The sequence below is a fragment of the Pecten maximus genome, chromosome 13 (genome assembly GCF_902652985.1).
Source record: "Pecten maximus chromosome 13, xPecMax1.1, whole genome shotgun sequence".
Taxonomy (NCBI): Eukaryota; Metazoa; Mollusca; class Bivalvia; order Pectinida; family Pectinidae; genus Pecten; species Pecten maximus.
In genome coordinates this window covers 29912044-29984132 of record NC_047027.1, presented here as the reverse complement: position 1 = coordinate 29984132, position 72089 = coordinate 29912044, and the positions used below count along the sequence as shown (strand labels likewise).

Here is a 72089-nt window from a genome sequence, read left to right as displayed (position 1 = left end):
GACACACATCATGTATACTGTCGTTATAGGACACACACCATGTAAACTGTCGTTATAGGACACATATCATGTAAACTGTCGTTATAGGACACACATCATGTATACTGTCGTTATAGGACGCACATCATGTAAACTGTCGTTATAGGACACACGGCATGTATACTGTCGTTATAGGACACACATCACATATACTGTCGTTATAGGACACATATCACGTATACTGTCGTTATAGGACACACGGCATGTATACTGTCGTTATTGGACACAGATCATGTAAACTGTCGTTATTGGACACACGGCATGTATACTGTCGTTATAGGACACAAATCATGTAAACTGTCGTTATTGGACACACAGCATGTATACTGTTGTTATAGGACACACATCATGTATACTGTCGTTATAGCACACAGATCGTGTATAGTGTCGTTATAGGACGGGGCCGCGGTGGCCGAATGGTTAAGGTGTCCCGACACTTCATCACTAGCCCTCCACCTCTGGATTGCGAGTTCGAAACCTACGTGGGGCAGTTGCCAGGTACTGACCGTAGGCCGGTGGTTTTTCTCCGGGTACTCAGGCTTTCCTCCACCTCCAAAACCTGGCACGTCCTTAGATGACCCTGGCTGTTAATAGGACGTTAAACAAAAACAAACCAAACAAACCAAATTATAGGACACATAACATGTATACTGTCGTTATAGGACACAGAACATGTATACTGTCGTTTATGGACAAACATAATACATATGAAGTATAATATTGGTTATACGTAAAACATGTGTACTGCCGTAATGGGACCAACGCCTCGCTCAATTTCGAAAAGAAGACAAGAAAACCTTTATGTACACGCAAACAGTTGACGAGCGCCGAATTCGCGAGTATTATTATTGATATGGTGATAGTTAAGGTGGCAGAAAGGTTGGTGGTCATGAAAAATACTTGCTTCAGACAAATGAAGTTCACTTCCATTTAACCCCATCCGCACATGTGTTTGTCACTATCAACAAAAACGCTCATGTGTGTGGACAATGCTTGCGCAATGTGCACGGCAGTTTGGATGTGTTACTAGTGCTTTTCGGGGATCCTGAAGTATACAAAGAGACTTTTTTTGCAGTTTCCAAGTATCTTAGTTTATTTATTTAATTCCACGTTCAGAGTGACACAGCTCAACTTTTGAAACTCAAGTATACCCCAAAACGGTGAGAAGTTTGATTAACCAATCAAATTACTGTTTTTGCTATCTCATCCAATCAAAAATCATATTTCTTGTAAGATATTAACGTAGAATGTACTGCACATGAGGAGCGTCCAATACATTTCAACATTACCTCTACGGAAATTCATCGTGAGCGTAAAGCCTTAAGTAATGCCTAGTTTATTTTAATTACCAACCATTGAAACACACATTGGTGTCAACAAGGAGAAAAACATACGCGGTTGTCAATTTCTTTAATTTATACAAAACAATACTGTTAAGAACGCTGAACTAAATAGCTGTGACAACACTCTAATTTTGTATATGAAGGAATTATCCGTTAGACGTCTAAATTGAGCGTTATCTGACATCTTTTGTACTAAAATTTGTAGTACAAGTACATTGGTATTCCAACAATGATAGGATTAAGGTATTTTCTGCCTTTTTGAAAATCCACATTATTTCTGTATCATTGGGCCATTCCAATTATTGTCTGTTTTTAAAATAAATATAAAGTTTGATATAAAGATTTCATTTGAATAGATTCATTAGCTTCATTTATTAAAAAAATACTTTAATGAAAGGCGTGATAGATGCATTGGACGATTCTACGATAGTTGAAGTAGTATTTTTGTGACATTCCTACAAAAACGGTTCGTAATAATTGATATATACATACAACAATGACACTCCGTCTCATTCATAAATGATACAAAGTTACATGCAATAAGACAGATATTGTTAAAAGTTATTTGATTAGCAGACAACAAAAATGTGATTTAAAATTATTTTTAAGATCGCAAACGAAGAATTATCCCATTTTATCAATACCAAAACCATGATCTAACATATCTGGATATAAAATAAACCTTGTGAATTTTCAAACCACTAATCTCTCGCCATAAAAGTAATTATTAAACCGGTCAAAACTGTAAACTTTCGGATGAATTTAAAGTAAGCTTTTAATGACATTTCCTTCGTTTATTGGTATAATATATATAATTAATTTCAGACGGACCGTCCAAAGTAAGTCTGACTCCACCAACTGTGGCCTACACTCCTACAGAGGGACAGACTATCACCACCATCACGTGTTCTGCTGACTGTAACCCGGTCTGTACCTACAGCTGGACAAAGGATGGACAGTCCTATATAACAGGGTCAGGTTTCCAACTCACCAACATACAGCGTGGTCAGGGGGGCGTGTACAGGTGTACGGCCAGTAATGGACATGGGAGTGACGTCAGCGTCAACGTCAACGTCGTTGTCAACTGTACGTATTACCTTGTTCAGTTGCTATGTTATTCTAGTACCACTATTAACAAACTGGTTTATCATAAATATCTACGTGTGAAGTTAAATACAATAAAAATCCTCATAATCCAACTAACAACTTTTTGATAATTTAAATATGAGACACTGTATATAATCACTAATAACGACAAAAAAGGGAAATTTGAAACGCAAAAGATCAACGTTTCTATACATTTAAGCGCCAACATGAACATACACATTACTGCTAAAATACGAGGGATGATTGATATGTTTTGAGCCTCGAATTGAAAGAGGTATTCAAAGATGTTATTTTTAAGTCCTACTACTCTCTGACTACTAGTATATATAGGGCCGTGTACCCCAACAATGGTCTCATTTGGTTTGTCGAAACAAGACAAGCGGCTTTTGCAAAACTGACAAATTGGTGAAAGAGGAGTGATCCAATATTTGTATCAAAAAGATTTAACGGCTAAGGATATACATTTTTATATAGTAGCAATACTAGGGAAAGATGCCCCTTCATATGCTTCAGTGAAAAGGAGGGTGGCGGAACTTAAGCGCGGCTGAAAGAGCCTTGAGTTGACCCCCGTCCTGGAAAGCATGCCAAGGTCGAAACCCCAGAAATGGTCAATATAGTTCATGATCTGGCTGCCATTCACGATTGTGGCTTTAAAATTGATTGAGCATCCGCCTCATCACACTATCAGACTTTCATCTATTTCCGTAACTGAAAACAGCTATTTCAGACACCCACTTTCAGTCCGATGATGACGTTATATATGCAGTGGATGACTTTCTGAACAGTAAAGAAAATGAGTTTTATTAAAATTGAGGCCTTTTTAAAAGAGAAGGCATCCAGTTGACCCTTGACCTTTAGCAATTTCAGCAATTACAGAAGACAAATCACTATTTCTGAGAAATATGAAGTGTCAAATAGACAGGTCCCTTCAAACCCAAGAGTCAGATCTCATTTTGGGAAGTCAAAAACATACTCTCAAGGGTCTACTGGGTGCCATGAAAAGTGTATAGATACTGAAAGGGATAATGTTGAAAAATAATACAACAAAACCGGCAAAATTCAAATCCTTCAATATGAGGCTCACAACATATCAATCAGCCCTCGCAGTAGCACATTAAGTAAGATATATATATACGCATTTACCCTGTCAATCAAACACGTTGTTGAATGTTTACTTGAAACACAAGTAAAAAAGTATATATATGAAATGAAAATTATGTTCTAATGTAGGATATTAACATTTAATTGACCATGTGGCAGGGTATAAGAAAATTATTTCAATATGCTAGTACCCTTTCTATACAACAGTTGCCTCCGGTGTTTTTAAGTTGTAAAAATAAACCTTACCAGTGGTACTCAATAGCTAAGGATATCTATGGAACACTGATATTATTTTCAGAATCTTGCAAATCATTGAAACCAGCAACATCTCTTGCGGCATAATGATTCAGTTAAACACACAAATATAAGTAAAATGGGCATTCAAAAATGATATATTACATTCAGTTTTAACATTATTTATACAACACGTTATGTCGTCAACATGTAAATCTTTCGTAACGCCCGGTTTCAATACTAATAGGGGCTATTATAATATCTGAACCACAGTCTCTTGCATAGTAAAGGTGATTTTTGAAATATTTAGATATGGCAAGGGCATGTATACTTTGGGAAGGACAAGGTTGGCAACTTCACCACTTGCAATATGACACCTCACCTCACTTCAATCGATTTAAAATACATTTATTCAAACTGAAACGGCACATACTATGTACGACTGTCATTGAAAAGCATTCATCGTTAACCTACCGTGTCACTCAATACGAATTGTTACATTCAAAACACAATGATCCTTGAAAACATAACCGAATTTCTCCATCATGACACCATTTATCAAACTGCTCCCTCAGCCTGTCCAGATTCCTCATTTACATACGGGGTTGAAAGGTCATGCGATTATATCATCGACTATCACCAGGGGCACTTTTTAGAGTCATATCGGCCTACGTTATTTTACAGGTGCATGCACAGGACGTCGTTTGTGAGATCACAGATGTATTACATGTAGATAGCATGTTTTAATGCTAGTGATGAGATCGCCCCTTCTTTTTCTTCATCTGCATCATTTCTGTAGTTGTTGAACTCTGTTTTGAAATCGAAAGATTGCATGTAACGGTGCTCAATAAATTGTTCAAGACAGGGCCGGGGCATTATACGTATACGTAAACGTTCCCGATTAAGACCTTTATTGGACTCTTTTTTTTTCACGAACAATAGAATTTTGCCCACGAATAAAAACCAGATGTTTTTTGTAGCATCTTTAGAATGAACCCTTGAAATGGGTTTCAAAAATTCAAAAGGTCATTGCCGCCTTTGTTTTTTCCCCAAAATAAACTTTTCAATCAGAGGTCTATGGCTGGGTTCAATTTTTCGCCCAAAACACTATCAAAACAATATCTTATTTTGTCAAATGATCTTATTTTCTGAAGAGTATGAATTACTGCAAATTGTGTCCATACATATGTAGCTGAATGTAGAACACTGGTTGCAAATGATGGTGACAATGAAATGTGGTGTACCAGTATGCTGATTATACAAGACCAGATTCATTCACGCCACAAGTGGCATACAAAATACCATGTTTGTGTCCAATTTGAAACGAAGAAATGGAAGATCCAATCAAAGCATATAGTTGCATTTGTTCTGCAGGAAAGTGGACATTAGGTATGTGCGCTTATGTTGCATCGATGCTGTACTATTTAGGTCATTATATGTATCAGGCAAATCCCAAGCAAGTCGTAAATTCAGCAATTCTATGTTGGAACCTGGTCATCCAGTCCTCAACTTCACTTGTGCCCGCATATAAACACATCATCCCTTTTCAAAGCTAAGGATATATCGAGAGGGATATACGATTAATGCAAAACATGTCCTTGTGTCTTTTCTTAGTGTTTTACTGACTTCATAAGACCCTCTGGGCACCTTACTTTGTGTTCAGAGATAGTTTCAAAGATACTTTTCTAATAATAAAATAGATTTAGAATTCTTGGTATATAAAAGAAAGTTAGGCGAGTGATTAAATAGTAAAACGGTGACTCATTAAAATGTAATAGTGCAATATAAGTTTGACTTACTGAAAGTAATGACGCTAACTAGTATATACATATAAATGATTGCGTTGAATCAACTGACCAAGTCCTACATTGTATATCATAAATTCGCATTAGATACAGTAATTGTGGATACATATGCTCTATTTTTCTTAAAAACTATAGTTGAAATGGAACCTGCAAACTTATGTAGTGGTTATACATAAAACAGCTGATCGAGCGGTTGGTGATAAACTCTTAACCATGTTAATCGCCGATTTTGTAAACACAGTGTTAGTTTTCCAATTGCAGTTCTTAATAAATGATTCAACGCTAGTGGAATGTTTACAAACCTGTTTTCCTTTTATCAAGACATGATATGAATCATTTATCGTTGTCTAAATTAATCATGTTTACGATTTCTGCATACTCGCTTGATCCTAATTAAAACTTTGTGGGAATTCCAACGCTCAACTGATTCGTCAATAGAACTGACCAATCAGGAGTTCATTTGGTCAAGATCCTGACCAAGATGGCGGCCCTGGCCTGTCTTCGTATTCATTAGCGCAGTCTAGCGGAGAGAAATGGTACTAAGGCTGGTAATCCAGTCTAAAAATCACCCATGCATACCCGATACCATGTGAATCAATGTTGGCTACAAGTAAATCTGGATACAGGTAAACGATTTTCACAGTTCACAGGTGACGACATTTCACACCCAGCTGGTTATGTACTGAAAATAAATTTGGGGAAATCGATAAATCCCGAGTGGTCCGAGTGCAACTGTTCCGAACGAAATTTGCCGATTTTACAAACTGGGAAAAGGACATTTCTTAAAAACAATTCAGATCAAATTTAAAACGGAGCAAATATGTTTTGTGTTGCTCAAGGGCGTATATAACAAGGTATCCAGTTTATCATTATTTGGAAAACGAGAAATAGAAGATAAATTCAAAAATAGCCATATAAATAACTTTGTATTTGGTAATGGCGATTTCGAGATACTGATTCTGGCATACATGTATATTGTTTTAAATGACAAATTTACCGATCCTGAAATTTCTTGAAATACTTTAAGAATTAAGCAACCCTAATGCAACAAAAGTTATAAAAAGATTTTGATTCACGAAAACCGGAAGTAGGTTTATCATTTCCTTTGAAATCTTAAACAGTTCAAAATATGCCTTTTCGACATTTTTCGTCTTTTAATTCTCAGCTACATATTTGTTGTGTAGTTTCTATCACTTTATTTTGAGTCATAATTAACAGTAAATCATACTTTTTTTTACTTTTCAGCTGCCTTTTTTTACTTCAAAGTGATGATATCCAATTACAACTACTTCATGTTGCTAAAAATAGACAATCTGGAATTTGATACTTAAACAAGATTCTTCCGAAATTTTTAGCATACTAAGTTAGCATACAAAATGAGCCAAGTAATCACAATTTATTTTTGTGAAGAACCGAAAGTGGGTATATCGTTTCCGTAAAAATCTAACACAGCTTAACATATGACTAAAAAATTCGACAATTGTTTTCTTTAAATTGACGTTAAATATTTATTGCGAACATTTTCTTTATATATTTAGTTCTTAATTTGCAGTAAATCATAGTCCTTAGCAAATAAAATCATTAGACCACATAAGATAATCTTTTGATAAATTTTTATCCTCTCGCCGAGGGGATATAGGGATGTGCCCGTAAGAAAGTACATTCTGTACGTACTATACAAATCAATACCATATCGAGGCGGAGTCTAGTGTGCAAGAACCGTAACGCTTGCTTCCTTTTTAACAGAGTAATTGTCCTTTAAAGAAATATTTACCCTGTCCGGAGCATAACTTTCAAACTATGCATGATGATTTCATCAAAGTTCTTACACATCAAGACCACATCGAGGCGGAATGCAGTTTGCAAGAAGCATAAATCTTGCTTATGTTTTCACAGAATTATTCCTCTTTGTGAAAAAACAAAATTACCCGCAATTTTTTTTCTTACATCAAGCATTGCTATTGAGGATATCAAAGTGCAACATCAAAGAACCGTATATTTTGCTTCAGTTATCACAAAGTTATTCCTCTTTTTGAAAAGTTACATACATTAAGTTTTTCTACAGAGGATATGAAAATAGAGTGTAGTATACAATGTTAGAAAAGTGAGTTATTTTAGATTATTTTAAACAACCACTGAAATGCAAAATTTTCATTTTAATATCAGTTTTTGTCATTACTTGAAAAACTGCTCAGCACAGTGATGACATGTTTGAAAAATTGTCTGAGTACATAATATTACTTTCATTGATGTTGCCATATAGGTTCACATTTTTCTTTCACACCAGGAGTTCAAATACATGTGTAGTTGAATATGAATTTGTTGTTAATAAAACAGATCACATTCCACTTGTATCGGCCTGTTGAGTTCATAATTCATGTTCATCGTCAGGGTTTGCCGTGAGGGGCTTAGTATCGTTCCAGGGTGCCTTATTGGATGAAAAGCTTACCCCTGCTGTACACCTATGACCCCTGGGACTTTTTTAATTTTTCAAACCTACTTCAAGTGTTTACTCTAAGGGTGCTAAAATGGCATCTAGTTTTGGTCTATTGAGGTCGTGGGCAAAATTCTGTTGTTCGTGAAAGACGTCCTTTGTTCGCCATGAACTAGCAGTATCGGTTAAAATTTGGACGGGATAATAGCTGATAGTTGTTCGATATTTTGTTTTGTTTTCAGTAGTAATTTTATGTGTAATTAACGGATTGTCTTCCTTTACATGAATTTCAGTAGGATTTTGAAAAATGATTATTAGCCTTAAGGTAAATTTCAATAGGGACTTTTGCGTAATTAACGTAATTAATTGTTCTCTTAGGTAAACAGCATGACTTAGCCTGTACTCTAGCGGAGGGCTTTACATAGACTGTTTGCAATAAGAGTTGTTCTTTTGTTTCCCATTGTCTGGTTTTATTTTACTGTGTTAAATTGCACTAGTCATTAATCCATCATAAACATTTACATGTACAGAGAAATTGTAAAATAAAGAATTACAACTACAGAAGAATAAAACCCCAAATGACATATGAATCAAAAGTCCGATTAAAAAAACACATTTTTTTCAGATCACTTCTATTCAAATGTTATGTTGCAATGATAATATAAAAAAATACAACAATGATATGTAACTTACAGCATTGACTGGGGCAGAAGTAAAAAACGTTTTTCAATCACTTTAGCAGACCAAACTTTCGTCTTAACTGCACCAAGGTTTTCTTTCGAGAAATTGGAAGCATGCGATTCTTTTTACAACAAAGCCCCCACCCCCCCACCCCCTTTCCATTTCAAGGTATAGCTAGATTGATCTCTACCGCTCTAACATCCTGCATGTCAAGTTGATTGTTCCATTATTAAACTCTGCTTGATTGTATATGATATGTAAGAGTTATCTTCCCTTGCCAAACTTGGTTTCTGCGATTTCGGCTATATTATTACGAGGCTTAAACCAAAATAAGAATTTCGGATGGATGCCTTTGAAATGTTTTACAGAAGTTTTAATGTTTGAAATACTAAGCGTTTAGTTCTTTGGAGTAATTTAGGTGAAAAACTCGTCATAAAATCAGAGAGCATTTTTTAGCGTTGTACATATATTTGTATATTATGTTGAAGACGGCCCCAGTACCTCCATAGCTCTGTCCCCGTCCGACACTACCTACACCAGGACAGAGGGGGACACGTTATCGGACATCACCTGTACAGCGGACTGTAGACCTGGCTGTACCTTTGTCTGGACACGACCGGACAACACCAACTTTACTGTCTCACCTGTGTTGTCACTGGGACAACTGGACAGATCAGAACACGGGACATACAAGTGCATTGCTAGGAATGTTGTCGGGGGGTCGACTATAATAACCAGTGTTACTGTACAGTGTAAGTATTTGTTTTCCTGATGCATTCGTATCATTTTTTGACATAGAGCGCATCGGAAGACCAACTTTTACAATGTCTTATTTTATTCTATGTACCAAAAGACAACTAAAATCCTATTCTTAAAAAGTGTCCTCCGATGCGTTGGTATCGTAAAATTGAAAAATCCGTAGTTGACAAAATATTCTAATTTTAGCATCAACTAGCCTGACTATAACTGATAACATAAACTTCACATTGCCGTAAGTCCGCATAGCTCATATGGTAGAACCATTGCTTAGCAACACGAAGGTTCGGAGTTCGAATCACCAAGATGTATTATACTCATATTTTGTTATGTTTCTAAAAATGATACCATTTAATATTTTGGTCGTATTTGAAAGATATTTTCAACAATAAATGCATATTTGAAATAAAATATTTAGTATAAAGATAGAAATTGAAATAAAAAATTGCACTTGGATAAAGGTTTACTCGGTATCATTCAAAGTAACATATAAATGAACTTCAGCTTCGACAACAGGCATATTATAACATGGATGAGTAGTGAAAAATTCCCATTTAACATGTCAATTTAACTTTATTTCATATGGTATTGACCGACTACATACATGTAATCCGTTCAGAACACACAGTGCGCCAATGGACCCTGACGATCTGTTTTGGAACTGTGGGAATCACTGGGGTCACATAATATCTTACCTGTATTTTTAGCCCAGACCATCGCTGTACGTGACCTAGGTCATGATAAGCGGAAACGACCATACCTCATTTAGTTAACATCAGCGCAAATGAAAATTCGATGCAAAGGAATTATATTGCATAATCATATAATAATTTCATTTTGTCTTATTTTCTTCATTATAACATAGCAAAAACCTTAACCTACCCGCATGTCATATTTTGAATATGTATTTCATTGCAGTGATCACAAGCCGAACGAGTCAAATATATCAACATATTTATATATTTCTATATTTGTTTTATAGATTTACCATCAATTCTTAATCTTAGTGTTAACCTTGACATGTGTATTCATTAGTTTCAAAATAGTCAAGACTGTATGATTTGTTACTTGAACATATCTTACTTATGTGTTTTAGTATCATGAAAAATTGTCGAATTTAACTCTAACAAAGGTTTTGAATAACAAATGTTTACGACAGATGGCCCTGGTACCTCCTCAGGTCTGTCCCCACCCGACACTACCTACATCAGGACAGAGGGGGACACGTTACCGGACATCACCTGTACAGCGGATTGTAGACCTGGCTGTACCTTTGTCTGGACACGACCGGACAACACCAGCTTTACTGTCTCACCTGTGTTGTCACTGGGACAACTGGACAGATCAGAACACGGGACGTACAGGTGTACTGCTAGGAATGTTGTCGGGGAGTTGACTATAATAACTAGTGTTACTGTACAGTGTAAGTAACTAGGAATGTTGTCGGGGAGTCGACTATAATAACTAGTGTTACTGTACAGTGTAAGTAACTAGGAATGTTGTCGGGGAGTCGACTATAATGATCAGTGTTACTGTACAGTGTAAGTAGCTAGGAATGTTGTCGGGGAGTCGGCTATAATGATCAGTGTTACTGTATAGTGTAAGTAACTAGGAATGTTGTCGGGGAGTCGACTATAATGATCAGTGTTACTGTACAGTGTAAGTAACTAGGAATGTTGTCGGGGAGTCGGCTATAATGATCAGTGTTACTGTACAGTGTAAGTAGCTAGGAATGTTGTCGGGGAGTCGACTTTAATAACCAGTGTTACTGTACAGTGTAAGTAACTAGGTATGTTGTCGGGGAGTCGACTTTAATAACCAGTGTTACTGTACAGTGTAAGTATTTGTTTTACTGATACATGTTCAACTTCAATAGTTTTATTTACATGACAAGCATTTTTTGCAAACACATGAATAACAGCACACTCCTCTCTGGTTTCGATCACTTTCAAGTCTCATTTTCTTCTTGTGTAAGTTTTTTCCTTTTATTTTGACTGCAGATCGACAAATTTTGTAATTTTCATTCCGAAGTTTAAGTGTTCCAGTGATCAAGGTGTGTCTTTCGTATTGTGTTTTGTTTATTAATACCCTCTATTTTTTCTTGATAGATATTTTCAGCATTATAAGCATATTTAATATAAAGTATTCAGTATAGAGATAAAATGTAGAGATAGAAACTTTTCACTTTAAAAAGCAAGAGTAAAATAACCGATTTACTCCGTATCGTTAAAATGAAATTTAAACAAACTACATTATTTGTACTTTGCCGACAAGAGATATACATTGATTTTCATATTTAATTTGTCAATACTTATTTCATATGTACTTTTTAACTACACAATGCTTTCATAACGCACAGCGCGCCAATGAGCCATGGTCATATTGTAAAGTTGAAATGGAATTCTGATTATGATAAGGTGTTTCCAAACCCTTCCAACTAATGCATATCCCCCCAATATAATCGGGCATTGAATTTAGAACCTGATAACTCCAGTGGATGTTGACTCTTTTCCGTTGAAGAATCGTATGCTTAGGGGAAACGTGAAAGATATTGGAACTAATAATTGATGTGAAATTCCTCAAAGGTTGTCCAACATGCATACAGTGTCAGTAAATGACCGCATATATACTTCATATATTGATATAGAGTACGAAGTTGACTTAAATAGGCTCTTCTCGATGTCGACTCATTTTGTCCTAATTTTTATAAATGAAATAAACAAAAAGCAATGTCACTCCGTCTCGTTCTTAAGACACAAATGATAGAAACTTACATACAGAAAGACTGATATTGTTTAAAAGTTATGTATACTTCAGTAATGTATATATAATTGACAAACATGCAACAAAAGATGATTCAAAATGATTTCTTAAGATTGCAAACCAAGAATTATCACTTTTAATCAATACTGAAACCATTGTCTACCATATCTGGATGGTAAAGAAACGTTGTGGATTTCTACTATGGTGTTCAAAAAGCCATTATTCTCTCGCCAAAATAGTCATTATATAGTAAACTGGTAAAAGCTGGAAACTTTCGAATAAATCTAAAACATTCGTTTATTGGTTTTATATATATCAATAATTTCAGACGGACCTACCACCGTAAGTCTGACTCCACCAACTGTGGCCTACACTCCTACAGAGGGACAGACTATCCCCACCATCACGTGTTCTGCTGACTGTAACCCGGCCTGTGCCTACAGCTGGACAAAGGATGGACAATCCATTACAACAGGATCAGGTCTCCAACTCACCAACATACAGCGTGGTCAGGGGGGCGTGTACAGGTGTACGGCCAGTAACGGGTACGGGAGTGCGAGGGGTGATGACGTCAATTTCACCGTCTACTGTACGTATATATATATACATGTACTATGTGAATGTAACGTAGTTATTAAGTTTGAGTTTGAGCATTTTGTGTGGTTTTTTTTTTTTTTTTTATTTTGCAGACACGTGTCTGTCCGATTGTGATGTATCATATTACCTGACTATACATTATTGTTTTTTTTGTAGACGGCCCCGGTTCCTCCATAGCCCTGTCCCCACCCGACACTACCTACACCAGGACAGAGGGGGACACGTTACCGGACATCACCTGTACAGCGGACTGTAGACCTGGCTGTACCTTTGTCTGGACACGACCGGACAACACCAACTTTACTGTCTCACCTGTGTTGTCACTGGGACAACTGGACAGATCAGAACACGGGACGTACAGGTGTACTGCTAGGAATGTTGCCGGGGAGTCAACTATAACAACAAGTGTTACTGTACAGTGTAAGTAGAAAGGAATGTTGTCAGGGAGTCAACTATAATAACTAGTGTTACTGTACAATGTAATTAACTGGGAATGTTGTCGGGGAGTCAACTATAATAACCAGCGTTACTGTACAGTGTACTTATTCATTTCTTCTTTACTCATAGCCACTTTGAATGGTTCAAAACTCATTATTAAACATCCCCATCATCCAGTCGGCCTTTCCGCTTCTTATCCATACCTTATTACTTGTTCAATTCCTTCATTACTTATTCGATTCCTTTATAACTTATTTGATACATTCATACCATTTTCGCTTCCCATTTACTAATTAACACTTTAAATGGTTCAAAAATGAATTATTAAACATTCCCATCATCCAGTCGACCATTCAATTCCATATTCATACCTTATGACTTATTCAAATCCTGTATTACTTATTCGATTATTTCAAAAGAATCATACTGGGTCAGCTTATTTGATCGTAGTTCCATGATTCATCGGGTATAAAACTTAAGTATTTAAAATTTTCAAATAAACATGACGCGCCTAAATTTCGTTTGAATTAAAAAAAAAATGAAAATCATTGTGCTCGTTTATCGCAATACAAAGCAAACATTTTTAAATCTGTGTATAACAATTTTTATATTAATTTCTAAAGATGACAAAATATTCGTTTTTCGAAAAAGTATAAAAGGAATCTCGGTGTTTTGTTTTACTCTAGAGACTGGTTATCAGTTTATGCATGTTATCAACCTGACGCACATTGACAATTTCGGCATGATTAACGCGATTCCACGAGAGAACGAACGTGTTTCAAAGGGAATCATTACTGCGTTACAAGGAGATAATTAACGTCTTATAACGATATTTTTTGATGTTTTTGAAATGACACTAATAGGCATTAGTAATTCCGTAAAGCTGCCGGTATAAACTATTTTTTCTCTACGTGTCATTCTGTGAGAGTGATATGAAAGAGTTTCAACGTAAGATCTGTTTTCACAGTATGTAGACTGACAGGAAGTAGGGTCGCTCAAATTCGCTAACCAAGGAATCCGGGCCTACTTTAAATGGTTAGCGAAGATGGGGTTCGCTTAACATCAATACAGTTGAGTGTAATAAGGAATGTAGCTGTTAATCTTTGTTTTTTTTTAACAATTTAAAGCCATACTTGCATGCACCTACATGTAAATATGTTTTGTTCACATAATTATTTTGCTCACTAAAGTATAAATAACGTTGTTGAAGCAAGTCTGGCATTGATACAGTGTGTTTCAGAGAGCCCATGCGTGATGTAAATAACTGTAATTGACAGACAGCCATAAGCTAAGCGTTGCTAGAAATAAAAAAGAATCGTTCCATTCAAAACCAAACAAATTGTATAGGAATATGCTTAAAAGCATCGGCAATGCCAGTTTTATACATAATACCTCTGATACATTGTACTTAGATTTTGAATGGTGTGTATTGCGTCGTCTATTTTGACATAATGAAGAGAACGTGCATCTTTGTTGATCAAATCATTCATATTTCTCGTGTCAGTTAGGTGGGGACTGTGTGGAGCAGATAAGTCTAAAATCTGTCTTTTCTTCTTCTTCTCCAAATTCTTGTGTTCTGCTATTTCCCGAAGGACTCGCACGATAAACTGAAAATGGCGGAATTGCATTGAAGGACCAATAACAAGTCTATATTGATTTCCTTGACAATAAGTTCAGACACAGAGTTTTGGTCATGGATAGCTGAGCGATTTCTCCGTGTTCCGTGAGAATTCAGAGGGAGTAGCGATACGTTCGTATCGAAACCGACGCTGAGGCATTCTAACATACGTTCGACAAAAGGTTTATTCGTGTTTGAGTTTGGAGACATCAATGGTGTAGACGCATTGAGTTCGTAACCGATAGCCTTAGGGACTAGTCACTTGTTATTAGTAGAAACTCGGAACCACTCCGCTTGTCCATGATTCCATAGATACGAGATTTCTGCCCGTGTTTCGAGCAGACATGAAGTCGCTGACATGCCGACCATGAACAACCTTTGGTGTTGAAGTTTTTACAAATAATCCGTTAATTGTGCAAGATGTTGGGGCGATTATGTTTATCTGTTTCGGCCTATTTTGGTTTACCTCATTTGTTTTGTGTTTGCTCACAACGAACGTTAGAATGCTGGACGCTCCTGCAAGTTCCAGCAATGACAATATCATCAGTGTCTTTGTCTCGCACCCCCGATTTAATTTTAAAGTTTTCCAATTGAATATATTGGGTAGCCTAAGCAGAGAAACGGCGATGATAAATGAATGCCAAAATGTCATTTGTGTTCGCTAGTCTGATGACAATAGCTTCATATCTGTCTTATTCCTCCCGTCTGCTGAGGAAAGCCGCCGTCACATTACTTTTGTAAGTAAATGCCAAATTACAAACTCAGCATTAGTAAGGTCATGTTTATGTTTTCCTACCGAAACTGAAAGGCATGCTTCGGCGTCAGGAGATAGAATTGCGGAAAGGTATACGTCCTTACCAAGAATAATCTTTTTCCTCAAGTAATGAGGAGAGACAATGTCTATTTGAAGAAGAAGATCGACAGAAACCCGATCTCTGGCGGCGTGCTAAGAGATACAAATGGCATGAAAACTGATCTATTTGTACATTTTTTATTGTTTTCGTTTGTACTGTCCGTAGGCACACTGTCGTCCCTAGAATCAAGAACTTTGGTAAGATCAGGCTCCACCACTCCTCTACCTGCGTGACTCTGAGTCTGACGATGGCGACTCTGTGTTATATGCGTGCGATATGACACCACATTCACAATATTGCCTTTGCACATTTAAATAAGCACAGTTTTGGTTATCGATGCTTCATTTATGACAATTTGTTTCTGGGCATGTTCATTGCGTTACTTTTGGACGGCCAAGTTAGGTGGATTGTTGTCATCGTAAGGATGACATCGTGTATCTTTACGTTTAGGTGCCATAATGAATGAATAATATCGCAACTGAACGATAAATACTCACAGGAGAGGTCAACTCTTCAGCCGCGCATCTCAGATTGATCGAAATATAGCTGATACAATTGAAATGCATAGTCTTAAACGAGGTTGTAGGTATTCCATAGCCTATACGTATACTCGTCACATAGAGAAAACCTGATCAATGTAAATTGGAAATTATGGAAACAGTTGTTCTATAAATCTATACTTCTATAAAGTTTAATAAGAATATTATTAAACAATAATTTATAGCTTTAAAAGCTATCATTATATGACACTGTTACCTTTTTTTCATCTGTTTGTGTTAATTATATAATTTTGATGCTATGGGTACAAATTTATACACTTTAGTGACATGTAACAATATCTTTAGATTTATATTCATTATTTGACTTTTTTTTTTTTTTTATATTTGTGATATTCAATCAATATTTTTAACATTCTTTTATTAAAGTGAAATATTTTGTTTTTAAATCTGCCTTCCTCAATACGTAATTGATGAGATGATAATCGAAATTAAGAAAAAGAGAATGAAGAAGTCGATTAAAAGTTAGAAAATTAAAAAAAAAATACTTTGATATAATGTAAGTCTTCCATATCCTTTAAACGTTGCTTTAAACAAGTAAAAAAAATAGTATTACCTACTTCTTTATTCAACCAAATATAACCATAATCAGTAGAAAATATAATGTAAAATGTTTTTAACAAGGCAACGGCAATCACAGTTTATGTGATTTGCAATCATATCTTCATACACTGATATAGTATACAATCATTAAACTTAACTAATGTAAGCCTAGTTTAATAATTCGACACTTTCGGGTAATATACATAGGTGAAAGACCCAACTCTGAGCAAACAATATATGATGGTGTTTTTTAACATTTAATATCATCTTCAAGAAGTCAAGACGAGTTATTTCTACACTGTTTGTTCTGCGTGGATAATGTCCCAAACTATAATGAAAGACAGAATAATCATAAACATAGAAACATTCATCTTAGATTCAATATTTAGAGACAGATTTTAACAAATCTTCAAAACATTAAAAAAACATTTTCGTCCTTGATCATCAACAGTAAGAGTTTCATTTCATTTACCGATATTAAAAACAATGAGACTCAAAGGTTATTAATTCGACTATTCCATTGTTTTAAAAATAAATGTTCGTTCCAGTTTAATTTACCACAATTCCTAAAAGTGTCATTTTTTTCAGTATTTATAGACAGTTGCCATCTCTGGGAAATAATGCATCACAATAAATGTTAATCAATTCATGTTCAAAATCATTGATGTACATAGTGTAGGGAAAAGGAGATAACCCCTCACCTTGCATCAAGCCTTGATACTGCAGAAAAATATTAGTATCCAGGACATGGTGTTATGCACCCATAAATTCATTTAAGAATATTTAAAATGTTCCTCTTACACTTCTTTAATACAATTTCAAAATTAAGTTTATCTTTTGTTAAATATATCCAATGCTTTACGATAGTCTACAAAACATCAATAGAGCTTACGCTTTTGGGATTTTTTTATGATTTCGTGTAAGGCAAAACTATCATCGTTTGCAAGGTAATTAGGTTTAAAACCAACCTTTTGTTAAGCACACCTGTAATGAGTTTTGATATGCAATTTACCAACGTAATTGTTGAGTTCGTAGTTCGCTTGACAGAGAAAAGCGACACGCGATTAACGATAAACTTTGGAATTTAACTGTATTACCTAATTGATGGAAGAATTACACTGCAAGGAGCGGCTTATATCGAACTCTCTAAAACCAGACAATGACTAGATATCCAGAAGAGCTATATTGATAAACAAATACTAACAAATACATAACAGTAATGTCTCTGTAGTTATATGTGTTTTTTTTTTGGACTTTTGGAAAATTGGAAATTATATCTTTCGACCAGCTTAAATGAAGTACTCCTTTTTCAGAAAAAGTATTGAACAGTTTTGTGGATATCTACATGTAAATCAATGGTCCAGTATTAACAACTAGTTCATCCGACATTCCGTGACTAATCGCGATGTTAGAAAACATTCAGAAATGCGGAAATCACCTCAAAGATATGCCTTACCTTCACTTTCTTCACTTTAGACTAGAGTTTGTGCTTTGCAGAACAACAGTCTGGCTTTAGTTCGATAGCCGGTGCTTTTATTTTTACCAGTATTGTTTTCTAAGTAGTGGAGTAAAAACAAAATACAAAATCTTTATCCACTAAAATGACTACAGTACCCAGTTGTGAGGTCAAAATAATGTCAAAAATGTATATTTCATAAAAATTGTAATATACACTATTATCATGAGGAATATAAGACAAACAAATATAAATGTCTTCATATGCACACTGACTTACTTTAAACCAAATAAGTGTATCTACTGCACAGGATACATTCATGCCGTCTCTATTACAGTTATGTGATCGCACAACGTTCCACGAAGTGCGATATGTGCGATACGGATCGTGCAGGAAAATGTGCGCACGATGCATAGAACGCACCTTTCCGGTGTAAATATTCGCACATTTCCTGTGCAGTTGTGTGTATTTTACCTATGTGCAGATGACTTTTCACATACTTTCTATGAGTTTTTAATGAATGACAGCTTCATTTTAGTAACTACACACCCAGTACACCTCGTTTTGATGATCATTTCACATTTTATATGTAATGTACAACGTCAGGGGCTATATTTTCCAACAGTACATAGTGTGATGACATGTTAAATGACTGGCCTCATAGCAAATGTAGATTGTTTTGTAAAATTGTGATTAATAAATCATGATTATTTTTTGAATTATTAAAATCTTCTAAAATTTCACATTTTCTGTCAAAAATATTTTCGACATGCAACAAAGCATTATAAATTATAATCTGGGCATAAAGTGTAATGTATGTATCTTGTAATGTACTGTAGTGGTTTAAATTAATTCAAATTCAAAATTTGAAAGAAAACAACACGATATTTTCCCGCCCATCCCGAATATTTGAATTTCACTCAATATGACATAGTGTATGCATTCTAATTCACAATATTTCAGCACAGTTTTTTCATAACATGTTTCCCCTTTATTATTTCCTTCGTTCTATGTAAGCGGATAGTTGAAATATGTTTGTTTGGTGTTTTAAACACAGATCTTTGACATTTTTTTTATGCAAAACAGATAATAGGATTTTGCCCTGTCCAAGGACATGGTCTCACAGAAGTACACATAATGTAGATATAGAGTGACATTTTACATCAGAATTGTGAAACTTTAATTGATAATTAAACATTTCATCTGTCACAAAGGAAATTTGTCCAATTGGGACCTTTGTTTTAAAGCTTTCATGAGTTAAAATAGGTTTAAAGTTTGTCCGCCACGCCACTCCTGATTTGGGTCTGAAAATTGGTCAAGTATGAGGCATACCTGTGCACATTAAACTCACTGTAATTTCCATACTTCTGCAAATATATATATTTTTTGCATATTTGAGTAGTTATAGTATCATTTTATATAATTGAAGTAATATATATATATATAGAAAAATGAATTTAATTGCACATTTTAAGCATTATAATGATTTTTTCCTTAAAAAAACGAAAAATCCCATTTTAATTTCCAAAAAATTCATTGAATACTTGAATTTAATCAAATAATTTAAATGATGAGATGTTGTGTAACTACCCGGAATTACTTAATATTCAAACTCAGTCAAATTGCTTTGTGCCAGTACATGTTATGCTCTCTTTAATACTCTGAGGTAGACTTCAAGAACAGTGTACCCCAGGGGACCCTTTACCACTTGACCACTAATTACCTGTTTACTACTAAGTGACCCCAAAGTTTGTCTATGTAAATATTATCTTTAAAAACTGGTCTTTCAGAATGCAAAAAGTTAGACAAGCTTAGACATCAAATAAAAAAGTTATTCACTAATATATACAAAAATCTTTTTTAAATATTGAAATTTCCAGTTTTCTTTAATTAACATGTTATAACATGCATGATAAAAATATGACATCAGGTTATCTACTGAATGTGTGTTATTGTCATTAATTCATTGCAACTTTTCCATCATCATTGTGTGCAAAACGGCAATGTGTGTATGGTGACCCTGCTCAGTTAGTGAAAATTGGCCCCTGGCCAGGGGTAGGGGTAGTAAAATGACCATAGAATTTTTATTTTTGAACATAATAACTTCAAATTTAGTTTTCAACTTCAGCAATAGCATAGAATAATATGTGCTTAATGAAAAATATATTTTGAAATGTTTGATATATATACAGGCCTCAGACCACAATTATACTTCCGGATCGTTGTACACGAATGTAGTGCAAAAGTAAACTTGAGGTATGCTACTAAATATTTTTTCCTGACTTAGCTATTGCAGATTTGTGCATAATTTTCACATACATTTGTAGTGCAATATCTATTCTAGTGAGAGAATTTTGTTTTGACACCATTTCCATGTTTGTTTGTGGGCAGGGACACAAGGAGTTATAAGGCCGGAGTAGTGATATTTTATAATTTTTCGGATTTTCCCATAATATAGGGGGGTGGTTACATTTAAACAAAAATATCTTTCTTAAATGCAGGCCATTAGGGTCTTTCCAGCCCACTGTGGATTCAGCTTGAATAGTTATAAATAATCATATTAAAATTATATTTCTTTTTTAAAAATTTTGAAATATTTTAATTTTCATTTTACATTGGTATAATATAGAGGGAAATTAATTGTGGTCTGAGGCCACATGTGCGATAGGTATCGTGGTAGATATAAAATGAGGAATGCATCATCTAATTATTTAAACGTGTGGAACGATTGTAAAAGATAAACAACAATTAACATTTTACGAGACAGCTAATTACCATATTTTTGTTGAAATATATGCAATAATTATTAGGAATGAACCTAAATACCGATGTATAATTAAATAAGTTATCTAAATTATTTCTAAAGAACTTTATATAATGTGCTCGGACGTCGTCGAGGACACCTCTAGTAGCAATGCTCAACCATTTTTTTCCTTAATATGTGTTTATAAAAACTGTATTTTCTTTTGTTAATCTATGTTTTCTCATTACAAAACCGAAAACAGATTGAAAATCGGTTGAAAAACAAATTTTCTATGCGATTTATAAAAAACGAAAATCCACTGTCCTAAAATGGCATTTTTTTTTCAAATATACAAAAAACGCGTACTCCATGCATCTTGATAGGTTGAATATGATTTTGTTTGTATAAATGATGTAAGAACTGGCCAATTGTAATATTCAAACTAAGATATTGTAGGTAAAATGTTCCATTATGGCCATTTTAAGTGGACGTTACTCCCCTTCTTAAATTTTTAAAAAGTGAAACTGAAAGTATATAGATTCAGATATCTTAACGAGGTAGTAATAACACCTCAGTGAAGCTATACCACGATTTGATTAATTGTGTTTTATATATAAACAAATAATAGTAATGTTGGTATGTGATAAACTGCAGTCGACACAAAAAATAACTCTGTAAATGCGTACATTCAAAACTAGATTTCTAGGTCAAGTTGACTTCGATATGACGTTGAGTCTTCGTCAATGAATTGGTGTGTTCATCTGTTATTGTTTAATATTGATGCTTAAATTGATTTGCTTTGTTTTTTTTTTGTGTAATACAAACTAATGGATTCCATACAAAACTAGAGAGAAAATGTGTATTGTGTACCGCCTAGATCAGGGCCTCTCGGCGCTCCTTTCGACCGCAATCTTTGATTTTACGAGGTTGTTCAGTGACCCCCGTCTCGAATAAATGACATTTTCATGTGTTTCCCGGGATTGTCATGCATATCATTATATACCCAAAAAATCAAAATTGCCTAAGTAATACAGCCAGTATGGTCATGCCATTTGACTCGGCCGGAATCATGGTAATATTCATGTTTCAGTTTTTCAAAAAATCGGCATTCCTTACCCTTTTGCCATTTTTAGCATACGAAATATACTTAAATCAATAAGATTCCTTATGGATATTTTTAGGTAATTTATGCGTTTGTACAGAATGATAAAGACAGTTAAATCCTCCGGATACTAAACCCTATAATTGGGGTACGTGTTTCTAAGATATCGATACGAGTTACATGCCCTTCGCTTGAGCATTGCTACCTCTAGGCCTAGGAAAGTCGAAGAAATCCGAAGAAATCTGTGTTTGGCGAGAATATATACGGGGTATTCTATACATGTAGAACTAAACAACAGTTAAAACGACTTATTTTAAATAGAAACATACCGTAACTTTTTTGGTGTAAAATTATATATTATATGTAATTGATTTATAAAGTATAATCGTAATGGAGTCCGTCTACCATATATGTAGATGTACATGTATCACCATGCAGGCTGTCGAAAACATCACGAATACTTGCGAGACAAAAGGACGGTATTCAATGGCAAAACATAACAGGTCATATATGTTCCATAAATAAAAAAACAATTGTTATGCAGTACGTATATATAATATCGACCATCTTATATCATTATTTTATTTTTTTGTATATGTTTTCGTATAAGAAGTTATTTCGAAATATTTATAAACCTATATCGTTAGCTGTGCGGTTTGTATAGCACATCGCACGATGTCTGCACGATGTCTGCACGGTGTCTGCTCGATGTGCGCACGATGTTTTTGGAACGTTGTGCGAACACACAACTGTAAGTAGGACAAGATACCACTTTTGTACGGGGTGATGTAAAAGACAAAACACCAAAACACTATCTTATAGAATTATAGAGTCGTCCACATACAATTCACCGTCGATAATGGTAGCACAGATTTGTCAGTATAGTGTAATGGAACTACAGTATTTTTTTATTCTGTTTCAGTACTTTAAAAAAAAACTGTATCCTTTATCTTAGCTCTATAGTGCCAATTTAGAATATCTACCGTTTTGCTTATGTAAGTACTACTTTCCACAACATCTGCAACCCTATTGATTTCATCGTCACACAATGTATCATGCATCCAGCGTCTGTTCCTGAAATAAAGACATGCCCCTAGTATAATCCCTTTCTCAATTCGTTCACCCTACCTCATTTAACATATGTAAATGCCAGTACTATCCAAAAGCTATTCTTTAAAGACAAGGAGACAGATTTATATAAGTGCTATGTAATTTCCTTTCATTTTTTCGGGGGGAATATACGTACTATCGAAATTTAAAACAATAAAATAAAGTTTAAACTTATCAAATGATATTTATTTCATTACATGAAATCTTGTTTCTAAATATAATGAGGATTATTAAAGACAACTATACAAAGCAATAACAATAGCCTGTTTTTGGCACTGGAATCGGAGTAGACATCTGCGATTTGATGTTACAAATGTAATATATTTTAACGACAATATGAACAAATAAAATTAAAAAAAAAGAATAATAATGCTAATTATTAATTCAAAACTTATTCTTGATATATATGAAATAATTTCGAAGCAAAACTTAAGATAACCCGAGCGCTTTCGAAGCTGTTCAAATCCTGCTCTTTTATTCAGTTATTTCTTAAAGGTTTGTGCAGACATTTGTACGCATCATCTTTTATTTAGAAAATGGACAGATACACAAAACGTGATCGTAAATATAAGAGTTAGTCGAGATAATTTGAAATTTGTATTTGTGTACTTTCTTTTCCAGTTCCCCCAAGGATATCGAATCTGAAGATTAAAACGGGAGACGGTAATCTGACAGAAGGTAACAGCATATCTCTGGTCTGTTCGGCGGAGAGTTTCCCTCCCTCCACAATACAGTGGTTCTATAAAGCCAACAACACGGTTGTACTGACCACCCAAGACGTCCTGGAGAGTACCTACACCCTGAATAACGCTGACTGTCTGGACACCGGACTCTACACCTGTTCTGTCAGAAACAGTCTCTCTACAACAGCGGTCACCAAGGATATATCTGTCAATGTTCTGTGTAGGTATTACTTGTTTTCAAGCTGCAAGATGCGAGAGAGAGACTATGACTAATTTCATTTCGCATCCCTTACTAGCCGAAGGACCGAGGGATGATATCAAGACTCGATGGCTGTAAGGCATGTGATATAAAAATGGTCATATTATAAACTTTTTATCATATTTCTTTCAAATATGTACATTATATATGTATACCAAATTTAACACACACTGATAACGGTTTGGAAACTTACACAGAATTTGTAAGATTAATATTTTTGCATGTAAATTGCTAGTCTGTGAACGATCATTACAGTACAGCTCTTACAACTTTCTCATCTAAATTTCAACCGTAAATCAACAATCAACCGACCATCAATCCATCAGTAACCGAATAATCGATTAAATGAATATTATCATCAATCAGAAATCGATAACTGAAGAAAATCAATAATTGATCACCAACGAATGATGTGGTTTTAACAACTGCTAAAAAGGTTATTATTATGTATAACAGTATTATAGTATTGCAATCTAAAACTATTTTCTTGTGAATTATGTGCAAGCTATATTCCTTAGTTGAACTTTCCAATGACAATTAGTCCTATTACCTCGTAACGTTTATGATTATTTTTATTTCTATAGCTGCCGCCGTCCAAATGATGTTAATGTTGTCAAATTTTTAACAATATATATATTTGTACGTTGTAAACTATAGTTTTGATGGAAATCTTGAGTATCTGCATGCTTACATTTGAGGGAATTGAAATTATTCAAAATACGTTCATATAGCCAGGAGCAGCAGTCAAAACAACCGCTTTTTGAGCTAGGACACTGCGTACGCTCCTACTTGTGGTTGATAGAAATAGAAAGGCCGTATGGCAAGCGAAGTTGTCATTTATTCAGTATAAAGAGCCCCAGAGAACTAAAAAGAGAGTTATCAGTAAGAAACATAGCATGAATGAAATTATAGCATAAATATAACTGATTTTCATATATTGCCTTTCTCTTATCATAGGTATGCCACGAGAAGATCCCAGAATAAATGAAAATCATAAGGTTGGTTTAGCTACCTCCAAAAACTTGACTGTTACTGCTATGTTCCTAGCTAATCCACAGCCAGATTTCAATTGGACGTTTCAAAACTTCTCTAGTGCACCTACTGCTGAACGTTTAAATGGGACAAACAGCTTTTCTATACGGAGCTCTTTTTTTCGGGCAAACCTGTCAGCGGTGTCGGTAGGGATACGTACAAACATGCAGGAACACTGGTACGGAACATATAACGTCACTGCCACAAACAGTCAGGGAAGTGGAAGGATAAGCTTTATAGTGGAAGCACAAGGTAATTTTACTCTTTTTATAGATACATTAATGGTGAGGCAGTAATTGTTTTTATACAATGTAGTAATACACTGGTTCTGCGTGTACTTTTTTCACAAGCTGATCTACCTATCCACATTCTTATTCTAGTGCAAAAGTGAAAATCTTATCTCGCCAATTACTAGTAATCACTGAAGCATGTCTTCTTATCTTGAAATGTGTTCATAACATTGTTGAAAGGTTCCACTTAGTGTCATGAACTAAAATTTACTCCTGGGGATTTTTGTATAGCACTGATTTTGTTTTATTACACCAAGTAACAATTTAGCAGCAACATCATCAATGACACCTGCTGTACTGGTGATATGCAGAGTGAATATTTTGCTAATGGGCTACAATATTTTCCAGACTGCTTTTTAATGTGTTAGGATCCCCTTTACATTAATTGATCAGTTTAAAAGCAAACCATTTGGAAAAGTTAACTTAATTTTTATATCAAATAGGAGACCTATATATATGTCTGACTGTAGTAGTAGTGGTGATATAGTGGTAGCCATATTTTCACGGCTCAGTGCACAAATACAAAATATCGGACTTAGTCAGTCTCCAAATTAGTGGTGTTTATTTTGTTTGTTATTGTTAAACGTCCTATTAACAGCCAGGGTCATTTAAGGACGTGCCAGGTTTTGGAGGTGGAGGAAAGCCAGAGTACCCGGAGAAAAAACCACCGGCCTACGTTCGGTACCTGGCAACTGCCCCACGTAGGTTTCGAACTCGTGGAGTTTCTAATCCGTCTATGTATGTCCCTGTCCGGACATACATAGACGGGTATCTTGAACTGAAATAAGACTTTTTGACCACGCTTCAGATTGATTTCTAATGTTTAGATTACGGTTCTCTATATAAAGACATTTAAATGATTTAGATATTTATTCAATTTACGTTATAGCAAACTATTTGTATTCAGAAATATGAATTGTGCCACCCATTATTGTCAATGCTATCCCAGGCCGGCAAGTTTTGGACAAAATGAACCAACTGCGAAGATAAGCAAAAACCAAAAATATTTGCTACAGAGCACGCGCTTCGATGTTTTTGTTTAACCTTTAAAATCCACACCTAATTTATTTGAATTAATCATCGACCGAGGAGATCATTGACACAAACATAACTATATTTTCTTTGCTTATCTACTGAACTGATGTAACTGTTTCATGTTCTATGTCTATATGTGATCGTTTGTAATTTACTTGTTTTGATAAGGGACAGATTGCCTTAAATGTACTCGCCTGTAGTGTCGTTATTACTACACGACCATTTACCTTTTTCAAGTAACGCATTCAGGGAACATCTTTTTGTTATGACCCAGTACCTATATTGGACAATATCGTCTTTATTACTTACCAGACCCTATAAACACATATATGAATATAAGAAAATCAAAATTCTTAAAATGTTCACAACTTGGTTACATTATGTGGTAGATGGTTTGTTTGTTTAAATTTGTTTGTTTGAGTATAACGGCCCATCGACGGCTTTGGTAATTTAGGGCCATAGCGATTCATTTACGGTCTAATCATGAACAAACATGTGGGTAGCGAAGACAAAATAAGATAAATATGTTCATTTTTAAGCGCATTCATATTGAGGTTTAGATCATAGATATAAAAAAGGGTTATATACTAACGGGGAAAAAAAGAAACGCAATGTCGAGATCTTTTGAATATAGCTTTTAGACACACTGAGCTACCACCATGTACTGTGAAAATGTTTTTCAATTAGAATTTTGTCGACCGTGACCCCGATCGACGTTGCATGCTTTTAGAAGATTTATAAAAAAAGAGTGCTTAAAGGGTACTCTTGCACTATATGTGTAGTCTGGTAAATCTTTAAAAATCGAGAAGTGGAACAGCACAGATTAGTTTCACAACATTTCTCTTCGAAGCAATATTTGTTAGGGGAAAGGCCATTGCTAAGATAATGTAGGGGCATTCGCAAAGTCATGTACCTGGTATTATGGTGTACATGAGACAACAATACCCCGTTTAGTCGGGCGTCTCAGAGCCCCAGGAGCGGAGTTTCATTTAAGGCCGGAACGTCCCTATGTTGGTCCGCAAATTACGCAGAAGCGACGCCAACGTCGAATGCAGTGGCTGAATGCACATGCACTTTATCGGTGTCGTTTGGCCCATTGGAGACGCGTGTTGTTCACGGACGAGTCTCGCTTTACACCTTACAGGTCATATGAACGACAACGACAACGTGTCCATCGAAAACGACAGATTCAGGGAAGGGTCTGTTATGGTTTAGGCAGGGATATCTCAAGGCGAGAAAACATTTTTTGTGGTCATCAAATAGTAATCTTTCAGCAGTACGAAATTGTGATCAGGTCTTGAAACCACACATTCTTTCTGATATCCATCAATATAACCTTACATTGTAGCAGGAGAACGCGAGGTTCTATGTTGCAAGTGTTTGTCATTACTTCCTGGCTCAAAACAACGTTCCAGTTCTTGATAGGGCACCTTGCAGTCCAGATATATCCCCATTCAAGCATTTGTGGGACGGGCTAGACAGAAGGGTTAGGAAGCGCCCCATAGTCCCATATAATATCGCACAACTCACTCAGGCCCTTATTCAGTAGTGGAATAGTATCCCTCAAAGGACAATACACAACTTGATGGGGTCAATGTTAGAGAGAGAGTAAGAGCAGCGACTGATGCCAGAGGTGGGCACATACGCTACTTATTTGAATCATGAAACGGTATCCTTGTTGTAATGGTATTCACGCGAACGCCGTCTGTGATAGGACAACACAAATAATCAAAATGTATTCAGCAATGAGGAAATAATTGACAAAACTCACACAATGAACACATCATCAGAGATTTGTGTAAAATGATAATTATTGAAAATAAGCTTGCGCTTCTTTTTTCAGTTTGTAAAATAATAAGAAATAACTGTTATGTCTCAGTCATCTGATAGACTGATTCTACCATCGTAATAAATCATTATACCAGCTATTGAAGTTGTGCTAGGTCTGAATTAGGGTTAATTTTGTTAATGTCTTTTGAAATGATTGTACAAATGGCAGCTGAGATCATAACACATTTCGTTTCAAATTTGGAGTTTGATATAGTAGAAAAAAGTTAAAATGCTTCATGCCGCATACTGCTTTGTCTTTCTATGATTCGTCAGTCATGCTAAGTCCCTAAAGTGGTTTAACTTTTTGAAATGTCAATTTACCCCATCTGAGTGTGAAGTAGTACGGAAATAATGCCATTATTTGAAAATAACGGAATACTTTTTTCATTCTTATTTATTGTTAGGTGACATTTCGTCGAAAGCTACAGCGTAACTTGACATCAAGTTCTTCGTTGTATAATACGCTTATTTTCCCCATTAAACAAGTTCAAAATACTCGATCATTTTAGGAAATCTGCGTTGATACAGATTTCTCTTCTTACCACGGACACGTCTATTGATTCAGTTGTGTTTCGTTAATTTCGGAATTTTTTATTGGGAATAAGACACCTATCTCAACTTGCAGAGAGTAAAATTATAAAAATCTTGTATCTGGGTTAGTTTTCCAACTTCAATATCTATCGATAGGAATTTCATTATATAGACATATGGAACGCCAGAGCTGTCTTAGGTGATCAAATATGATTATATTCGGTGGTTATGTCTTTATATGATGTAGTTATACCATTATATGCGGTGCTTTTTTCTTTATATTCGGTGGTTATGTCTTTTCGGTAGATACGTCTTTATATTCGGTAGACATAACCTTATATTCGGTAGATATGCCTTTATATGCGGTAGATATGTCTTTATATTCGGTTCATATGTCTTTATATTCGGTAGACATTTCCTTAAATTCGGTAGTTACGTATGTCCTTATATTCGGTAGTTATGTCCTTATATTCGGTAGTTATGTCCTTATATTCGGTTGTTATGTCTTTATATTCGGTAGATATGTCCTTATATCCGGTGCGTTTCCCTTTATATTCGGTAGTTAAAAAGAAACTTTATATTTGGTGCAAACTTTCTTATATGCTGTGCAAACTTCCTTATATGCTGTGCAAACTTCCTTATATGCTGTGCAAACTTCTTTATACTATGTGCAAACGTCTGTATGATGATGACCAAACCCGGAACTTTTTGAGTGGATGAATCCTACAACGACATCGTACAGAGAAGCGTCAAAGCAACCCAGACTCCAGAAACTCCAAACAAAATCTTGCTTGAAGATTTGAAACATGGTATATAATTATGAAATACTAGAGTTTCCTTAGCTGTATAACTATTTTGAAGAAAACTTATTTTTCACTGTTGTTTTAAGCATATTTATGGGCTGATAACATAAAGGGGTATGGCGCATATTGGCATGTTTCGACCTAACGGAGTAACGGTCACCGTTTTCAAAATCAAAAAAATAAATCGAGTTTTTGAATACAAACCATAAATCTATAACAATTAAAGATTCTTATTTGCGAAAACTTTCGTTTGTTCATTGCAATGGATATTTCATAAAATGACCGTTCTAATTTTATTCTATATACCAAAAGACAACTATACGGAAGCCGAATAGGACCAATGAAAAAAATAAACTTAGTTGGTATCATTAAAAAATAAATAAAAAATCTCGTATATACGAGTTTCTTTCTCGTATATACGAGATTATTTCTCGTATATACGAGTTTCCTTCTCGTAATAACGCGTTTATTTCTCGTATTACATGTAACAGTGTGCTCCATCATGAAACCGGAACTTATTTAGTACAACTCTACGGAATGGCAGTTGTAACCGACATTGTGGAATGATGCTCTTACAAGGGATTTAGTAACGATGATATACTGTCGTCTTTGGCGATTTCGTCTTACTGTGTTATTAGTACATAGATAGACACTGAAAAGGTTCTTATAACAGCAACATTTGTCAAGAAGGAAAAACCACTCATATACATAGACATATCTACGTGTACTAACATTATGTAGCTACATGTTTTAAGTCTGATATTTAATAAATACATCTAGTGACGCTGTCTTCGACAGTGTGACCAGTAGCAACACAGACATGTCTGAAGACTATGAAAGACCGTTCATGTCAAAAACGAGTACCATTTAACGCGTTAAACATAACATTTAAGATTCAACGAGTCTTATAGTAGATATATGAAACAAGGTATTCGATTGTTTCGATCTGGAAATGAGATTTGAGGTTGATGACTTTGGCGAATATTGTCGACAAGAAGTCGGAATCCAGCAATATAAGTTTGAGCTTTTAAGAAAATTAAATTTTAGCGAAATGGACTCTGAAAATGACCGCTTGGATAACACAGACTGATGTAGGCCTCCAGATGGATGTTATACACGATCCAATAATCAGTCAATCACCAATACACAAAATATAAATGTATTTACCATTCCTTACTCTTTACTATAAAAAGAAACACCGCATCAACATTATTTTTTTTTGTAAAATAATATGTCATTTTATTCGCAAATTAATATTCAAATAAACATACCAACAAAACAACAGTTCTGGATACTCTGGTTTATGTGACAAGACGATACACACGTACAGTAAAGTTATGTATTGTATTCTATACAAAAACCCGCGCATGAAGGACACTACTTTCAAAAAGTATAAAAAGTAATGTATTATATAGATTCATAGTGTGATCTACAATAGACTTAATCTCTCCCGTATGAAAACCAGTGTTGGAACCTACAACGTACTTCTATAGATACAGATCAATTTTAGACAATTCTTCAAGTGGATTTCAAACGTATCCATTGCTGTTTTGGCTAGTAAGAATTCAAAGTCTTCAGCATTTATTAAACTTCTATTACTAGAAGTATTATAAGCGAAATAAATATTTGTGTGCAACAAACCTCATAATAAAGGATATAATATTAATGTAAGTCGTTACATATGTTGTAACGGCCCGTTATAATAGAACATTATTCTAACGTTATACATGTTATATACGACCCGTTGAAATAGAAAATCACAAACTTTACATGTTATATACGACTCGTTATAATAGAATATTAGTAAGATGATACTCGTCGTATTTGGCACGTTATAATAGAAAATAATTAAGATGTTACATGTTGTATACTGCCAGTTTTAAAAGAAAATTGTGTCCCAGGTAGCACTTATCATTAACTTATTCACAAATATTACTCAAAACGTTTATCCAGCACTTACATGATTTTTGTCTAATTTGTATAAATTGCAGGCACGTGTTCACGTTTGTTTCTATATATTTTCTTTCTGGCGGCGCTGATTCCTTTAAATATGTGACGTCACAGGTCATAGGTCACCGAAACGAGGTCAACGACTTTGGGCGTCAGGTGTGTTTTCGAGAAAAATCGCAATAACTCTAAAACTTAAGGCGTCATAAAAGTCGCACTTTCAGCATTTTTAGTTTCATCCTAAATTACATTTTATAAGCTAAATATAGCAAATCGTTCCGGGTACACAAGCTTATTATGACGAACAACCTACTTAAAAGCTGTCTTCGCAACTTTTATATATCACACTAACGACTTAAATGAAGCTTCTATATCATAATATCGTTTTCATTATATCAGTTAAGTTGTTATGTGACTTAATTTATGTAAATTTGGTGATAACCGAATTTCCATATCGCGATTACGAAAAAAAAGAACTCGCAAGTTAGATAGTTCAACCCAGAAAGAATCCCGTATATACGAGAAACAATCCCGTATATACGAGAAATAAACTCGTATATACGAGAAAGAAACTCGTATATACGAGAAAGAAACTCGTATATACGAAATTTTGTTATTTATTTTTTAATGATACCAACTGAGTTAATTTTTTTCATTGGTCCTATTCGGCTTCCGTAATACTAAAATCCTATTCTTAAAAAGTGGTCCTCCGATGCGCTGGTATAGAAAAATTGAAAAAACATAGTTGGAAAAACATTTTAATTTTAGCATTAACTAGACTGACTCTAAATAATAACATACACTTCAAATTCCTGTCAGCATAGCTCATATAGTAGAACGATCGATTATCAACCCGAAGGTTTGGAGTTCGAATCACTAAGATGTATCTTATTAACATTTTGTTATGTTTCTTAAAATGATAACTTTCAATTTTTCTTGGTCGTATTTGAAAGATATTTTCAACATAAAACACATATTTGATATGAAGTATTTAGTATAAAGATAGAAATATTGAGATAGAAAATTTTCACTTTGATAAAAAAGAGTGAAATCATAACCTATTTACTCCGTATCATTCAAAATAAAATCTGAATGAACTGCAGCGTCGACAACAGGCATACATGGTATAAAATTCCTATTTAACATGTCAATTTAACTTTATTTTATATGCATGATGGTGTTGATCTACTACATAACCCGTTCACAACACACAGCGCGCCAATGGACCATGACAATCTATTTTGTTACTGAGGGAATCACTGGGGTCACGTGATATTTTAACTGTATTTTTAGCCCGGACTATCGCTCTACGTGGCCTAGGTCAGAATAATCGGAAAACGACCATACCTCTTTCTAAGTCAATGAAAATGATATTAACAAGCATGATTAAATTGTCTAAGCATACAGTGAGAACGTTAATTATACCAAACTTTCCCACTAGAAAACAGACTTTGTAATTTGTTTCTTTGTATGGAAAATAAAGCCTGTTTTTCATAACTTGTCCATTAAGCACTTACTTCTATGGTGTTCCGTTAGGGCCAAATTTCCAATATCGCTCCTTCGCTCCTTCGACCTAAACGCGAAGGAGTGAAAACACGATGGCGAAGGAGCGAAAACACGATGGCGAAGGAACGATGGAACTTCGCTTCTTCGCCATCGTGTTTTCACTCCTTCGCTTCTTCGCCCCTTCGGCATAGTGTTTTCGCTCCTTCGCCATCGTATTTTCGCTCCTTCGCTTCTTCGCTTCTTCGCTCCTTCGCCATCGTGTTTTCGCTCCTTCGCGTTTAGGTTTGGAAATTTGGCCCTAACAGAACACCATAGACTTCAGATTAAAAACCTCGATGTTTGTAATATACATGTATCTCAAATAATAGTCTATAAGTGAGTGATTTTGCTTCTTGTTATTTCAACCACGGACAATGTACATACTAATATGTATCCGTGCTTCAAAAACAAAACAAAAACAAAACCAAAACCAAAAACATGCATAAAACAAAGATAATACACATACACGTCGCAAGTTTTAATTGTAAATAGTTTATATAGTAATACGTTTGGCTTCTTGCCCTTTAGTTCTGTCTGAACCGGCTGACTAGTTAAACCAGGGGTCGCGGGTTCGATCCCGGTGGAGGTACACTACTTGCTTTTCTGTTACATTCGGAAAATGAGAGGCTTCGTTGGGGATAAAACCTGGGTTAATGTGTGTTCGGGGCAGGTTTTAATTGTAAATAGTGTACATTGGGATACGGCCCCATTGTTTCTAGTGTCAGTGATGGGGGGATGTCCCTTTAGCTAAGTCGGTAGAGCGGCGGACCAGTAAGCAAGGGTCGCGGGTTCGATCCCTCCGCACTTTTACGTTGTTAGTAGCATATGAAATGTGGCAGTAGAATAATGATGTTATTATGCAGTGCACATGTCATCACGGATATGATATATGTGATCATCTGGAATCCGACAATGCAAAGTGAAGACAATTCTAGTCACATCAGGACAAACAATACGAATTTCAGCCGATATACGTATAGATGTAATACATTGTGTTTACATGTTGTTGTTTTTTTGTTTTTTGTTTTTAATGGGGGATGTATAATTTACAGTCTATATGTAGTGGATTAGGCCCTAAAATTGGCCTAGTTTGTAGCATATTTTGCAGATGCGTTGTGTCATTATTTTAAAGTAACATCCTCCTCCCCCCCCCCCCCCCCCCCCCAAAAAAAAAAAAAATAAAATAAAATAAAAATCTGAAAATGTGGTACATGTTCTTCGACTGTTATTCTCAGGTCCCTGTGTTTCCTTCTTGATTAACGGTAAGTCAGGTGATTATAGCTGCGCTCGTCTAAGGCTTTGCCTTAATTCATATTATTTCATGATTATATACATGTACCATGTTTCAAATTTTCAAGCAAGATTTTGTTTGGAGTTTCTGGAGTCTGGGTTGCTTTGACGCTCTCTGTACAGTGTCATGGTAGGATTCATCCACTCAAAAAGTTCCGGGTTTGGTCATCATCATACAGACGTTTGCACATAGTACATAAGGAAGTTTGCACAGCATATAAGGAAGTTTGCACCGAATATAAAGTTTCATTTTAACTACCGAATATAAAGAGAAACGCACTGCATATAAGGACATAACTACCGGATATAACGACATAGCTACCGAATATATAAGCAAAACCACCCATATGTGTTGATCTGTCGAGTCGGATCGCCCGAGTTTCTTGCGCGGAGGAAAATATCACGAGTGTGCGGAGAGTTTCTTGCGCGGAGGAAAATATCACGAGTGTGCTCCGCACACTCGTGATATTTTCCTCCGCGCAAGAAACTCGGGCGATCCGACTCGACAGATCAACACATATGGGTGGTTTTGCTTTTATCACATACCTTTATTAATTACAACTTTCCTTAATTATGGAATCTATTTGCGGTTTCACATCACTATGTATTATTTTCGTTTTCAAAGAAGAAAAAAAATCGTCATATCGTCATCTCGTCATCATTATAGTTCGTCAACTGATTAAAAGTGTAACATGTTAGGCCTAGTTGACAGATCTAGGCAGTTTACACTTGATCAATATTTTTGTACTGAGGTAGCACACCACAGAAAGACAGCCTGGCCATGGGCAATTTTTTTGTTAAGCAAATAACTCCTGTATTAGGATATGTATAAAAAATGAAAAAATAAATGTACACTATAATTGGTATATCCAGTATGAGGTAGTACATACAGGCTTCACATTTATTAAAACAAAAATCAATAAATTGGTTCCGGATTTTAAATATCCGGATTTTCCGAACGTGTGTTTACACAGGAAATTTAGTTTCGCCTACAGCGCAAAATGGAAGCCCACAGAAAAGGTAAGATAGCGGAAAAACTTAATTTACAACATATGTCCAAACAAGATTAATTCTGTCTTTGGGATAGAGATATTTAATTTTAAATAGGTTTCAGAAAAAAAATTGTGTAGAGAATTGTGCCATTTTGGGTCAAATATCATAATATTTTGCAATTTTTGAGAATTTTTTAAGCTGTTACCATGGTATTCACAGCTCTAAAAATCACAGAAAATATCAGTTTACTTATCCTTCAGAGCTCTATTAAAATTTCAAATGTTGTACAGATTTCAAATATATATACTTTATTAGAGGTTATATGTAAGGTTAACTGGCAATGTTTACATATCTAAAGCATGTGCCATATTTTTCAGAATTTGGCATTTTTACTGTACACTGCTACCTGGTTAACTCCCTTTTGTTTTCAAACTGAAAATGTAAAGGAAAATCACAGCACTAATTGATGCGAAATCATTTATTTTCAATCAGATATATGTTAATAAATTCTCCCAACTGTCAGTGAAAGTGTTCGGCATTTATTATGATTTAAAATACAACATCGTTTACTTCAAGCAGCAAACTTTACAAATACTGTTTAATTTAATTTGATTTAGCATTAGTTAAGCATGGATATAGGTAAAAACATCAAATTAAACCTATATATCGATGGCATCAAACACATTCTCCATACCTAGACATATAGCTGATGGGCTGTCGTTGAGCGACTACGTCACAGCGCGTGCAATTCATTCACAAAAACAAGTGACATGTCACACCGAGTCATCGTCATCGTCAGTGATTCGTAGGAACCTACGATATTTCCTAGGAGGAGATATAACTTGAGAGGAAGATTGGGAACATATTTGAAATGAAATGTTAAATGTGCCGCCAGTAATATTTGCCCCAGAAAACATTCCCGTGGCAAGATTTTGACAATCTTCAGATGACCTTGGCATTGGATTTTTAAATGGTTCGACCGCGTTTTCATTACTGGATATTTCTCTTTGCCACTTCACTACGAGAAATTGTCGATCGGACAGACTTTGTTGACAAAGATGTTTCGGGGACATTTTGTAGAAGTTCGCACATTTCTCGTTGCTGCTGCATGGATGCCACTGCATAATATTATTCACACTGTTGACATTTTATGACCACTCAACTGCATGATTGTTGTCGGTGCTACGCCAGAATGCAAAAGTTTTGTGCACAGAGTTTTTCGGAGGGATTGGTTGGTCTTTTTTCCAACAAGGCCGGCATTGTTTGCCATGGTTTTCATCATATCAGAAAGCTTATTTTTCCCCATTGGCTGATTTTTAAACCAACGTTTACCGTTCTCGTTGCGATTGACAGCAAGATAAAAGGGAGATTCTGCAGTGTTCATTTCGTGTGGCCTGTGTTTCGCGTAAAGTTTAAATGATTTGATTGGACATCTGGATGAATTCTCGGGATTTACAAAAAAATTTGGATTAAATGATCTCTGGTGAGTTGAATTGCCTCCACGAATTTTTGTTGATCTTTCATTAAATTCCAAATATTCTTGGCCGTTTTCGTCAGTTTTCAGTTCAAGATCCCCCCATTTTAATTGCCTGTTTTCGTCGCACCCCCTGAACCCCAACAATTTTGTATTATGATACCACACATTGTTGAGTAGAGACTGCGGATTTTCTTTTACTCATTATGTAATCACGCAAGTCTGTTATCCCTAATGTGAATGAACGCTCGGGAGCAGTTGTAGATACATGATCAGACGGTGTTGTCATTGTTTGGGGGACGGGCGTTGGTGGGGGGACAGGCATAACTTGGAGAGAAGACGCAGGTAATGAGGGGTTAGATGTTTGTACGGGCTGCTGTGAAGGAACAATGTGATTTTCTTCGTCATTTACAAACCCTTCCTCGTTATCCACTTCATCAAATATAATATCATGAAGAATTTCAAAGTTAACGTCCGAAAGTTCCATGTTATGATGATAGACTATGAGCTGTCAAACAGACTCTAGCAGACGACAGATAATGTCGGGAGGACAATATTTATTTAAGAGAAATAAACGTACATTTAAAATATTCAAGTAATTGATTTTTATTTGTAATTAAATGCATTTATTTAAAAAAAAATGTTTTTATAATTTTTAATCAATGTTGCAAGATACAGCTTCACTTTATTTCTTCCAATGAACTGTCTATTTTTAGTTTCATGGAAAAGGGAATTCCCCTTAAAAGTAGTTACGGCTAGTATGGTGATACAACATCTTGTATCACACATGTGTGATACAAACCGACAGAAAACATCCACCGAAATTTGTTGTATCACTATTGTAAGATTACATAGGTATGTGATAAAAAGACATAACCACCGAATATAAAGTAAAAAGCACCGCATATAATGGTATAACTACATCATATAAAGCCATAACCACCGAATATAATCATATTTGATCACCTAAGACAGCTCTGGCGTTCCATATTGACACCTTTTGTTTGATAATGTGTTGAAGCCATTGCCAAAATGTAACAGATAAAGTAATCCCGTTATTTGGAATGAGATTGATATGCTAATTTTATTTTCATAAGATTTTAAAACGTTTTCATGTATCAGATATGTAGGAAAACAATTGTTTTGTTATTTCAGATGTGTTGAGGTTGTTTCACAAAAGTTCGATAGAGACAACGAACACTTAAATATTTTCATTTTTGTTGTCAACCTCTTCCCAGAAACATTGTTAATAGTTTTTTAGTTGGAAATGTGCACGAAACCTGATCCAATTATATAAATTTAACGTATCCTTTTTTAACATTAACCACATCACGACAAGTCGTTCGAGGAAATAAATAAAAAAAGTTTGAATAGAATTATTGTAAAAAATTAGGGTTTTGAACACTTACATGTTGTGCATAATTCAATATTAATATCCCGTAAAGCAGGGTGCGTGTTGTTTTGATCATCGGTCCATATTGTTTATCCGGGGTATTCCCGTTGGGAAATCCTTTCCAGTTGTATTTTTCGACGTTTCTGATTGGCTAATGTTCGTGGTATGTGTTTATTTTAATGTTCGTAGCATGCGTTTATCTATAATCACCTTACCTGTACATTACTCTACGCTCAGGTGTCGGTCTATCTCGAGTCTTAGAGCATACTGCACGTGTATTTCGAGGCATACAATTAAATTTAGCTATATAGCTGGACATTTTAGTATTATACGATAGCCTGGTAGAGGCCTTTATGTAGCTGACCAGCTCGTCTTTCTCTTTCATGGAGTCGGGTATATAGTATATTTCGGACTTAGACCTCAAAATTATCCCGGGTTGTAAGGAATTTTCTCTCAGTTATAGGCATGATATAGTCAGTAATTCAGTTGTTTTTTCGGCTGGTCTTTTCCCGTTGTAGGCATGTTATAGTCGTGGTATTGTTGTGTACATTTATCTCCAGGGAGGGACAGGGTGGATATTTTTCATACGATATATGAGCCGGACGCACGGTTTGGTTACGTTAGCATAATATTGTGTGTATATCCAATCATCATGTTTCACCTTCTCATCACTTCTACATTCTAAATATAATAAAAATGTTGAACTTTATAAGCTGTGTTGTCATTTCATTGATCTGTAGCCAATCATAAAAGTCGAGACAGAACCACAGAGTTGAGGAACTTAAATCACTATACGAGGATACACTGGTGTCTGACGCCAGAACTTTAATCTAGATTACTAATATTATTGTTTTAATTTTTACATTGTTTCGAAAGGTATTGGCTTGAAGCATTGACTTACATATTCTACAAACAGTTAGCTTGAACATTTGGTTTGTTCTGTTGTAGAACATTTCTCATGTTTTGCACCAAACCTCTTCTTTTCAGGAAAGCCTAGTCCTCCATACGAAGGAACTGTTATTTGTTCCTACCAGAACCAAGCTATTCTGAGCTGGAGATCGGCTTTCAATGGAGGATCTACCCAAACATTTGTGGTCGGAAAAAGAAGCAAAACACAAGGCATATTTGTTATAGACAGACAACTTGATACCCCCGATCCAGGACAACACCGAACTGCCAATATTTCTATATCCGGTCTTGTTGCTGGTACACAGCATTTCTTCATCGTTTTTGCTGTGAATGAATTTGGAAACACAACCATAGAAGATGAAGTCAATTGCACGACAAAGGGTATTGTATTTAATCATATTTCCCTTTGATATAGCGAATACTGGTGTTATCAAGTTTTACCATTGGTCCATCATTATCCATGAAAACCTTTTTTATTATCGCCGTTTCTAATGGGAACTGATAATGATAAAATAAGAGACATTTTTATTCCAATTTATCATGAAACGTATTGAATTTTGAACTGATCTAATATTTAACATCATTTTTACCTCTGTTGGATTTTAAATTACTTCAAACATTATTTTAAACGGATTGTCTGCAGAACTAATGTTTCATTTGCCGTTTTTATGTGGAAAATTTGCATAAACATCTCTTCAAAGCTGTTAATAGGACGTTAAACAAATAAAAACCAAACCAAACCAAACTCTTCAAAGCACCATGTTGATAAACGTATGACATTTCCTTTGTGGAAATTATTTCTAGAGGTATTGCACCCGATTTCTCTTAACCAAAGTAACTACAAGGACGAAAATGTGATGCTGACAATACTTTTAATCCAAAAAGAATCCAGGAATTCTTAAATGCACAAAACAGCCAAACAATTGTGTGACTTGCGCTGAATTTTCCTATAAATTGAGATAAACACTCACAATGTGTTCTAGTTGTACATACCGCAAGTAAATGCAGTCACCATTTTTTATTTATACTTTAAAAAGTTGTTTTATCGCTATTATGATATTATATTCTTCTCTGTTACATGGTACTTATGTTATCGCCTTGACAAATTAAGCATATATACTAGTATATAGAATTAATCTGTGTTTTGTATACTACAAAGTCGACTTGCTTATGTAAGCGGGATTACTAAGAACCAGGGAATGGATTTTCTTGAAACTTGTTCTGTTGGATATATGTAAGATTTCAACCAGCAGCTACATGTTTTCAATCACTATGGCTGCTTTAATAGCTCTTGCAATGATGTTATCTTAATTTTACAGACAAACACGTAGTTTGCATGGATCCTAGTTTAACGTATTTGTACCACAAATTTCCGGAATTTGAGTGACCGCAAGTCACATCTCATTGTTAATATTATTCTCTTCATAATAAATATACTAATAAATAAACTAATAAATGTCGAGACTCTTGACATTGCAATGATCCAAAATGTCACATTTATGTCTCCATGTTCAGATGATGACCGTGTCGTAATTATCCAGTGGCTTGTAAGTTTATTACATTTATATTTTATTTCACTTTCTACACGGTATATGGTCGACAGGATAAATGATGTGTTTAGTAACAGATATATAATGCAAAAACAAAAAGGCTCTGACCGGGTATACAAGTCATGATCTTCTAAAAGTATCCGACTGTGCTGCCACTCCGCTTGTTTGTATAATATACTTCGATGTTGCAGTAATGGACAGCGCTGTACCTCAAAAGATCATAATAAAACATTGCTAGATGATATACACATCTGAATCGCATTGTTTATGGTATAAACTCCATTAATTTCCACCAGAAGCTAACTTAACATTATTTTTCTATAAAATATCTAAGTCATGCGTTATTTGGAGCCGTGCGGGTGAAATACAATAGTGCAAATTTTATTGTAATCACACAACAAAAACAGGAGGGGCTTTATATAAATAGGTATATGTTTAACACAATAGGCCTCTTATAAGGTAATAATCACATTATTATTATGCATATGTATCTTCACATATTTTAATAATTAATGGCAGTTATAGATATATCAATATGAGGAGAAAGGTAGAACAGGTACATTCGCTCGGTGGGGTCACTTCCCAACTTGTGACAGGATTCAAGTTATGTATCGATCCAAGCGAATACATCGATTGAACGATACAATATTATTTTATCAGCTTACATACATATTTTAGTTAAATTCTCACTGATCACTGTTTACTCAATGTGTCCGTCCAAATACTTGTGCACATCGTTTTCAGAGAGTTTCAGAGCCGCCATCATAGCTAATCATGTGACCTAAATCGCGCTGCAAGGGTTTTTTGCCCGATCTGTTTCCATTTAAATCTGCCTACATCTTGTGTCCTGGCGGTGGCGGTCACTTTCAAAGCTATGTCGTAAACGAGATTTCAAAGAATGTGGACGGATATATCTATTGAACGATGATCAGTGTAAGCTAATAAAGTATCATCCTGCCTTTTAATCGATGTATACATTTTATGGGTCAGGTAAAAGGGAATGGGGGAAATGTTGTTCAAGCGCCGACCGAGCGTGGGTCGGAAAAAATGCTAGTTTTCTGTAAGGGTCGAGTTCTGATGATATATCGCCACAAGGAAGTTTTAAAGGCAATCTTTACATCTGAACCCTCCGAATCAAGGCTACCGCAGTGATATACATGTTCCTCACAGAACTAGTACTGCTGTCACCGTTGTGTCATATCTGTGTCGAAGTGATTTTAGTATATATTCGAGAAAACCCCAAATGCAATATTTATATAATGGAACCATTTCTGTTTATTTGGTAACTAGTTAATTTGCGGGAATTTATTTAGCGACTGTGCCGAGAGCCTTTTAAAGTTCATTTGGGTATCGATATATTGAATCATCTTTACAACACCAGCAATACACTAAAATGGACGTGATAGACGCACATGTAATTGCAATCCAATTTTCGACTCCTCCGTTGTCAATTCTTTGAACTCACAATTTACGACACTTAAAAATACATCTGGTATAAAGGATTTATTTTGATATCAATTTTATACTGCCTGTACTAACTAAATGATCAATTCTTTATTGCTGACACTAATTTCTCATTTCTACTTCCCCCCTCAGCTATACCTGACCCCGAGGCCTCCCCTTTAGGTCCAATACTAGGAGCAGTCGGTGGTTCAACAGCAGCAGTCATTGTCATGATTGTTGTAGTTATCATTGTCGTAACAATGAAAAGAAGATCCAGAAAAAACAAAAGAGGTAGGTAGATATTGGTTTCCATATGTTATACAATAAGAAATTAAAACAGTATCCGGACTGTTATTTTAATATTTATCAATTAATGTAGAATTTATTCAGAGCCAGGGTTTTTGTTTTTGTTTTTTTAATCGTATATTTTTTTTTTAAATTCAGATGATGATATTGAAATGATCCCCGATGAAAAAAGGTAAGAATAATCTTTTATATTACCTTGCGTTTTTCATCGCAGATACATGTAGGACAAGATGTGATTAAAAATTATCTTGGGCTGCTGTTTTCATTACATTTGCATTTGCATAGTACTTTAGTAATATTTCAAAACCAAATAGCTTATTTAGGGGCTGAATGCCTGATTGTTATGATACTATTCCCCATTCTGTCATTTTCTATTACGTCAAAATATCGTTATTAAATCGTTAATGGCAGTCGCCTCAAGAAGACCACTGAATTCAGGCCTTAAATGGAACTGAAGCTACTCCAGTTAATTGCATTGTTTTAACACGCATAACGTATTTGGTATAGTGTAATTTTGGTTCGGCTAGCTTGTGTTGAGTAGCATAGCTACACTTGGCAAGTAACATATAAAACCAGAAGTGTAACATCGTGTTTCCTGTAGAGTCCGTTAATAAATGGATTAGAATACGAGCACTTGTAGTGAGATAGTTTTCATTACAAATAACAATTCGGTGTCAGAATGGGCAAGTGGTGCGACTTCCTGGTAAATTAGAGGAATGACAACATCGAATAGTCAAGATGGCAAAGTTCCAGACCTTTACTTCCATTCAATACCACAGGGGTCAAACAGGCTAAAAACTTTAAATGACTTCTTCTCAATAACCAAAAGGCCTATGGACTTCATACTTTTTTGTAGCATGTTGGGAATAAGGTCAAAGGTCAACTGCATGAACTCTAAAGGTCATGTTCAAATTTTGCATCTTTTTCCTGTTCAACATTTTGTGATGGCATGATCAAGCAAAATCGGTTAGAATTATAAAAGGAGTAATCTGACAAAAGGCCAATGTTATCAGGTCAGAAGTCAAGTAAAACCTTTTATTATAAATTAGCATTTTGCCTATGACGTGATGAAGCTAAATTGGTCGAAATTTAACTAGGAGTGAACTCAACAAAAGTCAAGGTCACTTAGTCAAAGGTCGAGGTCATTTGGCAAAAAAGCAAGGTCATAATTTATCTTTTCAAAACAGAACTTTTTGCTTTAACACTATTCAGCTAGGTTGTTCAGAATTTAACAAGGAATCGTCTGACAAAAGGCTAAGGGTCGAAGCTCATATTTTGTATATTGTTTTAATGATGCCATTTTCTTATGACATAATGCAGTAAAGTTGTTCAGAAAAAGGCAAGGAGTAAACTGACCAAATTAAAAGGTCATGGTATAAAGGCTAATATCACATTCTTATGATATCACTGATCAACATTTTGCTACGATACTACGGATCAAATTTGCTTAGAATTAAAACTTGTCCACTTGTCAAATGTCAAAGGTCACTTTGCCAAAGGTCACGGTTCAATTTTGTATCTTTTCACGTATGAATAGTTTGCTAATACATTATGAAGCAAAGTTGGTCGGAATGTAACAACGGATCAAATGTCCAAAGATCACGGTCACTTATTCAAAGGTAAAGAACGTTTGGTTGAATAATTCAAAGCCAAAATAAATCTCTGAATATGACACTGATCTATATGCGGTATAAATTATATAATGATAAACCAAATCAAATCTAATAAAAGAGTTATATACATGTATTCCATTTTGTTGGCTCATCATATAATTAGGCGGATGTGTATGATGAACATTTTGCTCACTTGCCCGAAGATTAGACCCATGCTAACCTGTCAGTGTTCTAGATATAATTTAGTCTTATCCAGAAAATAAAATGACTAACTATTGAAGTTTTCTCTTTTGATTCTTTATTCAAAAAAGTTCTTGATGAATTTTCATAAACATTCTTATCTTCATATATCTTTTAGATGACATATGTTATCTTAAGCGTCGTATGTAGGTTTCCGTTCATCCCTTTTTGTACCAATTTGAATTTGAATCCGATGCAGACAGTCAAATTAACCGATAGTCGACGTATAGCATTAATATATCTAATTCACAGAAAATTCTACTCTAAAATCTTTATTATTCCCTCGCGACGAAAGTCGGGGAGGGGATATAGCGTTCCGTTCGTACGTACGTATGTTCACTTTTTGTCAGCGCTCTTGCGACTTCATTTCTGAACGGATTCTGACCAAACTTCATATATGGATCCCGCATGGGAATACCTCAAAGGAGTTCGTGTTTCATGGTGCCAAGGTCAAGGTCAAGGTCAGCGTTACTATTTATAGGAAATCTTTGTCAACGCTCTTGCAACTTCATTTCTGAACGGATTCTGACCAAACTTCATATATGGGTCCAGCATGGAATATCTCGAACGAGTTCGTGTTTCAGGGTGCCAAGGTCATGGTCAAGGTAACCGTTACTATTTATAGACAATCTTTGTCAGCACTCTTGCAACTTCATTTCTAAACGGATCCTGACCAAACTTCATATATGGGTCCAGCATGGGAATACCTCAAAGGAGTTCGTGTTTCAGGGTGCCAAGGTCAAGGTCAAGGTCACCGTTACTATTTATAGAAAAATTTTGTCAGCACTCTTGCAACTTCATTTCTGAACGGATCCTGACCAAACTTCATATATGGGTCCAGCATGGGAATACCTCGAACGAGTTCGTGTTTCAGGGTGCCAAGGTCAAGGTCAAGGTCAGCGTTACTATTTATAGAAAATCTTTGTCAGCGCTCTTGCGACTTCATTTTTAAACGGATTCTGACCAAACTTCATAAATGGGTCCAGCATGGGAATGCCTCGAACGAGTTCGCGTTTCAGGGTGCCAAGGTCAAGGTCAAGGTCAGCGTTACTATTTATAGAAAATCATTGTCGGCACTCTTGCAACTTCATTTCTGAACGGATCCTGACCAAACTTCATATATGGGTCCAGCATGGGAATACTTCGAACGAGTTCGTGGTTCAGGGTGCCAAGGTCAAAGTCAAGGTCAGCGTTACTATTTATAGAAAATCATTGTCGGCGCTCTTGCGACTTCATTATTGAACGGAGTCTGACCAAACTACATATATAGATCCAGCATGGGAATACCTCGAACGAGTTCGTGTTTCAGGGTGCCAAGGTCAAGGTCAGCGTTACTATTTATAGAAAATCTTTGTCAGCGCTCTTGTGACTTCATTTGTGAACGGATCCTGACCAAGCTTCATATATGGGTCCAGCATTGGAATACCTTGAACGAGTTCGTGTTTCAGGATGCCAAGGTCAAGGTCAAGGTCAGCGTTACTATTTATAGAAAATCTTTGTCAGCGCTCTTGCGACTTCATTTTTGAACGAATTCTGACCAAACTTCATATATGGGTCCAGCATTGGAATACCTCGAACGAGTTCGTGTTTCGGGGTGCCAAGGTCAAGGTCAAGGTCACCGTTACTATTTATAGAAAATCTTTGTCAGGGCTCTTGCAACATTTCTGAACGGATCCTGACCAAATTTCATATATGGGTCCAGCATGGGAATACCTCGAACGAGTTCGTGTTTCAGGGTGCCAAGGTCAAGGTCAAGGTTACTATTTATAGAAAATCTTTGTCAGCACTCTTGCAACTTCATTTCTGAACGGATCCTGGCCAAACTTCATATATGGGTCCAGCATGGGAATACCTCGAACGAGTTCGTGTTTCAGGGTGCCAAGGTAAAGGTCAGCGTTACTATTTATAGAAAATCTTTGTCGGCGCCCTTGCGACTTCATTTTTGAACGGATCCTGACCAAACTACATATATGGGTCCAGCATGGGAATACCTCGAACGAGTTCAGTTCAGTGCAAATGACAACTGATGTTATTTCAATGTCCTGCAATAACCCCACCCCCCATTTTGCGTCAGAGTTCATGTGTATCGTTTGCGATGCCTTGTTAGATTCTATATGTAGGGGCCGCGGTGGCCGAGTGGTTAACACTAACCCTCCACCACTGGGTTGCGAGTTCGAAACCTACGTGGGGCAGTTGCCAGGTACTGACCGTAGGCCGGTGGTTTGTCTCCTGGTACTTTGGCTTTCCTCCACCTCCAAAACCTGGCACGTCCTTAAATGACATTGGATGTTAATAGGACGTTAAACAAAAACAACCCAAACCAAACTATATGTAGGTATAGTTGTTATCGCATCATTTAAGTAGCGAAATGAACATACATAGAACAAAGAAAGATCATTCAATGGTGGGTGCCTCATGGACCTCCTGTTCATACATATGACGAGGTTCAACTAATACCGATGGTAGTCCATGGAGTAAATCCTACCTTTCTGCGAGGTTAAAGTTGATTATAGATAGCTTATCAATCACAGCCATTGCAAAGTCACTAACATTTTTGAAAATAACATGATTATTAGCTGCAATCATACACGAATGAAACTTGCTTCAAAAATAATACTGTTTCATAGTACTTGCTTTACTGCTTTGTTTCAATATCTTGTGTATAACACATGACAGACTACTATTCAAATGCAGTTTTTGATATTAGACCAACAGCCACTAATCCTCCGAAAAATACATATTAGTGGAGTTTAAAAAAAATACTTACTTCTATTTTGTCTGAGGAATTCATGCTTTTCTGAAAAATCGATATAGTGAAATACCATTGCTTAGGATTGTACAAAAAGGCGCACACGTTATCGCGGTAATTGTCGGGGTATAGCAGGCGGGTTATCTTCATTTTTAGCCCACTATCATCAGATGGTGGGCTATTCAAATCGCCTTTCGTCCGTGGTCCGTCGTCCGTCCATCCGTCCGTTAATAATTCTTGTTACCGCTATTTCTCAGAAAGTGCAGAAGGAATCTGTCTCAAATTTTACTTATAGACTCCCCTTGGGCTGTAGTTATGCATATTGCATTTGTGGACTGATCCGTCAACAAGATGGCCGTCAGGCAGCCATCTTGGATTTCGATAGTTGAAATTTGTTACCGCTATTTCTCAGAAAGTACTGAAATGATCTTGCTCAAATTTCATATGTGGGTTTCCCTGGTGCCTCGTTATGCATATTGCATTTTGAGACCAGTTAGAAAACAACATGGCCGACAGGCAGCCATCTTGGATTTTGACAATTGAAGTTTGTTATCGCTATTTCTCAGAAAGTACTGAAGGGATCTTTCTCAAATGTCATATGTAGGTTCCCCTTGGTCTCTCGTATTGCATTTTGGGACCAGTCTGTTCTGAAAACAATCTGGCAAACAAACAGCCATTATCGCTAAATCTCAAATTTCTTATATAGCTAGGATTCCCTTGTTTAAAAAGTACTGCAGGGATGTTTCTCAATTTGTACAGATTAGTAAAATGAAGGGAAAAGTAGGGCGATGATCAATCTGACATAGAACGTGTAAAGATCATTCAATGGTGGGCGTCAAGATCCCTCTGGGATCTCTTGTTTTCTTTTGTTATTAGACCCCTTGAGGGCAATCTGCCAGTGCGGACTGCTGGTGTGATGGTGGGCTTATTAAATCGCACTTCGTCCGGCGTCCGTCCGTCCGTTCTTTGACAATTTTTTGTCATTATTTCTCAGAACTCTTCATGGATTTTTTTGATTCCCGAATGTGCATCTTATATCATTTTGAATTGCGACAACTGAAGTTTGTTTTTGCTATTTCTCAGAATGGTTTCATGGATATTTCCCCAATTTTTTCTGTGAAAGGTCTTGATTGTTCTTTCTCAAATGTTTCCAGTAAGTGCTCCTTGAGCTTTAGTTGCGCACGTCACATTGTGAGACGGCTGACAACCCTTTGATTCCTAGTTGTGCATGTTTGTTTTTTGAGACGTATCGAGGAAAAATGCCGGTAGGAGGCCATTTTAAATTCTGACAGCTGAAATTTGTTAACGCTATTTCTCACTAAGGTATTCAAGCACTTTCTCAGATTTTATTGTGTATAGTCTTTTTTTTTCAAATGCAGCGATCCAATTAATGTCATTCAATGGTTGCCGCCAATGTCACTGTCGGATCTCATGTTAGTGAACCGGGTTATAATTTAGCATCATGAAATAAACACACAAAAAAGGGATAATGTGCACAAATTTCTTAAGATAAGCTCAATTGAAAATGTCGATCCCAGTTTATTTATGTATGCTAATACACAGTCAATCGTCTCCAAACCATCGAAGTCGAATCCCTTTCAATTAAGAATCCTTATGGGGAAGTTCCAATTCTCTGGAGTCAGGACTGGAATGTTTAGCATAACACAGATCATCCTCGTGGTCTAAATTCTATTTCGATAGAAAATGGTTTGATATCTACTGGTGCAGGCGATTTGCAAATATTTCTTTTCATGCAGATTACAGACGATACTATGTGTGATACACGGTGAAGCGGGCAATACGCCAAGCATTATGAAAGCAAATTTCGAAACAAATTGGGAGTTAGATGCAGCCAATATAAGTCAAGCTATATTATACCACTTTTTCGTCCTTTGAAGTCTTGTCTGTGTTGCTAAGGGCCAAACGCGAACGGCTTATAAACAAAGACCGGTATGACAACTACGTTTGCCCTAGGTATAACATAGACCGGAAACATGTTATTAGACTTACGGCGAAATATCTACTTATTTTATAACTGAGTGGTGTTACTGATACATGTATATCTTAAGAACGCTTTGCCACTGAGTACCAAAATAAAAAGATCTGCTGCTTTCTAGTCAAAATGTATGCATTGTATTGGGCTTGAAGACACAAAAAAAAACGACCGGGCCAAAGCGGACAAGGCTTTTAAATTACCATTTTGACCAAATTGTGCCACCTATGCGAATTCATGTTTCATTTGCACATACATGTGTACATGTACATAGGTATTTGGAATGATTTCAACTGCTGAGACTTTGGAGACACTAACTTAGTCTAATCAATTCACTGAATAAGTTGAAAGGAAAACCGTTACTTCATATTGTGATTCTCACCGGGTGATGTCAAGAGCAAGTTGCAAATGTCACCAGCTTACAGATAATAGAAGCTAAGAGTAACCAGTCAGAAGTGTGAGTGAACCTCGACGATTAAATTAATTTTGGCCCATTCTGAATCATAACCATAATGCTCCCTGGTGATAGTGTGGACATAATAATGAAATTAAATAATGACCCGAACCCCATTTGAGTGATGCAGTTGACATTAAAAGTCGATAGAGACAGCGAAAATGGTGACTTTTCGAATGAATCGCATAACAAATGCAGCAGAGCTTGACACCCTATGAACAAAATGAAATCGGAAACTTTCTATGAAAAACTGAGGATTTATCAGTAAAACGACTTTGATAAGCAACACTGGTGTACAAATCGGATGGGTTCTCATCGGAGCAATTGAAGTCCAAGCGGAGGAAACCATAACCGAGAAGGATGTCCCGTAAATCATTATGAGCGCTTTGTACTTGAACAATGATTCTCCTCTATGTGGATAAAAAGTCATGACTGTAAAGAAGGCACAAAGTATATATTCATCAACATAATGTGCTGTGATATCGCATGAAATTGTCATGACAACATTTGAATGAATCAATAAAAAGGTGGCAGTAGTTTTTGACACGGAATCACCTTTTAACGATACCATATACTATATATTTCAACAGGCGGATATACACAGAGAATACATGGTCAGTGTATTAAAATATAAGCTGTATTTTGGCAAGGGTAAAGAGCCAAAAATATAGCTTACATCTTAAGACACTGACCATGTATTCTATTTATCCTGCAACAGTCATCAAATTAATTATCAAAAATAATCATTTTGCATTGAAAAGGTGTCAAAAATGACAGAAATATGTTAACGTAGTTTCACTTTGAAGTAGGTCAGTGCAATTGACGCACGTGCTAAGATTTCGAAATACAGCTGTTTTCCGTCACTGCCGTATACAGCAAAAATATATACGATGGGTGTATTCCGACAATGCGGTGGCAGTTGCAGGATAAAAACAACGACAGGACGGGAGAGATATGGATCAAAACTGAGATGCATCAGAAACTCATTGGTAGGGAGGCAGGGTATTGGATTGATGTACACACATCCAGCAATCAGGGAAGCGAAAAGAGCCGACAAGAGGAGAGTGTGATTTTTATATAACTGTTTTAAATCCGTAATGGAGATGAGTTTAACACTCTCCCATCGTCTACATAAAATTGCACAAGTTGGGATCGCTGTAGCCAAACAAGCAGGCATATTATAATATCCCCAAGATAATACAAAACAGTTTTAAAGCAAGGTCAATGTAGATAGAAACACGATTGCATAAAGAACAAAATAGCAGTTATCCAGAAATAAGTACATAAAATATTGGAAGAGTGAAAATAGAAAGCAATAAATCTCTGATCCCTATTTTAAGGCAAGTAAAATTGGTACGAAGGCAAGAAAAGTTAATTGAATAAAAAAAAAAATAGAGGTATGATGAGTGAGGGAGACCATTGGGTAAAGTAAATTCACGTTAATGCATAATGCGAACTGGGATGATAATATTTTATTTAGTGTTTGAATTGCCCATTTGTTGAGAGCTTTTCATAAAACACATTAAACAATGTGTTCGGTTTCAAATTTTCGCTTATACGTGTCGAAGGGTTTGCATTATTTTTGTAATAATTTTTTTTTGTGGTTTTACTTACGTGAAATCAATATTGCAAAAAACCTTCAATTGCTGAAACAGCAATCATTTCTTTTTGATAAAGAAAACAGTTTTCGTCATCCAGACTTATAGTCATGTCTTTAGATAGTTTATGTATTTTTCGTCTTTAATGAATCGATTTTGTGTGTTACAGAATGTTCTGCAGAAAAATTGATTCAGTTTCCAAAGCCATACAGAAACAACAAATAAAACGTTTTGTCTCAAAGTTGTCTACACTGTATATGTATGTTAGTCAATGTAATCTTAGATTTAAATATCCTTAAGAGATTTTCGTGGTGTCCGTTATGGCTTATGTGACGGTTTTGCTGATATTGGTACAGTTTGATTACTGTGACAATGTAACAAACATAAGAAGGCAATCCGAGCTCCTTCGTATAGTTGAATAGGTTATAAATTCATAGAATTATGATCCATCGAAATACTTTTAATTTGAACTAACCATTTTTGAATATCAAATGTGAATATAATGTAGTATTTTATTTTGTTGCAGAACTGGTGATAATTCAGGTAATTAAACATTTTAGTTCGATTTTTATTAAAAAACCATGATGCTTAAGCTATTTTGCTTATATATGTAAGCTATAAAGGTTTGTTATATCTTACTAATGTTTTTTGGTTGTAATATCGTGTTTAACGGGTTTTTTCACTTGAAATGCGTACACATGTTTTATAATCTCGTAAGCGAATGTGGAATATGATGAACAGAACCAACCGTTTTGTCCGTTGGTCAAAAGCGAAGTGTAGGGATAGCAAAACGACACTGACAGACGATTAACATACAATCACAATACTTTCATACAGATAACACTTGTACAGGTGGCATTATCTTACCTCATTGCTAAGGTAAGATGGACCTACCGGTTACTGTTCATATTGTTAATACTGGTTACAATTTGATGTAACACATTAAAGTTATCTTAGGTGTGCGTTATGTGGGGCTTTCTTATTTTAATTATCCTGATATATACATTTAATTTGAACATTCTAATGTATGACAACAAAATAAGACACACAATTGATAAATATGTTTCGAGCTTCAGCTAGTGAGTAATATCATCACATGAAATTGATCCAATGATATCGTTGAACGGACAACTCGCAAAACGGATCATCTTCACATTTTTAGTAACAATGGTAAGGAAATTCAGTGTGTGTATGCGTAGAAATACTAATTCAAAATGACATATTTCTTGAAATACCGTATGATATATTTCATTGTAGACGGACTGAAACGTAACATCTTGTATGAATCATCTGGTAAGTGTTTATACATGTACTTCATTGATTATATATATATATAATGTCGCCATAATAATTATGCTAACAACAGTAAAATATCGCTGCTACTGAAATGGAAAAAATAAGTTCACATAGATTCATTAAACGAAATATATTATGTCCCTGGTATCTTTCATATATCAGTTTACCAAAATAATTGTTTACTGAAACATTATACTAAAGCATATCATCGGAGAAGAGGGAGCAGATAACGTGAAAGCTTGGTTACATAGTTAGCTACTGCTGTAAAGGGACCCTATGTGTTTCGAACACATTTGGTTTGGATGATTATGATGTGAATGGGATCGAACGTTCTCAAACTGGCGTTGCTCTTTTAGCGCCGGCGAATAAGGGATTGGTAATTGCTAATGGAATCAAGGTATCCATCTGTCCGTCATTAGATACAACGATATACCAGCTACTCTTCCTTAACTACTGAAATAATTTCAACGAAACTTGCTGACAATAGTCCTTATATATTGTAGGTGTGCGTATTCTAAATTAGGTTGAATAACCCCCATCAAAATGGCCGCCGTTTTCTGGCCTTTGATTGGTCAAATTCAAATATTGTCCGATTTAAATAGAATTTGGTATGTAGGTACACAATTGGGCACAGGTCACTTTCGTAACCTCAGTTTCACATTAAAACAAAGAGGCCGCCGTTTCCTGGCGTCTGGTAAGTAGAAACAAAAAAAAATGTCAGATTTTCATGAAATTTGGTATGTAGTACACAATGGGACAGCAGTCGCTTTTATTAACTCAGTTTCACATTTAATCAGGTCAGGCGTCGTTTTCTTGACTCTAAATGTTCAAAAATTAAAAAGAATTTCCGACCTTAATCAAATTTTGTACATGATAAGACACCGGTCATTTTCGTACCAACAGTTGCACATTTAATCAAAATAAACGCCATCTCCTGGCCTCTGATAGGTCGAAATTGAAATATTATCCGATTTTTATGCAATTTGGTATCTAGGTACACAATTGAGCACAGGTCACTTTCGTAAATCAATATTTTCATTTCAACATAATGCTTGTCATTTTCTAGCCTCTGATTAGTCGGAAGGACCTGTTACAGGTTACATTGATTTTTGTCCACGAGCCAATTTAATAATTACCGGTTGATATTTGTAGTAATATATGAGACAACCCATGGAATATGGTTAAACAATTCAAAGGGTCACAGGGGCCTGTTTCATGACCATTTTGATATCACCCTATATGGGAGTGTGACAGGGTTCCATTTTTAGTCAAAATAACGCATATTTAACTTTTTTTTTTTGCTTCAAGAAGTTATCATTTTCTTCAGAGTGATATTTACTGCAAATCATTGATGGATTTATGCAACAGAAAAAGCCTCTATTGAAAAAAATACACAATCTTAAACCCAAAAAATACCTAAAGGTTTAAGCCAATTTTAAGCCATGTTCACTTTTTACGGAAATAGTACAACTACTTCCGATTCTTCGGGGGGTACTTTTCAAAATAGCCCTGCAGGTTTTTGCCGATCTATTGTGCTAAGGAAAGGGCTTTGTATAAGTTGAAAAACCCGATCCAATTGTTTAAAGGCAATAAAATATGTTTAAATCAAACCTCACTGAAGCAACTGCCGAAGACACCCAGCAGGACACCCCACCCGGTCACATTATACTGACAACGGGTGAACCAGTCGTCCCACTCCTAATATGCTAAGCGCTAAGCAGGAGTAGCAACTACCATTTTTAGCTCACCTGCCTGAAGGGCAAGTGAGCTTATGCCGTGGCGCGACGTCCGTCCGTCCGTCCGTCCGTCCGTGGCATGCCAGGGTGAAGGGCTACCAAGTTTGTTTAAATGAATAAAGTTGACATTCATTCAAGGTCACCGGGATCAAATAGGCTGACATTTTTAAACGACTTCTTCTCAGTAACCAAGAGTCCCAGGGAGTTGATATTTGGTCTGTAGCATGCTGGGGGCAAAGGGCTACCAAGTTTTTTCAAATGAATGCCCCTGACTCACGTTCAAGGTCACGTCGGTTAAGTATGCTTAAGTCTTTAAATTCTGAATAGCCAAAGTGCTGAGAGACAATATATTGGCTCTGTAGCATGCTTTCAAATAATTGCAGGATCCATATATGAAAAGATCACTGCATTGCAGGTGAGCGATTCGGGCCCATTGGGCCCTTGTTAATGACTCTGGTATGTTTCGACCAGGGGACAGAAACCAAAGCCTTCCTCATAGGGGCGAATGCTCAACTAAAGGCCAAAAGTGAGGCATTGTTAAGGAAGACATTAGGAAGAAGAAAGTTGCTAAGAAAGAAGAGAAAAGATAAAATCCGAAATTTAGTTGCCGCTTACGATCATGAAATGGGGTCATACTAGGCCGTTGTCATCCATTTAGCACACAGTTTCCTGATACAATGCTTGTGTGATGTGATATATATATTAACAACTCTGAATTGGAATATTTCATCATAAGATGTTTTATCGGTTTAGATGGACTCAAGGCTAACATTTTGTATGAGACATCGGATCCACAGCCAGGAACCTCATCAGAGTATGCTGTTGTTCAAAAGAAATCGAAATCAAAGCCTGTATCACCAGATGCGGAATATGCCAGAGTGGACAAATCGAAAAAGGAAACCTCGAAACCGACGAATGATGTATACGCAGAAGTAGTCAAACCTGTTGGAAAGGGTGGAAAGGGTGGCAAAGTTGGAAAAGGTGAAACTATTTTCCTTTTTTTATCGATAAAATGAAATTAATGAATGCCACACGTTAAATGATTCCTTTCCGTATATGTATGAAACTGAAGACTCGATTAACATGTACTTATTTGACTTATATGACTGATTTTTTACTGATATTATGTTCATATATAATACTAATTCAATTAACGCTTTATGATACTATTCTACTCAGTATCATTGAATTCGACATAACTTAGGGAGCATACAGAAGTTTGAACGGGCTGTTGTGGAGGAACAATGCGGTTTTCTTCGTCATTTACCAATCCGTCCTTGTTATCCATTTCATCAAATATCATATCAGAAGAATTTCAAAGTTAACGTCCGAAAGTTCCATGTTATGATGATAGACTATGAGCTGTCAAATAATAGTCTCTAGCAGACGACAGAAATGTCAGAGGAAAGCATTTAAGTTAAATAAACATACATTTTTATTTAAATTCGTTATTTTTTGCAAAACAAGTATTTTCATGATTTTAATTGAGGTTTTAAGCTTCAATTTATTACTTTCAATAAAGTGTTTATTTTCTGTTTCATGTACATGTAAAAGGAAATTCCCCTTAAAAGTAGTTCCGGCAAGTATGGTGATACAACAGTATGCATCACACGTGTGATACAAATCGACAAACAACATTCGCCGAAAGTTGTACCACTATTGTAAGATTACAAATGTATGTGATAAATATATATATTGGCCCCATAGAGCATATGACACATTGTCTCATATTAGATATATAACTCAATTAAAAAATGGCCATGGAAGATAATTTCATGACTCATGCGATGACTGGGCCTCGAACAGCTTATGTATATACTTATTTGTCTTGCTGTTCTTTTATTTCAACAGCTAAACGCAAGCAGGGAAAAATGAAACAAAAAGGTATGTATAGTCATCAGTTCCCTATTGTTTCAATTTATTTTGTATTTATAAAAAGCTACAATGAATGCAATGGTAAAAATATCATGAATTTTAGCTCACCCTGGTCCCAAGGATCAAAGTGAGCTTCAGTTATACCGTAGCATCCGCCGTCCGTCAACAATTGACTTTTTCATTATAACCACAGTTTGGAATTAAACAAAATTTGACCAGAAGCATCGTTATGTGGTGGTGATTTAAAATTGTACACATGGTGGGGCTGAAATCCGGGGATATGAGGGTCGGGACAAAAAAAGTGTCAACTTGGCTAAATTGATATAAACGACTTCCCTGTAACTAAGCAATGAATATCACTCAAATTAATATGGTAGCATCGTGATGAGGTTGATATTCAAAATTGTACAACGGTGGGGATGACCCCAGAGGGTTTATGAGTTTCCTGGTAATATTTTGAAATCGTTGAGATCCCCCACAATATAACCATAAAGGGTATTGTTGTGCATAAAGAGATCAACACAATCATGATGTAAATATAGGCCCGGGGTCTTTTCAAACCACTAGTGACTTAGTTTCTTTGTTATATCTTTGAAACCGTTTAGATGCCCGAACCTATAACCATATTTAACATTGTTTGGCATCAAGAGATATAAACAACGAAATCATGTTGTAAAAATATGCCTTTGAGCATTCCCTTCCCCTAGGAACTTACCGTTAATTTCTTGGTTACATTTTTGAAACCTTTGAGATCCCGGCCCCATAACCATATAGGATTGTTTGACATCAAGGTATCAACACAATATTGATGAAGGAATGTGACCTTAGGATTTTACTCATCCCCTAGGGACAACCGTTTTTTACTTATATATTTTATTATATTATTGAAACCTTTGAGATTCCGGCCCCGTAACCATTGACAGCATACCCAGGGTAACATCACAAGGGAATCTGGACTTCGTTTCTTGGTTTTATCCTTGAAACAGTTAAGATCCCTTCCTCATAACTATATATGGCATTATTTGACATGACTAAATGCAGCTATTAATGAATTGAACATTAACATATCTTGACTCTTGGTCAAATAGAATCAGGTGACTGATACAGGCCCTCTGGACCTTTTACTTTTACATATACCTCATTAGAGACGTGTGTTAGAAAGGTACGATTGAAAATCCATGTAACGATTCTCACTGATTCACACAATGTGATTAGCCAATTTCAGAGAAAGCACTTCAGTATCGATTTTAAAAAAATCAAGGATTTCTTGTCGTTATCTTTTTTGAATTATCGTCGCTGCGGAAATAACTATTTGTTTGGATTTCACCCTTGGTCCTTCTTTCAAACAAATAGGTTTGTAATTTTCAACATATTTCCGTATCAGCGAACGGCGATCCCGGGTTTAAGGATAGATATATCGTCAAACTCCATTTCCAATGTTTCAAAGAGTACTCTGATTTAATCAGGTTAATCATGTTCTTTTGTGAACTTTTTGCAGCATTTGCCATTCTCCACAGCGTACGCTGCTATTTTTGCACAAATTTCGGGAATGTAGTTAGTTTACGATCCTCTTTTCACCGCGTCTATTTAAAGCTGTTTTGTAAACCACGGATGTGTCAATCAGATTTTGTGAGGAAATTGAAGATGGACATGATGGTCATCTTGTAACTCCGATGTCTAGTTAAAACCTTACATGCAATTCATGTACAAGTGAAAACACTGTTCAGTGATTATCCATGGCACGGCAACTGACAATTCATCGTATCTGCTGAAAATCGCCTATGCATTCTTGATCCTATTTTAATTAATAGGGGTAAATAAATCGGAACACCGGTAAACACTCTTAAGTTCACACCTGATAACAATCCGATTTTACAAGCGTGGAGGAAAGGATATATCTTTAAATCAATTTCCAAACAGTTAATTTTCCATTCCCAATTAGCAACATCCCTACATCCCCTTACCCACGGTGTTAAAATGTTCAGGAAGCCAATTTGACATTCAAGGGAGTGATACCATTATCTGGTCTTATTCCAACTGTTCAGGGGTCACCATGCAAATCTCTCTTTAATATTTTGCCCTTGTTTAAACGCATCTACATATCCTCATAAGACATTGTCTTTGTTTTACCAGTATATATTTGAAATACGATTTATTGGTAGAAAAAAATTATTGGTACGATTATGATAAGTTAGCGGAAAACACTCACCAAGAAATCCTGAATTAGGATTATAACAGTGATCTGTTTACGTGTGATGGCATATGCAATGCAAATAGCTGATTTTATGCTGTAACACATTAATTTTCTTTTGTATTTTTTATTCTGTTTGGGTTATGTCCCTTTATGGGACATTTTTATACCGTTGGGGCCCCCAAAGCATACAGCACTTGCTGGTCGCTGATTGTTTGTTTACTTTCCTTCACCTGGAATTTTTCTATCACCGCCATTTTGTTTTTACGCATCTAGCACTTAATTCTGAATTAAGCTATTTTGAAGCCCACTCTCAGTCCACCCTTTTATAAGTAATACGGTTTGGCATAATTCTGTAAAATATCCGCTAATGATGTAAATTGTCATACGAATGGTGTTTTGTTCTATGTCGGCGTAATTCTGTCGAATACCCACCTAAGGATATAAATTGTCATACAATTTGTATTTTGTTCTTATATTGATGCGGAATTAGCCATCTTATGATGAGCATTTAAAAAATATTTCTGATGATAATAATTTTCATGTTTCTATAATAAATCTTGTATAGGATGGCCTTTTGAAGTCAATCATTGGTTTTAGTTTTATGTGGAACGTTCATAAATATACTTAACTAGAACTGTCGCCAGGATGGCTGACTAATACCCCCGCAATCTGCACGAGTCAATGGTGAATTGGAACTGTTAATTAGAGACTAACTAAGATAACCCAGTAAAATATAGTGACCAGTTGCCATAGCATTTTGAAAAAAAAGAAAGTGGCATGCACATCTACACATGGTCCTCTATATTTGTGTGAAGTTTCATTGAAATCAGCCCTTCGGTTTAGGAGGAGTTGTCCGGACAAACTTAAATTTATGGTTCTTATCAGAAAACCTGTTTATAGTGACCAGTTGCCATAGCAACCATAATTTTGAAAAAAAAGAAAGTGGCATGCACACCTACACATGGTCCTGTATATTTGTGTAAAGTTTCATTGAAATTGGCCATGTAGTTTAGGAGGAGCTGTCTGGACAAACTTAAAGTTATGGTTCTTATCGGAAAACCTGTTTAAAGTGACCAGTTGCCATAGCAACCATAATTTGGAAAAAAAAGAAAGTGGCATGCACATCTACACATGGTCCTCTATATTTGTGTGAAGTTTCATTGCAATCGGTCCTTCGGTTTAGAAGGAGTTATACGGACAAACTTAAATTTATGGTTATTACCGGAAAACCTGTTTAAAGTGACCAGTTGCCATAGCAACCATAATTTTGTGAAAAATAAAGTGGCATACACATCTACACATGGTCCTCTATATTTGTGTGAAGTTTCATTGAAATCGGCCCTTCGGTTTAGAAGGAGTTGTCCGGACAAACTTAAATTTATGGTTCTTATCAGAAAACCTGTTGATAGTGACCAGTTGCCATAGCAACAATTATTTTGAAGAAAAAAAAAAGAAAATGGCATGCACATCTACACATAGTCCTCTATATTTGTGTGAAGTTTCATTGCAATCGGTCCTTTGGTTTAGAAGGAGTTATCCGGACAAACTTAAAGTTATGGTTATTACCGGAAAACCTGTTTAAAGTGACCAGTTGCCATAGCAACCATAATTTTTGAAAGAAAAGAAAGTGGCATGCATATCTACACATGATCTTCTATATTTGTGTGAAGTTTCATTGAAATTGGCCATTTAGTTTAGGAGGAGTTGTCCGGACAAACTTAAATTTATGGTTCTTATCGGAAAACCTGTTTATAGTGACCAGTTGCCATAGCAACCATAATTTTTAAGAAGAATAAATTGGCATGCACATCTAAACATAATCATTAATATTTGTCTGAAGTTTCATCGGAATTGGCCCATTGGTTTAGGAGGAGTTATCCGGACAAAATGCGTCTACAGACAGACAGACGGACGGACGGACGGACAACCTGATTCCAGTATACCCCCTAACTTCGTTGCGTGGGTATACTTAACAAGCCCAGACCATTTTACATACAGGAAATTTCAATACAAATTCAATACAAATATAATATCATGTAGACCGTTATGTGTGGTTTTGAAATCGGATCAAGCAATCAAGACTTGCGAGCTTGTTTTGGTTTCCATTAGGACAGTTAGCTTAAGTCCTTTCATGACAATTTATAAACCTTATGGATTATGGATTCGTTTATCCGTTCGGTAGCATATGCTTCAATGGAAACCTAAATAGTCTAGTGAAAGAATAGTTAAGAACTGTCAATTAAATATGCCTAACTTATAACTTTGGATAATTTGAAGTACGCAAGCTACCAAAAAGGTTAATATTACTTAATTATGATATTTCCCTGTATATTTTTAAAAACAATGAAAAGCATTTTCAATTAATTCAAGCTTGTTTATATTCATTTAAAGGTAGCGACACGGAGACGAAAATCAGGGACAAAACAGATGGAAATGGTAAATTTTTTCAAATATTTTTTTTTCAAATATTTTTTTTCAAACAGAGTTATGACGAAATATCAGATAAATGCATTGACGATACACAAGGTAAACTTTATATTGCATCAATTATAAATTGATAATTTAATCAATTAACTAAAATAAATTCAAAACTCGAAAGTTATCCGTTTATCTGAATATGTTTGTTACTGTTCAGGTGAGGACGTGTATGAAAAGGTTGAAGACATTGAGGGGGCATCTGGCAATATCTACGCTAATTGTCAGGATGAAACCACGCCTGTTTCCACCACAGGATCTACCCGTAAAATGGTATGTTTAGATGTATATCGTCCATTCGTAATAACGGAACGTTAGTAAAATGATTTTAATGTATTTGTATTGTTCATATCAATTCTCATCTTACTTGTGTTATATCATTCTCACTAAGAATTGTGTAAGGTTAATAAAAAGGCTCACAGGTAATAATAGAGACTGGACCCTAGAATATTAAAATCATAAATGAAATTGAGTTTCATTATTTTGGTCTTTAGGATAGTTCATTGGTCGACATACAATCAAACCTTGTACTTGTATTTGATAGCGTTACATGTATGTACATTGCAGCTGTAATGGTACTTGACAGTGTTACGTTGTCATATGTCTCAAAATAGGTGGGGATAATCTAGTATTAGCATTTTGCGTACAGGGGTTAACACGTCCTACCATGTGCAAATAATATGCAAAACGTAAACAAACATGTCCTGTATGTGTTTGTTACAGTTTTAAAACATTTATACAGTTTAGACATGACTTTTGGAATAAATTGATACGGTTAGACTGTAAACAATGTTTCGGCTTATTTCCGTTACCTTCTCGGAATACTAGGTCTTATTCTCCTTGGCGTTTTCAAGGGCGTCCCTTTAAATCTATACTCATATTTCCCTTATTTAGGAGAATTTCTGACCAAGTTGTTAAACTACTGTCACTTTTAGTAAATCGCTCTTCGTCATTGGTACGTGTTCCGTCCGTCCGTTCGTAAAACAACCCTTGTTATTAGTATTTCTAAAGAAGCACATGAAGGATTTTCTAAAGCTTGATATTTAAGTTTCCCTGGTCCTTTTATGTTCCTTTGAGTTTTAGTCTGACCAGGTAAAGAAATTGCCGATAGGCGGTCCTCGATGATTTTGAGATTTGAAATTTACGATCGCTATTTCTTTAGAGATGCAATAAGCCCAAATAATTCTGAGTTTGATCCAGAAAACAAAAGCGCCGACATACGGACATTATTGATATTGCAAGTTGAAGGTTATTTTCGCGTTTTCCTGAGAAGTGCAATAAGGATATTATTGAAACTTGACGAGTTTCTAGTTTCGCCGTTCAATTTTGGATCTGATCAGGAAAACAAAACAGCTGATAGGCGACCATCTTTTTGATAAGCCGCCATTTGGAATTTGACAGTGGAAATATTTTTATCGCTATATACGGGGAAGCAATTGAAATGCATTTCTGAAAATGGATATGCAAATTCCTCTTGCCCACTTGTTGTGGCAATTCAGTTTTTGGATTTACCAAGACAGCTAGGTGCAAGTGGTCATCTTATTTATATCGATAATTGTTGTATGCAATTCAGTTTCTAATATTTGCAGTTTAAGTTACAAAACTATCAGCACGTTTAAATAATGACAACTATCTAACTCCTTACAGAACCAAGATGGACTGATCTACTTGGATATCGAATTTAAAGATGAGAAACAAAACGGAAGCAGAAATTATGTCATCCGTGGCATTGAAAATAGAACTGACTATGCAGATGTGGACTTCACCAACCATGCAGATCCACTCCCCCCTGACAGCGAGGATTCTCATCAGCAAGGAGGCTCTGTCATATCTAACTAGATTCTGGTTGCACAATCGTTTTCATAATCATTTTTACTGCGGCCATGCTGTTAAACAGTTTCTAACTCATAGTGTTATCCAGAAAAGCACACTATATATATTCATCACAGTACAAATGAAACAGAAAATTCAAATCTTTACCTTCGGATCAGGTCAGGGCACGAGTAATAATGTTGTCTTCCTTCGGCAGTTGTTTTACTATGTTATATATCAAATGATCAGCATGATGTATTATATGCACTATGTGTTGGTGATCCGAAGATATAGATTTGATTTTCCTGTCGTAGTTGTTTTGTGATGAATATTTATGGCATGAGTACAATTCGCATCCATGTATGTAAATACATTACGACCCAGGACCCAGTTTCACTAAAGGTCGTAAGTCTACACGTAGACATAAACGTAGACGTAGACGTAGCTTACGTCTAAAATGAGTTTCACTAAAAGTCGTAACTGTGCAAAGCGTAAAGTTACGCTTAAATCTACACGTAAGTCTACGTCTGCTCCTGAGTACACTTAAAATTAAACGTAAGTGAAACAAAACAAATTTTCATCACAGCAGACGATTTGAACAATGGATGTTTCACAACATAATTTCTATAAACCGGATGACGGATCATATTCACGGAGAACAAAATATGTTATATTCTATGTATTTCCCCTGTAAGGATAGTTCAGAAAGTAAGCTGTGATCCACTTCATTTCCGTTTTCATTACGGGATTAATAAGTTTGTTTTCTGAACAAGTAATGGACTACGGAAAGTATTCGGCGATGCAGTCCCCTATGCGTTCTCTTTATGATTCAAATATTTCCTATGACACATATATACGTCTTCTGGAAATTGTTAAAAGAAACAATTGCAACTTTCGTATTTGATCTACATTTGCGTTATTGATATACGGTTTGCGAATAAATATGGTGTTTGCACGAGATATGCACGATATAATCCAGGTGCGATTGTGGATGTGGATCTATATTTGAAAATACATGTAAATGCATTTACTGTTACAACACAGCAAATAAAACATTAGATTAAGTGTTCAGGTAAAACTAAGACAAGCAGATTCATTTCATTTCATCAATTTTTATTGTTATACAGGTAGATGGAAGTCAAAAGCTCTGCCGATTACACGTATTACTATATGAGTTACCACATCTGATTGGCTGTAATGCACTACTATCTACCTGTAGTCTAATCGGACTAGTGCACTATGGTGTAAATGTTAGTATACCCGCAAATTAAACTGAACATTAAAGCACTGAGCAGCTAACAGCAACAGGTTGTTAAATCAAGTGAATGCAATGAATTGACATCCGGAACGGATGTTGTTATACTTACCTATATCATTATTACATGCAAAGTGACTACAAAGAAGACTTATGTTTTGCTTTATCATATCGATCCATGTATACTTCCTGTTTTATCTTAAAATAACTACAATGAAAAGTTAGTTGTATTCACGGTCTTTTTTGAGAAATCAACAAATAAAATAAGTAACCAATAAGAAGCAAAAACTGATCATTTCTGCTTTTTTTCATCGTTGCTATAGCATACACTTGAAATTTAGATTTTTTTTTTCATTCGCAGTCACCTTCCGTATATAATTAACCACATTTGTTTGGCATTAACTAGATTCTACAGACTCATATTTTGGGGTAAAACTATTAAATCAATAAAAAAGTGATGATTTCTGTAATTTCAAATATTTTGTCATGTGTTAATTAAATATTTTACATCGTAATTTGATTAGCTTAGCAAATAGCAATGAAACGAATATATTTTACACACTTAAGTGGTTCATTATTGTATTGGTTTTGATTTCTTTTTCATCAAAATACGGAAAAAGAAAGAAGCAACCGTATTCCATTCCCCAATTCAAACATTACGGTGTGTCTTCTAGCCATTTGCAATTAGTTATGCTTCTTTTTGTATTTTCAATGATAGTAGGATGAAATTTGGTTTTTAAATGTTTTTTATTACATGTACATACGCTCAAAAATGCAAAAAAGGACATTTCTCACAAGAACAGAAACAGAATTGACCTCTGTTCAATGGAATACTGAATGCCATGATAAACGTTTCAAAATACTGATGTTTCTTTTTTTTTCAATTGATATTCTAAACCTGTGTTGTCGTATGCATTGAAAATACTAATAAAATAGATAATTTGAAACGAGCCAGCTGTGAATTTTTGTTGTTTACCTTTTAATGGACAACATACTTTGATATACCTCTACCTTGATTACTATATAATATCAAAGTAACTGGTTAAATAGATCCCTAACGTATAAACAGCCTACACCAGGTAGTCCAAAGAACGCCCACCATGAACCAGGATAATGGCTACCAATATGAATATCATACATGGAACATACGCGGACTAAGGGCAAATATAGAAGAGTTTCAAAAATTTATCCCAACTTCCACATTTGCCTAGCTGACTGTTCAATTAATCTTCCTCTGAGCATTGCTTACAATCCCAACTTCCAACACCATAATAATTCACGGAGATTTTAATGGACATAACAGCCCGTGGGGCTCTCCAAACACAGCCGAGAGAGGAAGATGTGTTGAGGAATTTATAGATAAAAAAACCCTGTGCCTTTTTAACGACAATACTCCTATCTATTTAAATCTTGATACAGGCTCTCGTACCCACAATGACATATCATTATGCCATCCCTCCATTTTACTCGATTATGACTAGAAGGTGCATGGTGATCTATCTGGGAGTGACCACTTCCCTATATTTCTTATGAATATTTGGACTCTTCTTGATGACATGCAGATTGGTTCCAATTCCATCACCTGTGCAATGAGGAGCTTTCCATTTACTAAAATCGATGACCAATTAAAACATTCACTGAAACGCTTGCTTAAATTGCCACAAAATTTACAACAAAGTCCGTTCCAAAGCCTACAAAACCAAAGAATATTGTATTAATAGATCCGTCCGAAATACAGCTCTAGCAAGGTTCCTGTCTTCCCCTACCGTTGAACATTACAATAATCATAAAATTCGGAGGGTTAAGGCTTGGCCATCTATCAAATATGAAAAAAGAATAGCTGGATGAAATACGCAACATCATTCCATCTTATTAATAAAAACCGAGTTTTCTCTTCTACATTTGAAATTACGAATAAAGCCTAAAACTCATCAGTCAAAAATCAGTCTAAAAATATCCAAACATTTAAGAAAGGGAGAGAGAAAATACAAAAAACAAAAACAAACGGCTTAACTTTAAATCCTATAACATGGAAAGTTACAACAAACCTTTCGATCTGCTAGAGTTGCTTGAATCTTTGGAAAACCACATGATTCATTACAATGTTTCCTATTTATTTTTGATCAAGTCTACGCTTCCGAAATGGTCCCTGAGTCTTGGAAGGAATCTACGATTTTTTCAATTCCAAAACCTGGCAAAAACGCCACTGACCCAAACAATTACCATCCTATCTCCTTAACAAGCTACATTTGTAAAACAATTGAACGAATGAAAAACACTAGACTGGATTGGTTCCTTGAATTCAATTATATTTTGATTCCACTTCATTCGATAAGCTTTCTTAAAAAAGGAACATCCTGTTGCTGTCTTCTTTGATCTGGAGAAAGCATATGGTACTATATAACAATATGAGAGACCTGCATGAAATTGGTGTATGTGGTAATTTCCCAAAATTGATTTCAAATTACAAATCTAACAGACAACTCTAATAACAAATTAGATTAAATTTATTCTGATTCTGAAATAGCCAAACAAGAAATGGGAAACCCTCAGGGTGGGATCGTATCTGTAACACTTTTGGGTCTGAAAATCAACAGTATAATCAACTGTTTCGGTAAGTCAACTGAAGGGTCTCTATTCGTTGATGACTTCTTGATCAGCTATAGGTCGAAGAACATGCACACGATAGAACGACAACTTCACCGATGTTTAGGTAAACTACAAACATAGGCAGATGGAAACTACTTCGAATTCTCCAGACCAAAAACTGTCTGAATGCCTTTGTAAAAATTCTGGCGTCAGACACCAGTGTATCCTTGTACAGTTATTTAAGTTCGTCAACTCTGTGGTTCTGTCTCGACTTTAATGGCTGGCCACATATCAATGATATGACAACACGGCTTATAATGTTCAACATTTTATTATATTTAGAATGTAGAAGTGATGAGAAGGTAAAACATGATGACATAATATACACACATGTTAACGTAACCCAACCGTGCGTCCGGCCAATATCTCATATGAAAAATATCCACCCCTGTTCCTCCCTGGGAATAAATGTACACACAAATACCATGACTATAACATGCCTGCAACGGGAACAGACCATCCGAATTACATCGGAATTACTGACTATCTCATGCCTATAATTGAGAGAAAAATACCACCCAACCCGGGATCATTTAGAGGTCCAAGTCCGAAATATACTACATACCTGACTCTATGAAAGAGAAAGACGAGCCGGCCAGCTGCATGTAACTTGGCCTCTGTCAGACTGTTGTATAATGCTAAGTATTGAATTTTGGTAGTCGTGTGCTCTTGGACGATTTAAAGAGAAGTGTTAATGTTCATGCTTGAATATTGGAACTCTTCAGTGTTTTAAGTATCGAAATCGGCATATAGAAACGAACAAACGTTGACAGATGAATGCAATAGATCGTTATTAATTCGATTTATCATTTAACGATGATTTCCAATGAATTTGTACGGACAATTTGTAGATTCAAAACTGTGGTAAAATCACCTTCCTCGTCGTTGCCATGACAGCCGATCCAAGCTGCAAGACAAAGTGTAAGATGCAGTCTTTTGCCAACATGCCGTTTTTTTCTTAAAACTACATTAACACCTCATATTAATTGAGGTTGTTTTACCATACCTGATTAATTTCAATAAGAAAACTAACAAATACACTAAAAACACAGAATGAAGCCTTCGTGTCAGGCAGTGCAGACACAACGCTGGATCTGTAGACAATGTGACGTCATCGGAATGTACAACAATGTACGGTCAAACCTGTAATAGCGGACAACCTTATATAGCGGACACCTGTCTATAACGGAGAGTTCCAGGAAACCCCAAAGAAAATCACTACATAAATAGCATGTATATAGCCGACACCTTCCTAATGCGGACAGCCGACACTTATTTTTGTCCGTAAAGTTGTTAAAAATTCTGTATAACTGACACGTGAAGCCATAGCCGTGTTGTTATTTGCGTCTAAAATGTTTCTAAATAACCAGCAGAGCGTTAATCACTAAAATCCCCTGGCAGCAATGCTAACTTAGGAAGCAGTCACTACTGTAATTACAAAAGAGGCACCGATCGCAAGAATGGTCAGGTGGTGATAATTAAATCATTATCAAGACCAATGAAAGAGGGACAAAGCAATAGTTATGTCTGTCATAATTGTTTTACTTACAAAAACAACCGTATACAAATCTAATAGGGCGCAACTGGCAAGCAAATGGTTGTCAGTCGCCATTTTCTCACACTCAGAACTCCTCGGAATATGACCACGCAACATATCAAGAAGAGGTGAAGAGTTCCGAGTGACTTTGTTCACACTATAGTAATTGACTGAACCAGAAAATTAAATTTAATTAAATCCCCAAATGGATTTCAGAAATATGTCTCCAAATAAATGCTTAGGGATAATAATTATAAGAGGAAGATGTACTTTCCTTTATAAAGGGTTAATGTTGTAATAGAAAAGATATTTCAATCATATTTTTTCCCAAAATATTGATGATTAATGAAAATTGCTTAAATGAGAATTATCTCCACTTTTTTTTTTACTATTTTGAGTATTTGTCTGAATAGATATTCAGTATAGTATGATTTGGACCGATGATCACAGCAACACGCATCCTGGTTTACGGGATGTAAATATGGAATTATGCACAACCTGTACGTGTTCAAAACTCAAATCTTTTACACAGTTCTGTCAAAAATGATACCACCCAATGATCCAGGTCGGTCATTAAATTGCAGAACTACATGTCAGTTGTCGAGCACACTGGTACAGTTTTACAGGTAAACTGTACATAATGCTGCTGGTGTCCAACTGCCCTAGAGGCGAATTGTATCCAGGGCTCTGAAATCACATTAACAGAATGAGAACAATATGTACTAATTGCAGGTAAGGCTATTGGTTGGTTTTGGGAAGTGGTGAATTTTCACTTATACTCTCTTATTATAGCAATGATCAACCCTTTGGTATTTTATTTTGCTCATCTATGGTTTCTGATTACAAAACAGAAAACATTGAAAATCGGTTGAAAAACAAATTTTCTATGCGATTTATAAAAAACGAAAATCCACTCTCCTAAAACGGTTTTTTTTTAAAATATGCAAAAAACGTGTACTCCATGCATCTTGATAAGTTGAATATGATTTTGTTTGTATAATTGGTGTAAGAATTGGCAAATTGTAATATTCAAACTAAAAAAACCGAACATTCTTTCGTTTTTATGTAAGATATTGCAGGTATAATGTTCATTATGGTCATTTTAAGTGGATTACCACTCTTTTTTTAAATTTGGAACTTACCAAAGTGAGTTGAATATCCCAGTTCCCGGTCTTCTGTTGCTGTTTGTGCCACATTAAAGATTACTGTAATACACAAACAACAATATTATTAATTTATTTGAATATTACAGGCTTTCTAAGGGGTATAGAAATCAATGTTTTGTATTAAATATTTAGATGAAAATAAATAGTTTTAAAATAGTCATACTTCCAACAACATTTCATACAACTACTAACTATAAATTACTGAAACTGGAAATGTTTGTAAGACATGAATGCCCCAGTCTCCATGTCAAATTGGTGCACCTAATTTCATCAACTCAAGAGTAGCTGAATCCATAAATGGGACAGGACGGGCACGACGGAACTTGGCAGATACATGTATGGGTATTTAAAAGCAAAAAAAAAAAAAAAAAAATGAACACGCCATGCAGAGTAGATGACCACCTATCCACCAACAAATAATTGAAGGCGGTGGCATGAAAATGCAAAAAAAAATCATTTTCATATGGATTATATCTTCATGAAGAATTTCAGCATAACAAGAACAACATAACAGCATCTAAGTGTGTACCTGTGGCTTGGTGCAACGACCAGGTTGCCTGCCGCATTGTCTTCCAGTATCATGGAAACATGCACAGCAGGATCATCTGCATACTTAACGTTGTACTAATCCGCGAAGCCTGGTACCACTGACAAGACGACTCCACTTGTCTTCAAATATGTGCCTAATTTTCTTGTTGACAAGAAGGGTATTGTTGTACCTTGTCTTGCCTCATTCACTAACACCTAAGTTTTCCATAAGGTCTTTCGGTGTCATATTTCTTTTTCCAGTGGAAAACAGAAATAAGTCTTTCTTATCAGACACTTGATGGAGGACTTTCTTTCGAAATGTTATATGGGCTTTTACCGCTTTCATCTTTTCTGTTGATGTCCCTATCTCCTGCAAATGGCTTTCTATCTCATCGTCTGACTAGCATATACCGAAATGCAAAATGTCGGTTGTCATTTTTTTCATTCCGATTTCTTTTCCTCTTTACGTCTCAAAATTTCCATCCTGTCATTTTCTATGGCTTTAATGCTATCTTAAAATTGAGTCCGAAGATGACGTCCTTCCTTACGAGCGTGGGTCAGAATGGTATGTCTGCGATCCGGATCCATGGATGCTAACACTGACTGGTTGTGTTGTGCGAGAACATGTTTCATTACATATACTGGAGGCATTAGGATGGTATTTCAGTAGGAATTCCAACTGGCCGAAAAAGAACACTGGCAGCTTGTTATGCTTAATGGTACTACGTGATTCTTCTGAATGCACACAGAAATATTTTCCACCACTCAAATGGTCCGATGCCTGACGCTTCAGAAAATGAAACAGTGCCTCAAATAGGCACTGCAGAATTTCTATTGTTTCTATTGTTTATCACCCCGCATCAGAAGCTCATCAACAGGGCCACCTCCAATCTCTGTATTGGGGAAGGTAAAGGGATTGCTTGTGAAATGTCATTTGCATCATTTCCCCCCTTTTATCTGCAATATCGTCAAGTTGTCTCAACACACAGACGCTGGTCATTAATTCTGTTAACTGATTGTCTACTTGGCAGCTTAGTGGGTTCCTTCCCACAGAAATCACACACAGTTTTAATTACCTGGCTTTCTTTACCTATTGTCTAAGAAATCCATCACACAGTTGGTGAAGTCTGATGAAAACAGTTATCTTCCTTGTTGAAGGTAGAAATAGCAGCATTGTTATTCAGCAAAGTTTGCCAATACTCATTGTCTATTTCTAAATTGAACATTCTTTGTTGGTGATTTCTATATTCTTCTGTATTCTAACTAAATCCTTATCTTTTATCTGACAGTCTAATCTCAATTTCTTACATTCTGAAAGTTTATTGTGTGCTCTGTTTAATTTTCGCTTGAGAAGTTTCACCTGATATGAAGGAGCCTGTGTTGGCACAGTTGTTTGTTGGGGTGGTGACACCAAGATTTCTTCATTTCTGGTGGGTGTACAACTGTGCAGGTAGGTATATTGAATTACCTTGTAGAAGGGCCTTTGATCCACTTCCTCCAGCTTTCTTTTGTTTTGTTTATGAGATTGTATAAGAATGCTTTAAGAGCAGATATGGAAATATTGTCTATAGGTAAATTTGATATTTTGGACAACCACACAGCACATTTGTCTAAAAAGTTTTTAAAATGTGATTTACTGTATGAAAAAAGTTCTAAAGCTAATCCATTCTTAATAGTTGAAGTTTCTGGAGTAATGTTTTCTAAGTCTTCTTCCAGATCTTTTTCTGTAATTCCAAATTCTTTGCAATATGGGCCAATCATACTGACTGACATTGCTGATAATTTTGAAATTAGATTTCATGAAATAGTTTAAAATTAATGTTTTACATCTCCTCCAGTGTCTTTTCAAAGTCCTCTATTTTTTTAAAGACAACATATTTCTTCTTAGTCGAGCATTTTCTGCTTTCAACATGAAGTTTTCAGTCTGAAATAGATAGAAGCATCATCATAAGTTCAGGTTAAACAGTTAAAGTTAACATAGAATAGTGACATTTTCATAAATGTTAACACGAAGATTAGAATAGTTTTGCTAGTGTATTTATTATATAGATGAAGCTGTGTTAACAGTTTTCTTGTCATAGTTGTATTGAAATCAAGACACCAATATAATTATCAATTGTACATGCAAACTTGACATATCACGTATAATGTAAATATCATACAACAAGTTCTTACTGTTGATATATACCTCAAATTCTTCGTAAGTCGGTCTTGACTACTCGTAGGGGCCGGTTCGCCACCTTTTCCCTGTCAAATGGGGATGAACTCATAAAATTCAACTCACCACTTGAGCTGCTGTCATCTATGAGTTTTGATGGCCCTGAT

General features: G+C 35.6%; 1 protein-coding gene across 1 annotated transcript; it reads left to right on the top strand.

Annotated features, from left to right (window-relative positions):
* The first annotated feature begins 25186 nt into the window (after window positions 1–25186).
* On the top strand, window positions 25187–64834 carry LOC117341418. The gene is made up of 11 exons (XM_033903268.1): window positions 25187–25507; window positions 39374–39676; window positions 42442–42579; window positions 42733–42766; window positions 51768–51784; window positions 52499–52534; window positions 55027–55254; window positions 56125–56157; window positions 60734–60778; window positions 60978–61090; window positions 62465–64834. The coding sequence occupies exons 1-11, from the start codon at window positions 25261–25263 to the stop codon at window positions 62654–62656; spliced, it is 1386 nt and encodes a 461-aa protein (XP_033759159.1). The 5' UTR covers window positions 25187–25260; the 3' UTR covers window positions 62657–64834.
* The last annotated feature ends 7255 nt before the right edge of the window (window positions 64835–72089 follow it).

Coding starts and splice junctions, on each gene's coding strand:
- LOC117341418 (XM_033903268.1), top strand. CDS start 25,261: ATGTTCCTAGCTAATCCACAGCCAGATTTCAATTGGACGTTTCAAAAC. Junction 60,779..60,977: donor GGACAAAACAGATGGAAATG/GTAAATTTTTTC, acceptor GTTACTGTTCAG/GTGAGGACGTGTATGAAAAG. Junction 61,091..62,464: donor CAGGATCTACCCGTAAAATG/GTATGTTTAGAT, acceptor AACTCCTTACAG/AACCAAGATGGACTGATCTA.